A 70,403-nucleotide genomic window follows, 5' to 3' on the forward strand; every position below is an offset into this window, starting at 1 on the left:
AAATTAGTTTGTCCCCAAGTCAGTGTATGTATTTGTAGGACTATGGGACATATTAATTATGTTTCATGTTAGTACATCTCTGTAGTTTATTTGAATCCTCCATTTCTTAGGGGACTTGCAATGATGCTGGAAGGATTCACAAGTGCGGAATCATGGCCGGATCTAGATGAGATCAAACGAGTCTTCTGTCTGAGAGGGTTTGATAACTCAGGTACTTTTTTGCCAGTTTCCTTGTAAGGTGAATATCTTGGATGAGGGAGTAACAGAAGCTTGTCTTGTCTGTCACCTCTTTAGTCATATGACGCACTCAGCTTATATGACTAAGTGCTCTTGTAGAAGAAGCAAGATCAGAGCTATCCCAGTAGTCCCTCTGTCTGCAATAAATTATACCAAATGTTCCTTCATGTCTTTTATCCCCAGATGTGGAAGGAGGATACCTTTTTTGGTAGCCAATACCTGAATGGCATAAACCCTATACTCCTCAGGAAATGCTCCCACATTCCTGAGAACTTCCCAGTTACTTGCAACATGGTGGCTGCATCTCTGGGGACCACCACCACTCTTGAGACAGAACTAAAGGTGAGGGGTCTATTTCTGGAAATTAGGGGCTAATGAACTTTGTATCTATTCCTATGAAACAAAGGAAGCCCAAAAGCATGGCTACTGACCCAGATGCACTGCAATAAACATGTTTGTCTTGCAGAAAGGCAATATCTACTTGGCAGATTACAAGCTGCTGCACGGGGTCCCTGCCAATAACTCTGTAAATGGAAAGCAACAATATATCGCTGCCCCTGTGTGTCTACTGTGGAGAACTCCTGAAGACCAGATTGTCCCAATAGCCATCCAGGCAAGTCTTCTAATGTCTGCTTAAATTTCAAATATATTTTAGGTGAACGCTCCAGTGGGCTGAACAAGTGTGGTTCCATCTGTGTTGATCATTGATAGGCAGGCTTAAGGCAGTAAAAATGTATAACATACCCAGACTTGTATTCCAAGCAATCCATGTCTGGGTACCAATGCATAATTTACAATCATTGTAAACTTTATTTGGCAAATTTTACCTGGGCAAGCAAAAACCCCTCGGCTGAGCAGTTGGTTTCTACCTAAACCTACAGACAATGGTGGCCTGAATCCCCTTGTTGGATCCATGCATTAATTTGCTTCATGGCCACTGGCATTAGGCAGAACAAATTGCTTTATGCATGTGTAACCTTCAGGGCTCTTCATAGCCAAGCACTGGAAATCCACACAAACTCCATCTCAAATGTATGAATTAACAGGTTGTGGTATATATCCTTCAAGGAATATATTCCTTTTTTTTTTTTTCCAAGATCAATAGATCTTGGGCCCATGGTTCAATTTCCATTCCTACTGTTCCCTACTAATTTCTCACTGGCTATTTGTCTGTACTTTATGTCTTGTTAGCCATGTTTATATTTACCTCCTTAGTAGTTGTTGGATATACAATTGGGATGTTTCTGATTTTGTGCCTTACTTTAAAAATATTTGACAATTCTTAATCTGTTTTCAGAGGTATGTATTGTGTATTTTGTATGATCCTTGGTTTAAACTTTGGGGTTAAAGAAGGGGGAGGGAGACAGTGTGGAATGGAATTCTGTCACCTCTAAAGATAAAAGGTACTAGTTTCACCTCCAACATAGCCCTGCACAATAATTCCAACCGAAAAGCCTGTTCCAGCGACTCCACTAAAAATTAGTCTCTGTGCGTGCTGAAAACTAGTTGACAGGGTGGTCGGGAAGCTGCTGAATGGATCTGATGATGGAACATGGGTGGTGAGTACTGGACTGACAAACAGATATGTGTATAGGCGGCACTAATACGGACAGTGTTTGAGTGACACTACTATGTGGACTACATGTACAAGGAGTAGCACTGTTTAAAAGGGCACTGGTGTGTCATAGCATGCATAAGGGGTGCTATGTTGTGTAATACCAATTGGGGGCACTACAATTGGTATGTGAATACTGTGTTACTATGGCATAACTTGAATGGGGTTGCGTAACCATGTCTTCATACCACTGCCCTGTTTTGTAAAATGTGAGGTCCTCTCATTAATTTGCCAAAAACCCTAGCACTGGCATGTGCTCCGCCTAATGGGGGTGGAGGTTGTCGGTGGCAGACTAATAGTTCCACCAACTCTCAAGGGCCTTTTATATTTTTCTACTACTGTTTTATGAAGCTGTTTGAATGAATGAAAGGCTGAAAGGGATCCAAACTCTGATTGAGAGGCAAAGAATTACTTGGTGTTACAATAACAGCCTTTACTCAGATACCACTTTTAAATGGAGATGGTTCACAATGGGTGAGTCGCGTAGGATAAATACAAGGTTGTGGATGTATCTACAGTGTCTATATACAGTCAGTCGACAGTAAAAGGTTGACCTGGACAGAACTTTTTTTTTTGGGGGGGGGGGGGGGGGTGGTTGACGTGGACCATCAATTAGTATAACCCTTATCCTTGCATAGCTTGTCTCGCTCACAATGCTTAAGGCACTATTTTATTCTCCCTCTACGCTAATGTGGATGGTAAACTAAAAGTCAAAAAAAAAAATTGTGGAGAAATGTCTACCTTTTTTACCCTGTTGACTTACTGTCTATCTAGACACTGTAGCTCTCACCTGGATACAAGACCTCTGCCAACACAAGACTTCAATGTCTTTAAGTTGGAAATATTAAAATGTGTGAAAATACTTACATAATGGTCCTTGGCTACAAAACCACAGGTGTGTGGGTACCACAAAGGATGACTACTTTGCTAAAGCAAAATATTTCAATCCATAACTTTTTACAAGGTTGTTACAGATAATGCTATAAATGTGGACAAACTGACTATATTGCATTAGTTTCAATAAAAACGAAGCCTGGGAAATAGAAGTAAAAAACAAACAAACCCAGAGTCCTAATATGATGTAAAATAGGAGATCTTGCCATGAACGAGTCCTGTCAGTATCCTATATTGTATAATCAGTTATAGGACTCTGATTAAGGTAATACAGTTGGAGTTGTCTGTAGCTCCCATGTATCCTCACAGCTTCTAGTACCCCAATCCTTAGTTATTTAGGATTAACAAGAGTCAAAAACCCATGTCAGTATATAGAGGAGGTGGGTGGTCCAGATGGACACATGTCCTTACAGATGTGTTCTCCTATAGACTTCATCAATTTTTATACTTCCTAAAATGGTTTGGTTAATTTTTACTGGGCAAAATTGTTTGACCTTCATTACCAGTTCTCTATAGAGCTCACATTCTGCAGTGCTTTACAGAGTATATTTGGCCGTCAGTCCCTGTCCCAGTGGAGCTTATAATGTAGATTCCCAACCACATGTTAATACTATTTTTTGGTGGGGAACCTTCTCAGTTAGGGCCATGGTGGGAATCCATTCCATGGTCTGTGCTGTGAGGCAGTAATGCTAACACTACATTAGCTGCATACATCCTTCATAGAACATTAGCTGCATACATCCTTCATAGAATTGGTACAAGATTGTTAGCTTGCTTTATTCACTTTAAGAACCCATAATCTGTTCTCTACATGCCTGAAGTCACACACCATTTCTGCTGTTTATCCCAAATCTGCACACACTTTGGTCCATAAAATTGTTTTTCTATAAAGTACATGCAATATCCTATTTGGTAATTACTTCAACCTCTTGATGGATATCAGATGGCATATGTCTTACTAGTTTATAGGGGAGACTAGAACACTTTCGGTAGGGATATAAATACATCTTATGCATTAATGCTTAATTATGAAATAGGCTCATGTGCAGATTTGCTGCCCACTTAACCTCTAATACCATATGATCATCCTGTCTTACAGTTGTCTCAAACTCCAGGAGAGCACTCTCCAATCTTCCTGCCCAGTGACTCAGAATCTGACTGGTTACTGGCCAAGATCTGGGTGCGCAATTCTGACTACCAGGTGCATCAAGTGGCTACTCACCTACTCCGTACTCATCTCTTTGCTGAGGTCTTCAACATTGCAACCACCAGACAACTTCCAATGGGCCACCCAGTGTACAAGGTGAGATCTGGCTTCCCAATATTGATATGGAGTGGCAGTCTCCTCATTGGCATATCTGTAGAGCCCCTGTTGTCCTCTTAATATGGAGGCTTAGGAAGTCACCAGTGGTGGTTTATAAGGATATGTATGTAGGTCTCGCAGTTGTGTATATTCTAGATCAGGCATGTCCAACCTGCAGCCCTCCAGCTGTTGTGAAATTACAGATCTCAGCATGCCTTGCCACAGTTCTAGCATTCCATAATAGCGAAACTGACAAGGCATGCTGGGATGTGTAGCTTCACAACAGCTAGAAGGCCGCAGGTTGGACATGGGACATCCAGAGGTGTAAGAATAATTTTATGGCTGAACATTTGCTGCCACATTATCTTCTGTTGTACTTGGTAAACCATTATACTGCATGTTAAATTTCAGACTAAATACCTGTAAGTCATTGGTTTGTTTGTTTTTTACATTAAAACCGGACTAGGTTCTGGATATTACTTAAGGATAATGCTAGAGCAAGAATTAATTTTAAAAGTGTTCTGTATTTCAAATATTGGTTACTCCATGAAGGTCTATATCGGATGGGATCCTAATGGCAATCTTTCTCTTTTCAGCTAATAATTCCACATCTTCGTTATACCCTTGAGATCAATATCATTGCCAGATCTACTCTCATTGGTCATGATGGGGTCTTTGATAAGGTAAAATCTCTTCATGTACAATGGTAACAGAATATTGTGCCATCCACAGGGTTTAGAATCTGTAACATTTTATATGAAAGATAAACCCTAAATCACAAGCCTGGCCTGAATATAGAAGCTGCAGTATTGCACCATAACAAATATCCACCATCCTTTTAATTTTTTTTTTCCAGATTATAGTAACTGGGAAAGGAGGGATTCCAATACTACTGAAAAAAGCAATGGACGAGGTCACTTACAGCAGCCTCTGTCTCCCTGATGACATCAAGGCAAGAGGATTGGAGGCCATTCCCAATTACCTGTACAGGGAGGATGGGATGAAGATCTGGTTGGCTGTGGAGAGGTAGTCTTGAAAAACCTTCTAGCTGCCCTTTCCAGAGGGGAGACGACCACATGTTCTAATGTTTAATGATTTGTCACCACCTGGTCAGTGTAAATGGGATGTAGAAAACCTTAATGTTGCCAACATATCTGGTCAGCTAAAATTCCACACCCTGTAATTAGTTCTGTAAATCATCCATACTTTATTCACTCATTGCACCTCTTTATCCATTTTAGTTTTGTATCCAATATTGTTAATTACTACTATGAGAGCGATGTGGTGGTCAGTACAGACCCAGAACTTCAGGCCTGGGTGGATGAGATCTACAAAGAGGGATTCTTGGCCTATAAATCTACAGGTTAGTGACTTCTTGTTCTGTGCTGTCGGATCATAATGATGTACACACTGAGCCAACCTGATCACCGACATGATGGTAATCCTGGTGTTATCAAGTCATACAGAACCAAATGTGATGGTCCATATCTTTCCTATACACTGCTGGAACATTCAAGATAAGGGCTAGATGACTAATGGCTTATTCCATTTGCTAGGAATGCCCTCCTCCTTGAAGACCAAGGCCTGTTTGATCAAGTACCTGACCATGGTGATCTTCACTTGTTCTGCTCAGCATGCAGCTGTCAACAATGGTCAGGTGAGTGACTGAATATCACCACTTTGCAGTATGCTGCCATGTGGTGCATTTCATACTCTGTCCTTGATCTGGAGAATTGTAGACCATATTGATAAATCTGAGAACATGTCATGTAACATGTGTCACAAGCCTAATTGTATATTCTATGAACCACTTGTGTATGTTTATTGGGACAATGTTTCCTAGATAATGTGGTAAGCCTATACAGTAGATCTGGAAACACAATGCACTACAGCAGTTTCCCATACTCTGCCATTACATTCCAGGTTTAAAGGCTATTCATTATTAAATCCAGATGGCTAAATCAAACTGACTGAGGTATTAATGAAGTCACCTTTGCATAACCATTGAGATCATCATAAAAATCTGCACTATGGATATTTGTTAGCCAACCCAGTTTTTGTTTGGGGAAATGCTGCGCTACACTGTAGCATGGCCTGTAATGTAAATGTGTTCTCTATGCTTTTCTGGTCTAAAGCATTCCTGTCTGGTTTCATTGCAGTCTGACTTCTATACTTTAATGCCTAATGGTCCCACATCGATGAGAAGCCCCCCTCCCTCAGTTAAAGGGGTCAGCACAACCCAGAGTATCCTGGCTGCATTGCCTGAAGTAAACACTACCAGTTTGGGCATATCCACTGTGTGGCTGCTCAGTAAAGAGCCAATGGACCGGGTGAGTATTGGGGCTAGTATGAATACTGTAATATGCTCAGAAGAGGAAGTACTAGATCAGCTTATGTAACCAGTGTAATCCCACCATCTATGCATGTCACTGTTATTTGGTGAATGGACTTACTGTATTCATTGACATTTTGAGGCTTTTTTAACATTATTTCCTGTTCTCCTGTAGAGACGTCTGGGGGACTATCCTAATGTGCGTTTTACGGAGGCGGTTCCGCAGAACTTCATAAAGAATTTCCAGGAGAAGCTGGCTGAGATCTCCCGCTCCATTAAAGAGCGGAACAAGAGCATGCGTTTGCCATATCCCTACTTGGACCCGAGTGTGATTGAGAACAGTGTATCTGTATAAACTGACTTGTCTGTGATCTACTGACTATGCCTGACCTGGTTACCAGTGTATAATATCCTGATTTGCACTGTCCATCTGTGTTGGCAGAGGACTGGACAGTTGTTTTCAAGCCGTTGTCAGATAATATTTATGATTAAATATTTCAATACAACTTGTGAATTTCATTTCTTACATAGTGTATACCTCTGATCGGGGGGGAAGTGTTGGCTCTTAGAATGAACACACCCCAGAATATCATAGGGGTGTCTAGAGGATCAGTATAGGCAATGGTTATAGCTAAATATCTATCTTCTGCTATGGGAGCTGAACCCAACCAAACATGGCGCATTGGACCAGTCGGTAAGTGTACAATACCTCATGGTCAGTGTATACAGGAGCTCTGTGGATATGTATATACAGTTTGTAGCAGAGTTTCTGTACACACCAGGGAATGCCTTGACCTAAGAAAAAGCACAGTCATTAAAAGCCCAAGTGCAGCTTTAGCCACTTCTCACCATATGAGTAAATGGTGTGGTGCTTAATGTTGGACAACTATCCAGCCAGTGAGTGTGGTGATGGGGTTAAGGTGTGGACATGCAGGAAGGTATTTTTAGGTTTGGTGAGGGGGGGATTAATGCAGGTAATTATAGGTCTCCCTCTAACTAATGTAAGTGGTAGCCTTCTGTCCATAAGCTGGCGCTGCATTTACTGTAGGTATGTAGTCATATTCCTACAGTAAACGAAGCTTTTAGAGATTTGTTTAACCTGAGTTGATGACATTGTACTAGGTTTACTAAATGCCTATTACTTGAACTATTTAGGGGCCCATTTATAATCTATCACATTTATAATGCAATCTGGGCAGAATGCTACCACCCAGGATCGCATTATAAAATGGGATCCTAGCGCAATTATGTATCCTCCCACAAGCACAGGGTCAGGGCTCCAAATGATTGCACATGCACGGTTGACCCAGCAACGGTTGGATGTGTATCTCAGAATGGTAATACCCCAGGAGTGTGAACTGCTGCTGCCCGATTTTTCTACATCGGCTGCTTTGCATCCCCCATAGAAACCTATGGGGAAAGCAGCAATGCAAGGGGAAATGCAGATTCATGCTGTGGTCCCCCTTTAGTACATTCAGGGGGGTAATATTTGAGGTAAATATTCCTTGATAAATGCGATTCTTGTTGGGGATGGTGGCATTCACAGTGTATATTGTTCCATGGGCAAGGTGGAGTATGAGAACTTTGCAATGGTGCCTCCTCAAATATGCCAAGAACTGGGTGTCTTTGGATCCTCAAATCCAAATACCGGAGTCTGTAAAACAGACCCTGCTTTAGTGGGGAAGTGATCGTCTAGCATTAAGAACTCTAACCCTGTCAAGCCTGCAGTATAAAGTGATAACTACGGACGCAAGTTCCCTAGGTTGGGGGGTGTATATTGTCTGGGCAAGACTTGTCAAGGCATCTGGTCTCCTCGAAGCAGAGTTCTCTTCAAACCACAAAGAGCTCAGGGCAGTACTGTTAGCTATAGAGATCTTCAGCAGAGATATCGATGATACACACCGTTGTGTGTTCTTGGACAATGTTACTACAGTTTCCTACAAAAACCAACAAGGTGGATCAACAAGTCGGCCACTGTTGGAAGAAGTACTCATTATGATATGGGCTGAGAAACATCTGCTCTCTATCAGCTCTCCATGTACCAGAGGAAGACAACCATGTGGCAGCTTTCCTGTCTGAACTGTCTTGTGCTAGGAGAGTGGGAGCTGGAGGATTCAGTGTTTTGTCTGATAGTACAGTGGTTCAGCCAGCCAGAGATAGATCTGATGGCGATGACAGTCAACAAAAAGAGTCCTTGGTTATTTTCCAGGTATCCGACCCAAGGGTTCTGCGGAGTGCCAGAGCTGGTACTTCTCCCTAGTGTACATTTTTCCACCATTCGCTCTCATTCACAAGGTGTTGTGGAAAATAAGGACCGAGCAAGTACAAGTGATATTCATCCTTCCATACTGACCCAGAATGTTCCCTATGGTGGAGAGCATGGCGGTGGCAGAGCCATGGTTTCTGCCTGTATCTCCCAATCTGCTGAGGGCCTTGTATTGTGTCAAAACCCACAAAAGTTACGATTAGCAGCCTGGAAGTTGAATGGCAACAATTGAAACATAAAGGGCTCTCTCCAGTATTGATTGATATTCTTCTTCAGGCAAGGAAGGTTTCCTTGGACATTTATCATTGACCATTCTACAAAATTTTTCCAAATTCTAAGGACAAGTATGAGTTTCCAAAGGTCGACATTTCACATGTACTACAGTTTATTTGTGAAGGTTTTAACAAAGGTCTCGCAGTGGCAACGCTGAAGGTGCTTTACTGGATGAAAAGCTGCTGGCTGAACATAGTTTGATTAAAAGGTTTTGTCAAGCCATTAAAAGAATGACCGAAGATTAGGTCAGTGATTCCACAGTGGGATCTCAATTTAGTTTTGAATGGTTTAATGTCCTCTTCCTTTTGATCCGTTCTTAACATGCAAGATGATAATTCTTGTGGACATTACTTCTGCCAGAAGAATAGGTGAGCTACATGCTTTATGGATACAGGAGCCATATCTAAAGTTGTTTTCGGACAGAGTGGTTCTCAGAACCAAACCAACTTTTTTGCCTAAAGTTGCATCATCGTTCCATATCAATCAGGAGATTGTGTTACCTTTTTTCTTTCCTAATCCTTCCAGCACAAGGGAGGAGAACCTCCATGCACTGGATGTAGTTAGGGTCGTTAAAATGTACAGTATTTGGATAGGACTAACAGTTTCAGTAAAACGAAGTCCTTGTTTGTGATTCCTCAAGGCAAAGAAAGTATTTGCTCCATCAAAACAAATAATTTCAAGGTGGCCCAAGGAAGTCATCAGCTTTACTTACAAGAAAGTGGGATGCCAAGTTCCATAAGATATAAAGGCACTCGGCTAGAGCGATGGCAGTTTCCTGGGCGAGAGAGGTGAATGTTTCAATTAAAGATATGCCAGGCAGCTACATGGTCATCTGTGTATACTTTTTCCAAGCATTATGGAGCATTTGGAGTGATAAGTGCCCAGTGTAAACAATTACATTCAGCTCTTGCCACTGTTCGGCATGGTACGGGTGCTTGATTTGTTCCTGGATCCCACATGGAATGACGAAGATGCGATTCATGTGAAGGAGCTGGTAAGTATAATCAACAGCTTGCCTATATGGAATATCTACTGAGAAGGAGACTGATACCTACGTGTCAAGATAGGTAAGTATATGTATGTATGTATGTATTTATTGACATGGTGTATGTAATAAAGTTAAACATTTCTGGGGTGTCAGTGTGTGTTTAATGATTTGTACTGTTGTGGAACTACAAGTTCTAGCATGCCTTTTAATGCCCCACATGCTGGGACTTGTGGTTTTCCAAGTCCCGGCATGCAGTGCAGACTAGTTCAACAATACATTTGATCTATTTATTTATTTTTTTACACCATTTCCATCCGCGTGCTGCCTATCACACTAGAGCACCGGGCTTCAGTGCGGGCAAGGTTAATCCTGCAGGGGTGGGGGCCCTTCATTGGCAGAGGCGTAGCTAGGGCAGAGCCGGTGGAGCACACGCTCCAGGCGCAGAGATGTCACCTGGCGCCGGAGCTGTGCACTCTGCCACTGGCTCCCCCGCCCAGACACTTTATTTCTTGCTGCGCCGGAGTGCCCCCGCCACCACTTCCGACCCTGGGGAACAGGACACACTCCGGCGCCAGGCACAGAAGATCCTGCCTTGTGCGCCGGGTCCTGGGATCCCCACACACACACTCCACTGTCACTTCCGGCCGGGGCACAGGACACACACTTGCTGCAATGCTGGCGTGTCAAACAGGAGACTGTCCTATAGTACCTGTACAGAGAAGCGAAGCTGCCAGGGACGCTTTTACAGAGCCGCCGCTCCTCAGTGCAGGGAGGACATCTCCACAGCTGTGCCTGCACTGCCTGTGTTAAAGCCGGCACCCTGAAGCTAGAGTCCCGTCCTTCCCAGCAGATCATGACTGCTCACACTGACAGCCAGAAACTCCGAGGGAGTCCGTCCACACTGGCTGTGAAAAAACGGTTACCTGCTAGTGTGTATTCTCACTCTTCTTGCTGCTGCTGCACGGAGAGGAATGTGTCGGGAGCAGACAGTTTTAACTGTTTGTATCCCTTATATTAACAGTAAGTGCCACCAAATAGTCATATTAAAAGTGTGTGCCTCTGTTTACCAGAGCTAATTATTGTGTTTCCAACAGCATTGAGTACTGGTATATATACATATACATACATATATATATATATATAGGTACACGTATAAATAAATATGGGGGGGCACGCGAAAAATGCCCTTGCTCCGAGCACCTTGGCACGTAGCTACACCACTGTTCATTGGGGGGTCCACCCTCATCCAGGGTCCCTGCCCAGGCTGACCAGTCAGGGGTCAAGTGCTTTGGCCGGGGGAACCAGTAGTAATTAGTTTATTTATAAGGCACCATAAAAAGTAAAGTTTTTAAAATATCAGATTCTTACCTGATATGTTTTCCTCTACTCCTCCATGGCAGCCACACACTGGGTTCCTCCCCACTGGGCAGTACTCTAAGGGGGAAAAAAAGACACATCCCTTATTTAAGGGTCACTCCTCCCTTGGTTTGTGTCTTCCGTATTCCAGCTTTAAAACAAATCACAGTTCATTAGTTACTTCACTCCCCCAACCCACATAAGAGCCGGGAATATATGCTGCCATGGAGGAGTAGAGGAAAACATATTATCAGGTAATCTGATATTTCCTCTACCTCCCCCCATGGCAGCCACACACTGGGTGTTACCCCAGCAGTAATAATATAGGGAGGGATAATTCATACAAACCATGAAAAATAATGATGTTTCAAAAACGAAAAAGATTTCCCATTTGAAAAAAAAACAAATCTAGCTCCTCTTGAGCGATGCCTCAGATAACTGCTCTGAGCACCCATCTCCCGAAACTTGCATCTGCCGAGGACCAGACGTCTACTCGATAATGCCTTGTAAAAGTATGTACCAACGCCCATCCTGCTGCTTTGCACAGTTCTTCCACCGTGACCGATCCTTTCTCTGCCCACGACGTAGCTATTGCTCTTGTCGAATGAGCTTTCAAACCTTTCGGGTGCTCTTCGCCTTTCAGTTCATAGGCTTTTTTAGATACAACTTCTTATCCATCTTGCAATGGTATCCTTTGAGGCCCTCTGTGTTAAATGAGGGTAGAAATATAGGTCAAACAAGCTTTTTGTCTTCCTGTGTTCTTGTGACCTTTGAACGTAAATCTTCAGCGCCCGAACTACATCCAGTGTATGTAGCCTCTCCTTCCCATTTCTCGGCTTTGCACACAGGGAAGGTAAAACTATCTCTTGATTGATATGGAAAGTGGACACTACTTTCGGAAGAAAAAGAGGATTTGTACACATTACTACTTTGTCCTCAAAAAAATTAAGGAAGGGTTCTTCCACCCACCGCGCTTGCAGTTCTGAAACTCTCCTTGCCGAGGTCACCGCAACCAAAATTACCACTTTCCATATCAAAAACTTAATTGGAACTTCCTGCAATGGTTCAAAAGGAGGTTCTGTCAACGCTTTGAGTACTAGATTTAGATCCCATGGGGCTAATGGTTGCCTAATCCTGGGCCTGATCTTCCCAGCCGCCTGTACGAATCTTCTCACATATCGATTAGCCAAGTCTCTATCTAAGATGGCTCCTAACGCTGAGATCTGTACCTTTAATGAAGCCAGAGCCAGACCCTTGTCAAACCCTGCTTGTAAAAAAGACAATATGGTAGATATTTCCTCCGGATTGCTTCCTTCCTCCTTGCACCAGAAACTGAATTTCTTCCAAATTCTGTAGTATGAGCTAGACGTTGACACTTTCCTTGTCCTCAATGTTTCTACAACCTTATCTGAAAACCCTTGATCTTTCAGATTTCTGGACTCAGCAGCCATGCCATCAGGTTCCAGGATTCTGGCTGAGGCCGCCAGACTTTCCCTTGGAACAGTAGATCTGGTAAGTCGGGAAGTCTCATTGTTCCATCTATCGCCATTTGCAGAACTTTTGTGAACCTTGGCCAATATGGCAACACTGCTATGACTAGAGCCTTTTCTCTCTGAATTTTCAGCAGAACCTTTGGAATCACCGTGAAAGGAGGGAACACATATGCCAGTTGCACGTCCTATGGAGTTGACAGTGCATCCACCTGAGCTGCTCTGCAATCCCGGTACCTTGAGAAGAATACCAGCACCTGATTGTTTCTTGAGGTGGCCATGGAGGTCTACTTGTGGCATACCCAATCTTTGCACCAACTCCATAAATACCTGTTTGAGACCCCATCCGGTTGGAATGCAAGCTCCTCGGCTGAGTACATCTGCCCATTGATTGTCTTTCCTGGCCAAGAACACTGCTCTGATGCTTGTGATGCACTGTTTGGCCCAATTGTACAGCTTTATTGCCTCTTCCATCAGAGTCCGGCTTTTTGTTCCTCCATGTCGTTTTACATAGGACAAGACCGAACGATTGTCCGATCATATCACTACCTCTTTTCTGCACAGTATTTCCTGGAAATGTTGGCACACCAACACCACTGCCGCCATTTCCCTTATGTTTGAGTGTTTTTTGATCCACCCTTCTGACGTGCCTTGGGTGGTTCGAGAGCCACATACCGCTCCCCAACCTGAGCTGCTTGCGTCCGTGGTTATAGTTATCTGCTCGCCTGGTGAAAGAGACTTCCCTTCCACCAGTCTTTCTGTTTTGCCACCACACCAAGGGCCTTATTTTGGTTCATTCTTTCTGACAAAATCCTTCTTAGATGGACAAAACCATGTGCACTGCAGGGGGGGGCAGATGTAACATGTGCAGAGAGAATTAGATTTGGGTGAGTAATTTTGTTATTTGTTAAAGTTATTTCAATGAATAAGTCCCTTCACCACCAAATAACAGTGATATGCACATGAATAGATGGTGGGATTACACTGGTTAGATCAGCTGATCTAGTACTTCCTCTTCTGAGCATATTACAGTATTCATACTAGCCCCAATACTCACCCGGTCCATTGGCTCTTTACTGAGCAGCCACACAGTGGATATTCCCAAACTGGTAGTGTTTACTTCAGGCAATGCAGCCAGGATACTCTGGGTTGTGCTGACCCCTTTTACTGAGGGAGGGGGGCTTCTCATCGATGTGGGACCATTAGGCATTAAAGTATAGAAGTCAGACTGCAATGAAACCAGACAGGAATGCTTTAGACCAGAAAAGGACAGACACCTCATAATACATTACAGGCCACGCTACTGTGTAGTGCAGCATTTCCCGAACAAAACTGAGTTGGTTAACAAATGGTCAGGTTTTTATGATGATCAATGGTTATGCAAAGGGGACTTATTACAAACTCAGTCAGTTTGATTATCCATCTGGATTTAAAAAGCAATTGCCTTTAAACCTGGAATGTATTGGCAGAGTATGGAAAACTGCTGTAGTGCATTGTGTTTCTGGAACTACTGTATATAGCAGGCATTCCCAACCAGTCCTCAAAGCACACCAAAAGTGCAGTTTAGTGATATCCAGGCTTCAGCACAGATGGTTTAATCAGAATCCCTCAGATACTAATTAAGTCACCTGTGCTCAAGTCTGGATATCTACAAAACCTGCACTGTTGGTGTGCCTTGAGGACCATGGTTGGGAATGCCTGGTATACAGTATAGGCTTAGCACATTATCTAGTACACATTGTCCCATGAAACATATACACAAGTGGTTTATAGACTATACAATTAGGCTTGTGACATGTATGACACAGATTAGAGTGTTGAATGCACACAATATATGTATAATATGATGCCTAATGTAGAGAAATGTTGCACAGCACAGTTTAGGGTCAGCAACCCTGTAGGTCAATGTCTCCAATGGTGGATCTCAGATTTGTCAATATGGTCTACAATTCTCAAAATCAAGGATTATGAAATGCACCACATGGGAGTATACTGTAAAGTGGTGATATTCAGTCACTCACCTGACCATTGTTGACAGCTGCATGCTGAGCAGAACAAGTGAAGATCACCATGGTCAGGTACTTGATCAAACAGGCCTTGGTCTTCAAGGAGGAGGGAATTCCTAGCAAATGGAATAAGCCATTAGTCATCTAGACCTTTCATATACACTGCTGGAACATTCAAGGTAAGATCTGGACCATCACATTTGGTGCTGTATGACTTGATAATACCAGGATTACCATCATTTCAAAGATCAGGTTGGTTTAGTGTGGACATTATGATCCGACATCACAGAACAAGTCACTAACCTGTAGATTTATACTCCAAGAATCCCTCTTTGTAGATCTCAGCCACCCAGGCCTGAAGTTCTGGGTCTGTACTGACCACCACATCACTCTTGTAATAGTAATTAACAATATTGGATACAAAGCTGAAATGGATAAAGAGGTACAATGAGTGAATAAAGTATGGGTGATGTACATAAGGGATTAGAGGGTGTGGAATTTTAGCTGACCAGATATGTTGGCAACATTAAGGTTTCTACGTCCTATTCACTGACCAGGTGGTGACAAATCAACCACATGTTCCAATGTTTATCTCCCTCTGGGTGGTCAGCTAGAAGGTTTTTTAGACCTACCTCTCCACAGCCAACCAGATCTTCATCCCATCCTCCCTGTAGAGGTAATTGGGAATGGCCTCCAATCCTCTTGCCTGGATGTCATCAGGGAGACAGAGGCTGCTGTAAGTGACCTCATCCATTGCTTTTTTCAGCAGTACTGGAATCCCTCCTTTCCCAGTTACTATTATCTGGAAAAAATAAATACAAGAGGGTGGATGTGTGTTCTGGTGCAATACTGCAGCTGATATATTTAGGCCAGGTGTGCGATTTAGGGTTTATCATGCATATAAAATGTTAGATTTTCTGTTACCATTGTACAAGAAAGGATTTCACCTTATCAAAGACCCCATCATGACCAATGAGAGTAGATCTGGCAATGATATTGATCTCAAGGGTATAACGAAGATGTGGAATTATTAGCTGGAAAGAGAGAAAGATTGCCATTAGGATCCCATCCGATATAGACCTTTATGGAGTAACCAATATATTTGAAATACAGAACACCAGAATACTTTTAAATTAATTCTTGCTCTAGCATTAGCAGTCGCGTCATCCTTAAGAAAAACCAGACTATGTTATGGACATTAATGCAAAATAATATCAAACCAATGACTAGTACAGGTATTTATTCTGAAAGTTAATGCAGTACAATGGTTCACTGCCTACAACAGAAGATAATGTGACAGTACTATTTTAGTTGACTCACACTGACCTATCGAATGCGTGCAAGGTGTGCAGTGCACAGGGTTTACATATTCCCTTCAGCCATAAAATTATTCTTACCCCCTCTATGTCCAACCTGCAGCCCTCCAGCTGTTGTGAAGCTACACATCACAGCATGCCTTGCCACAGTTTTGCTATTAGGGAATGCTAAAACTGTGGCAAGGCATGCTGGGATGTGTAATTTCACAACAGCTGCCTGATTTAGAATATACAGCACTGCCAGACCTAAGGAGGCCTGCTTAGAGCCTGCATACATATCCTTATAAACCACCACTGGTGACACTTCCTAAGCCTCCACATTAACAGGACAACAGGGGCTCTACAGATATGCCAATGAGGAGACTGCCACGCCATGACAATATTGGGAAGCCAGATCTCACCTTGTACACTGGGTGGCCCATTGGAAGTTGTCTGGTGGTTGCAATGTTGAAGACCTCAGCAAAGAGATGAGTACGGAGTAGGTGAGTAGCCACTTGATGCACCTGGTAGTCAGAATTGCGCACCCAGATCTTGGCCAGTAACCAGTCACATTCAGAGTCACTGGGCAGGAAGATTGGAGAGTGCTCTCCTGGGGTTTGAGACAACTGTTAAGAGACAGGATGATTAGATGGTATTCGAGGTTCAGAAGTGGGCAGCAAATCTGCAAATGAGCCCATTTCATAATTAAGCTTTAATGCATAAGATTTATCTATATCCCTACAGAATGTGTTCAAGTTTCACCTACACAGTGGGCTATTTTTCAGCAAGAACTCAGTTCCTGAACCTCCAATATGACATCAGTAACTAAAAATGTACTTTCCATAAGAAGTTTTATTTTAAAGTCACCTGTGAGTGCCTTTGTTTCTAAATAAAATATATCCATCCATCTAATTTTTTTTTCATTGATCCACCCCCAGACCTGAAGTTCCTGGACCTATTTTTCCAGAAAAATCGTATTGCCTATACAATAGTAAGACATATGCCGTCCACTATCCATCAAAAGGTTGAAGTAATTACTAAAATAGGATATTGCATCTACTTTATAGAAAAACTATTTTATGGACCTAGGTGTGAGCAGATTTTGGGTAACAAACTGCACAAATGCTGGGTCCTGTGTGACTTGCCTACATGCCTGAGAGAAGAACCGACTATGGGTTTTTAAAAGGGGGAGGGAACAAAAAAAAAAAACCAACACACACACACACTCAATACTGTACCAGTTCCATGAAGGAAGTATGCAGCGAGTGTAATGTTAGCATTACTGCCTCACAGCACAGAGATCATTGATTGGATTCCCACCATGGCCCTAACTGAGGTGTTTTTTTTTGTTGTTTTTTTTTATGGGTTTCCTCTAGATTCCCTACCACATGTAAACTCCACTGGGACAGGGATTGATGTAAGTGGCCAAATATACTCTGTAAAGCACTGCAGAATGTGAACTTTATAAATAACTGGTAATAAAGGCCAAACAATTCTGCCCAGTAACAATTAACCAAACCTTTTTTTTTTTTTTTTAGGAAGAATGAAAATGGAAGCATATAGGAGAATCACCTCTGTGAGGACTTGTGTCCATCTGGACCACCCACCATCTCTATCTGACAGTTATTTATGATTGACTGATCCATTAACCTCCAGCAACAAAATACCCAGTGACTGGGGCACTAGAAGCAGTGAGGATACGTGGGAGCTACAGACAACGGTATAATCTTAATGAGAGTCCTGCAACTGGTTGTTTAATGTACGGTACTGACAGGTCTCGTTCATGGCAATAGCTCCTATTTTACTTCAATTTCCCAGGCTTAGTTTTTATTGAAACTAATGCAGTATAGACAGTTTGTCCACATTTATAGCATTATCTATAACAACCTTGTAAGAAGTTATGGATTAAAATACTCTGCTCTAGCAAAGTAGTCATCCCTTGTGGTACCCACACATGTGAGATCTAGATCCATAGCTACAAGCAAAGTATTTTCACACATTAATATTTCCCACTTCAAGGCCTTGAAGTCTAGTGGTGGCAGGGGAGGTTTTGTATCCAGTTGATAGAGCTACAGTGTCTAGACAGTAAGTCAATCGTTTAAAAATTTAGTCATTTTCTCAGAATTTTTTTATTTTTTGGGACTTTTAGTAAGTTTAATTTATATAGCGCTCTTTCTCCAAGAGGGCTCAAGGCGCTTTTAGGTCACCATCCATGTTAGGATAGAGGGAGAATGTAAAATAGTGTCTGAAGCATTGTGAGTGAGGCAAGCTATGCAAGGGTAACCGTTACACTAATGGATAGTCCACATTAAAAAAAAAACGAATAAAATTGCCACCAAAGGTTATATGCATAGTGCAAACACAGGCAAAAGGCAGCATCCCTGCCTAGTCTAGATTCTATAGAAAATTTGGGTCCAGGAGTAAAATAACACATTCGTTAATGTTTACATATGAACATAACCTTTATCTGAACATTACCCTTCCATGTCATCATATTGCAGTGGCATACTAATAAGCTCTTATTAGAAATTGTTGTGACCTCAGAAGGATAAAACATGGTTCCAGTTAAATCTTTAAGTTGACCATGACAAGAATGGTGTAAATAATGGGTCTGTTGTATATGGACACCTGAAATACATGTTTCTATACACCACATTAACAATAATCCTACAACTACGATGTTGCCTCAAATATAAATGTATGCAGACATTAGAAGACTTGCCTGGATGGCTATTGGGATAAGTTGGTCTTCAGGAGTTCTCCACAGTAGACACACAGGGGCAGAGATATATTGTTGCTTTCCATTTACAGAGTTATTGGCAGGGACCCCATGCAGCAGCTTGTAATCTGCCAAGTAGATATTACCTTTCTGCAAGACAAACATGTTTACTGCAGTGCATCTGGGTCAGTAGCCATGCTTTTGGGCTACCTTTGTTTCATAGGAATAGATACAAAGTTCTTTAGCCCCTAATTTCCAGAAATAGACCCCTCACCTTTAGTTCTGTCTCAAGAGTGGTGGTGGTCCCCAGAGATGCAGCCACCATGTTGCAAGTAACTGGGAAGTTCTCAGGAATGTGGGAGCATTTCCTGAGTATAGGGTTTATGCCATTCAGGTATTGGCTACCAAAAAAGGTATCCTCCTTCCACATCTCAGCTACCACATCTGGGGATAAAAGACATGGAGGAACATTTGATATCATTTATTGCAGACAGAGGGACTACTGGGATAGCTCTGATCTTGCTTCTTCTACAAGAGCACTTTAGTCATATAAGCTGAGTGCGTCATATGACTAAAGAGGTGACAGACAACACAAGCTTCTGTTACTCCCTCATCCAAGATATTCACCTTACAAGGAAACTGCCAAAAAGTACCTGAGTTATCAAACCCTCTCAGACAGAAGACCCGTTTGATCTCATCTAGATCAGTCCATGATTTTGCACTTGTGAAGCCTTCCAGTATCATTGCAAGTCCCCTACGAAAGAAATGGAGGATTCAAATAAATGGGTACCGGACGTGATCCCGACTGTCAAAACGCCGACAGGTGCCCGACGGCCACCTTTTCCCTCCTGGAGTCCATGACCCCCAAAGAGGGAGAATAGAATAGGTTGGGCTCACCAGGCTGTCTGAGTCCAGGCAGTCAGGAACCCTATACCATACCCAAATAAACTACAGAGATTTACTAACATGAAATATTAATATGTCCCATAGCCCTACAAATACATACACTGATTTGGGGACAAACCAATTTAATTTTCCACAACTACAAAAAAAAAGTGGGATTGCAAATTGTGATCTAAAGCCCCATACACACACTAAACCAGGGGTGGCCAAACTGGTCCTCAAGATCTACGAACGGTGCATGTTTTCCAGGCAGCCTGCGGATCTATAGTAGGAATGAATGCAGCATGTTTTAAATTGTGACAGTTAGTAATGACTACAGCTAGGTAACCTGGAAAGAGTGGATCATTGTTAGATCTCGAGGACCAGTTTGGCCACCCCTGCACTAAGCAGTATAGTAAAAGATTTCTCAGAAGGGACCTACTTAGCAAAATGGTGTCATTATATCGCCTAGTGTGTACAGATGAACAATGTCTGCTCCGGTACATTGCCCATCCCTTCCCTGAACATGTACAGATAATGTAGGTCCTTGTAAATGACAGCCATGTTGCTCCCCCTCCATCACTCACAGCAAGTGTGTAAGCACTTGCTGATGCTGGCACCCAACAAATATTGCCACAAGCCGAGATTGTTCCTGGAAAGGCACTTGGGCATAGGTTCCAAAGCCCCGTACACATTAAACCATTATATTCCTGACAAAACTATAGCCAGGCAATCACTAAGCAAATAAAACAAATTATAACAGGTTGGGCATAGGTTCCAAAGCCCCGTACACATTAAACCATTATATTCCTGACAAAACTATAGCCAGGCAATCACTAAGCAAATAAAACAAATATAATACTAACAGGTTACAGGGGTTGTAAAAACAAAGGACTATTTGGCCAGTCACGTAAAGAAATATACATTATGGATATACAGAACTTCTTACTCAGACTAGATACATACACGGCTGACTTGGAATGCTGGAAGCTGCTCAGTTTTAGGAAGGAGTACTGGTCATTACTGGGCAGTTCCTCAACCTTGTCTACAGCAATGCAGTGAGGGGCACCTTCTGCATAATGTTTCCACCTGCAGGATACAGAGGTTAGTAGTATAGAAGAAATGCATGATTTTACTACATGGACCATTCCTAGATGTAGGGATTATAGAACAGTTTCTCTCAATGGGGCAGATGTATTAAGCCTTTTGAAGAGATTAAGTGGAAGGAGATAACACACAGACCACTTTCTCTTCACCAGGCTGAATACATCTGACCCAATGTTTTACAGCCAGTGGGATCTGTTTAAATTAACGAGGCAGCTTAATGTAGAATAAGCGACCCAAAATAATCAGTTATTCTTAAAAGAACTGTCTCAATCTGCAAAGGTTTAAAGACTGGAGGAGATAGTTCAGACCTAGTCACATGACAGCATAGGCTGAAGACATATCTAAATTGTTAGTGAGTTCATGCTAATGTAAGCTACGCATAGCAAACATGTAAGCCTATCCTGGCCGCAACTCCCTTGGCAGGGCCGTAACTAGGGGGGGCTGGGGGGGCACGCGCACCGGGCGCTGGAGGCAGGGGGACGCTGGTGTGACCAGCGGCAGCAGCGGGGAGCTAGCGCCGCAGCCACATCAAAGATGGCCGCCCGCCGCCGCCCCCTCGTCTCCCCGCTCCCCCGCTAGCTGCGCTGCTCCCGTCCCCTCACGTCTCCCCCGCTGTGTATGCGGGAGAGACGTGCTGCTGCGGTGCTGCATATGCTGCTGGACCGCTAGCCAATGGCCGCTCGCGGTCCAGCAGCCACCAGTTGATTGGCTGCTGGACCGCGAACGGCCATTGGCTAGCGGTCCAGCAGCGGGAGTTAGAAATGTTAAAATCATACAGCACAGCAGCAGCACGTCTCTCCCGCGAATACAGCGGGGGAGACGTGAGGGGACGGGCAGGCAGGCACAGGCACACTGACAAGCCTGCCTGCCTGTCTGCCTCCCGCAGGCGGGGGAGGGGGGGGTTCTATCCCCCTTGGCAACGAGCACACTGGCATTCTATCCCCCTTGGCAACGAGCACACTGGCACAGATCAATCCCCCTCGGCAACGAGCACACTGGCACAGATCAATCCCCCTCGGCAACGAGCACACTGGCACAGATCAATCCCCCTCGGCAACGAGCACACTGGCACAGATCAATCCCCCTCGGCAACGAGCACAGAGGCACAGATCAATCCCCCTTGGCAACGAGCACACTGGCACAGATCAATCCCCCTCGGCAACGAGCACACTGGCACAGATCAATCCCCCTCGGCAACGAGCACAGAGGCACAGATCAATCCCCCTCGGCAACGAGCACAGAGGCACAGATCAATCCCCCTCGGCAACGAGCACACTGGCACATATCTATCCCCCTTGGCAACGAGCAGAGGCACAGATCTATCCCCCTCGGCAACGAGCACAGAGGCACAGATCTATCCCCCTCGGCAACAAGCAAATTCAGTCCACCTTGGCATCGGCATGAAGCCCCTGGCATTGAGCATATAGGTAAGTGGCACTTATGTGTCAAATGTGTATGGTGTGTTATACAGTATGTCATGGGCATTGCGTCGTGTTATATAGTATGACATGGGCATTGCTTAGTGTTATAAAGTATGACATGGGCATTACGGAGTATTTATTTGTAATGGGCATTGCGGTGTTATATAGTATGTCATGGGCATTGCGTAGTGTTATATAGTATGTAATGGGCATTGCAGTGTTGTATAGTATGTAATGGGCATTACGGTGTGGCTGGGGGCATGGCTAGAGGCTCACAGAGCCTCTGGGTCATGCCCCCATAGCGGCAAAATGGGGGCGTGGCCTCGCGGGGGAGCAGTGATTATAGGTCACGCCCCCAAATTAGGCCACGCCCCCCCGAAAATTTCGACGCGCCTCCGGCGCGCAGCATCACTAGGATGGGGGGGGGGCACCAAAAGACTGCCTTGCCCCGGGCGCCGGAAACCCTAGTTTCGGCCCTGCCCTTGGAAAGTATTCCCTTTTAGGGAGGCACCATCATAGAATTAATGCATTCCATCACAGAGAAACAGCAATAAAGCTGTAAATCGGCCACTCACTTGTGAGTTTCTCTCTCCTTCTCCAGTTCCTCTGTCCGTTGTTTCTTTAGTAGTGGGTGAGTATTGCTGGATAGTATAATGCCTGAAACAGAACAGATCCCAAGTGTACCATAGTCAGCCTGGTTTATGGATGGTGATTCCTCTGTATGCAAGATCAATACTGTGACTCCATAAGGGAAGTGCCCATACATGGAAACCTTCCCATCTGTAGTGTTACATGTGTGCTAGCTAGTTTTAAATCAATCCCAGCTGTATAATAGACAGTACTGTACACAAACAGGGAGCTGAAGCTCTTTGTGGTCATACATTGGTTTAAGCAGGTTTAACTATCCCACAATGATGACCTCCCACATGGAAGAGATCCCCAGAGAGCACAATACAAGTCTGGATAGAATCTCACCCTTGCCCTCTGGTATTGCCACAGTCATTCCCGTAGGTATCCATTGGTGAAAAGGGAACTGGTAGAGCCGACCATTAGGGCAGGTCACATTGACATAGCAGCAATACCAAGCAACTGTATTAAAGTTATTGTAGGTCTTTGTTGACAGCTGAACTAGCAGGAGCTCTCCAAGATCTTTCTCTGTGTCAACTTCAAAGTCAGTCACCTGAAAAAGCAGAGCGATGTCTGAGAAACATGCACCCAGGTACCATATATATATTGTTTGTTCAGGTAAGTACTTACACTAAGGGCATCAGCACACATGGCTAACGAGATTGCCTATACACCTGTAGTACTGTGTCTGTGCTAACAAATGTTCTCTGGTTAGAACAATGGCAATTTGGACATTGGTTGAACACTGGCAATCTGTCACTGGGGGTCCCCAATACTGGGTATGGGCCCCCCATCATGCCAACCACTCTCTCCAGGAAATGCCCTTACAGAAAACACATCAAGGCAGTGGGCCAAGCCCTTATGTACATTTGAGAAATGAAAGTGTAGGAGAACTCACATTTTAAGACTATGGGGGAGAGCCTATAACACAGAAATGCAGTAAAAACCCCGTTATCTTGGTTTTTACTGCATTTCTGTATGCTGTATGGCCCCTCCGCAGTGGCAGCGCTGCGGAGGGAACCACCAGCCAAAGCTGGCGATTCCCTGCAGAAGCCTATGGGCTTCTTACCGCAGCGCTGTTTGAGGGATACATCATGGATCCCTCCCAGCATGCCCTGCGGCGGCGTACTCTGCACATGCGCAGATGGACTCCCGGGTCACAGACCTGGAAGTCCAGCACCGGCGCCGCATCGCAAGGGACAGCTCTTATCGTAAGAGCTGTCCTTTGCGTTAATGACCACATATGTAAGAGAATATGCGGTCATTAAGAATGCGGTGGCCGGCGAAGGGGGGCGGTAGAGGGCTGCGGATGGACTGAACAGTCAAACGATCAGATACAAAGCTCATACATCATGTAACAGCTTATATTACTGGTATTATGAGCATACTAATACTCACAGCTCCAGGTCTGAAGTTACTCCACTTATGATCCAGGTGATGTTTAGCACTTTCTCCCAGGGTGCCCAGAAGAACAATGGAGACTTGGTCACAGGTCCCAGCACTCAGGTCAGTCCCTGTAGCAATCTTTAGCTTGTAGGTCCCCATGTCTTCAGGTAATGCCTGACGGAGCAGCGCTGGAAGGAACGAGACCAGTCAGAAAGGTGTCAGAAATAGGGATAAATTACTAAGGGCGGTAATGAATTCGGGATTCCAACTATTGGAACATACTGACAAGTCAGAATCCCAGGCCATGTCCACAAAGCTTGAAAGATACTCGATAGGTTGAATTCAACCTTCTGCCTTTTGAGTGGTGAAAACGGCCATGAAACATGGAGTAACAGCAGTGAATTTGGCAATCCATGGCCGTTTCCAACAAAACAGATCCAACTTTTACCCCTTGAGTGGTGGGTTTTGCTGGGGCAGGACAAACCTACCATGGCAGGTTTGTCCTGCCCCAGCAAAACCCACCACAGATCATAAGAGCCCACCCCCCCTCACCTTCGCTCTGGCATATGTACACCATAGACTAAGCTCCCCTGCCCCAGCCACTATTCATAACAGTGACCACAGGTGGTAGGCTCAAGGATGGTCGCTGTGCCTCAGGAGGACTCAGGTGCCTGAACTCCTAAGCGCTCACAAGTCCCACCGAACATCCTCGAGCCTGCCGCCTACGTCACTGCTGTAAAGAGAATGGCGGCTGGCAGAGTAGAGGTGATAAGGGGGTTGTGATGGAGGGGCTCTAGAGGGTGCACACCTATTGCATATTAGTAGTATACCCGGAAATTTTCCAGGCATGCCACCTAAAGGGTGGATCTGTTTTCCCGAAATCCCCCTTCAATGCTATCAGAAATAGCAGCATTGAGTAGGTGGCAGGCACTATATCCCATTGGGAATAGTGGCTGACATCGAATACCCCCCTAAGGGTTCAATTTTGTTTTGTGTATGACCCTCCATTGATTCTGCAAATGTACAAATGGCAATGCCAAAAAAATATCCTGTCTGAATGAACCATCAGAAACAAAACACCATCATGTCATCAGAGAAAGCTCAGATTTAGTAACCATCAGTTTTGTAAGCCAGATAGAAACCACAAACAGCTGAACAAAATGTACAACATAAATTATATATAGCCCTGCCTGTGGGTGTAGTGATTGGCTGAAGCACTGCAAAGCCAAGAACGATCCATATTTACTGATGTTCTGATGGCCCCCTGCAGGAAGAGGTGTGGATCCTATTGTCAACCCGACAGGGGTTTTTTCACCACGCCTTAGTGGATGGTAGGGCATGAAATACCGCCTGTCGGCACATGTCAGCTCAACGCCTTTGTCGACCGAAAACCATGTTGACCCAACAACACGACTATCCCTGCAGGCAGCTCTGTATGCTAGGGAAAGTTGGGGCATGGTGTAACATCTTTGGGCATAGCAGAGGTGATAATGGGTAAAGGCAGAGCAGGGGAGGAATAAAGATGGACTATAATGTCCAGCAAACCTGCACAGGCATGATCACACTTGGAGAACCACAAATGCCAGCATTCCTGGACAATAAGGAGGCAACTGGTGTTTGTTGTCCACAACAGCATTATCAACTCTCAATTGACCATTAGTCTCATCCACTGCCACCGGGATACATGGAAAATCCCATTTTGTGTTCTACCTTGGGAGTAGGTGGGATGACAGCATTCTTGGCGAGAGCCTGACTGCAATTCCAGCCCTTAGCTGAGCAGCTTGTGGATGGTTAGCGTGTTTGCATATAGACCACACACACGGCATACTTGCCAACATAACCCATTCCAGTAGGGACACAATGCTCTATTCCTGGACTTCCCTATTAATTCATGACTGCCATCACCTGCTTTGAACAGGATAATTGCTAAGAAAGGTGTTCCACCACAGGTGAGGGTAGTCATAAATTGAGAGAAGTCCAGTAACAGCATTGTGTCCCTCCTGGAGGGGGTCATGTTGGGAGGTATGACACTGTCTAGGAAAAGGGTCTCTAGACTGCACACACCAACTGCTTGTAATGGGAGGTGCTACCTTATTGAGCTTTATAGTTATATGCAAGGGGGGGTCACATTTGTGGGAACATAGTATCCTAAAATCATCATAGCTAAAATAAAAGCCACAGGACATTATGAGTTAAATATAGCTGTGAAGTGTTACAGAGCATTGTGTAAGGTGAAAGCAACTACTCAATGTTTGAAGAAAATTTAAAAACGTTGGAAAAAAAAAAAAACATGGACGAAAGACATACAAAGAAAGTGGTATAGAATGTGAATCTACACGTTAAGTAGTGATGCCCTAAAGTAGCCCAGCCAGACAAGTTCAGGGGTCCCACACCCAAACATTCACCCCAAGAAACCTGCCACTATAGAAGAGCACTTACTTTGGATTGTGCCTGAGTCAGTAATGAGCAGTCAGTGCTAGGTCCCTGCTTATATACCATGTGAGTGCAGTGGGGGAGGGGAACTAATCTAGACTGAGGCAATATCCAACCTCAGGTGTGTAGGTATCCCCATACTATAGAATATATAGTAACTCTAGTCTAGACTGCACGCCCTAGCTGCTTGTAATGAGAGGCGCTACCTTGCTGAGATTTATAGTTAAATGCAAGAGACAGGGAGATGCAGGTGCACTAATCATTACTCCTAACATATACTGTATATTGCTTATTATTATACTTATATTATAATATTAAAGGCTTTAATCAAATCTTTTGTCAAATATATGAACCTGCACATCAATATTGAAGTCACCTCTTTTGAGCAGATACCTAACACTCTGGACTACCTCCCAACATTGGTGGCAGTGGAGTAGTGACACTTGTGTGCACGCAAAGTACCTATGAATGCAGTACTCCTGTGAGGCCATGCCCCTGTTTCCCCCGCTCTGAGAGTTGATGGCTATGCCCTTTTTTTTCTATTTGATTTTGTTTATAGAAGCAAAATTTAATAGAAATTGATTAGATAAATAGTCTTGGCAGGCAAGACTATATAATACAGATCTGTACTATATAGTCAAATCGAATGTGAACCCAGATCCAGACACAGACCCAGATCTAATAGTGGTCTAAAGGTGCATACACACTGTACAATTTTTCTGACCAATTTTGCTGAAAGAATTTCCCTTGAACCCAGTGTCCTGGACGAAAGATATTGACAACAGATGAAAGACGAAAGATCTAGCTACAGTTTATAGGCTCTTTTTGAGAGATATCCAAATTGAGCTGCCTGCACAGTTGACGAACAATCTTGATGAACCTTGATGAACAACTTTCGGGTATGCGCATCATCATTCGTCGTTCGTCGCAAACGCTCTGAAAGATATTTTGACCAATTTCGTTCAGAATGGCCGAAATGAACGAAATTGGTCAAAAAGTTGGTCAAAAAAATTGTAGAGTGTGTATGCACCTTAATAGAAAGTGAAATCTCACCGTGTGTATGCACCTTCAGGTGTTTGAAAGTAACTACTTTACAGTGCGATAAAGATAACTTTTCAAAGGACGCACCACAGGCAACAAAGCAAATCTGTAACACATGTAAACAGCATAGTCAGTGATTCAATATCTGAAGATGATGTAAGTTAAAATAGTATGAGGGTTTTTGTGTGACAGCACAGTAGCGCACGCAGGGGGGGTTTCTGAGTACCCAGAAACCCCCCCCCCAGGAGTCTAGGGGCCCTAGCCTGAAAGCTGAGGGTCCCCTCTTTCCATGGGTACAAGAATTTAAAAAATCGGCCCTTGGGAACCGGAGATATCTGACTTCAAAACAGTGGTCCCCATCCAAGCCTGTTAATTGCTCTTCCCAGTCAGATATTTCAGGTTCTGTCTGACTTAGAGTTTTTCTGAGGGTATATTCCAAAAGCTGGGACTCTTCCCCTTTGAGGGACACTAGTAGCTAGTCTCTACTGTTCCCAGAACCAGAGATATCAACCTTCCAGCAGCTGGTTACTGCTCCATCTCCACACACCTGGTATGTAGTTTTATATACTCGTTGGCAGCAGTGGCGTAGCTACATATGTGGCAGACCCAGCAGCGGCTTGGGGGAGCGGTACCAGCAGGGTCTGTGGTGGGCGCCACTGGCTGAACTGAGAGGCGACCCAGGCAGCAGTGAGCACTGAGCTGGTCCCACCCTGTACAGATCTAATGAGCGGGGACCCAGTGCAGTGCATATTGAACGAGCGGGCCTGTACATATCTAATGAGCGGGTACCCAGTGCAGTGCATATTAAATGAGCGGGTCCCCGCCCCATGCATATGTAATGAGCGGGTCCCATTCATTACATATGCATGGGGCGGGGGCCCACTCATTAAATATGCACTGCGCTGGGTCCCCGCTCATTAGATATCCATGGATCGGGACCAGCTCAGCGCTCACTGCTGCCTGGGTCGCCTGTCAGCTGTCAGCTCAGCCAGCGGTGCCCATAGTCCATCGCCTCGCCCCGTCGAGCAGGTGGTGGTGGTGGTGTGTGTGTGAGTGTGTGTGTGGGGGGGCGGGGCATGCTGGAATTTTTTTGGTAGGGGGGAGAATAATTTGTAGCTACGCCACTGGTTGGCAGATTGCTCTGCCTGCTGAATTCTGATCCCCTAGTCCCCAATACCATTTGGTAGATGGGATTCTCTAGTTTTTAATTCCATTAAAAGCTAAGAAATCTATTTCTGGGAACTGGAGATATCTGCAGTCAAGCAAGCTGTCCTCCCACCAGAAAATTATGAATAATAAGCCCACTCCACTATACACCCCTCCTCTGCATATTAAACATCCTCTACCACCCTGGAAGTTATGTATCAGGACCCCTTCATTCAGTCCAATGCCCCTTTCTCCCACCCCATCTCCCACCATCTGTGCAGTAAAGGGGCAATTAGTGGAAATTACTGATCCAGGCCCTAAATGCATGAGCGGTTGATAGAATACCCCCTACCACTCGGGGGACATCAAAGCTTCCCCCACCCCTACCGCTGGAGGATAGGTAGATGCCCCAATACATTGCTATGCCCAGGGGTCTACACTGCCGTTATGTATGTATGTATGTATATATGTGTGTGTGTATTATTATTGTTATTATTATTATTTATATACATTTGGTCTATCTATAATACTTTAACTGACCTGGCATATACTGAGTCACCTAAGTGTCCATCTCCGTGCTTTGCTCCACCCCTCTGGAAACCCCCTTCTGAAAATCCTGCGTTTGCCACTGCAGCTCTCAGTGGTTTGCAGTCATTTTGTCTCACGTCAAATTTACTCATGTAAATCTCTATATTGCTGTGCCCAATACTCAAGGACAGTGACAGCTCTACTGGGCCCTGGTAAAATGAGGAGGCGTGGCCACACCCCTGTAAAACAGAAAATAAAAACTTTGCAGGCGCCTGCGGGATGCAGGTGGCATTACACTCCTGCTCATGGAGAGACAGAGGACAGGCTTCCGCTGCAACATACTCTCAGGGCCGTCTTAACAGCAGTGTGGGCCCCTGGGCAAAGCAATGCACTGGGGCCATTACCCATCTTCCACTCAACATGTAGGACCTGGAGCAGTAACTTCTGCTAATTACCCCTTTACTGCACAGGTGGTGGGAGGGAGAACACTAATGTGTGGAAGGGGCACTGAGCTGAATGAAGGGTCCCTTGTAAATGACTTCCAGGGAGGTAGGGGGTGTTTTATACGCAGGGGAGGGTTGGATAATGGAGTTGGCTTAATATTCGTCATTTTCCGGTGGAAGTGCAGCTTGTTTGAATGCAGATATCGCCATTATCTGGAAATAGATTTCTTAGCCTTCAATAGTATAAAAACCTAGAGTCCCAACTTTCAGGAGGTGCTGGGGACTTGGGGATCAGAGATCAGGAGCCAGAGCAATCCATTGACAAAAATATAAAACTGTACACCAGACGTTTGGAGCTGGAGCAGGGACCGGCTGCTGGAAGGCTGATATCTCTGGTTCTGGGCATGATAGAGACAAGCCGCTAGTGTCGACAGAGTCCCAGCTTTTGGAATATACTCTCAGAAAAACTATGTCAGAGAGAACCTGAGAAATATGACTGGGAATTGCAATTAACAGGTCGGATGTGGACTGCTGCTTTGAAGTTGGATATCTCCAGTTCCCCAGGGCCGATTTTCAAATTCTGGTATCCCTGGAAAAAGGGGATCCTCAGCTATCAACATAGGGCCCATATACACCTGGGGTCCCTGGGCAAGTGGCCATTAAACCCATACGAAAAGATGGCCCTGCATACTCCCTCACCAGCTCAGCATACAGCACTGAGCAGCGTGTGCTGGGCTGTAGAGAGGCTGTTGCAGCGGCAGTTCACTCACCCTCTCTGTGCCTGGGTCTATGCATGTGGGAGGGAGTAGCGGGCTCTGGGCACCTGTATTAGACCTGGGCCCGGGTAAATAGTACCCTCCCCCCCCCCCCTTTGTGCCATTGCCAATACTAGCCATGTTACTGGATACATGCTTATCTACTTACATTAGTAAGTCCATGGGGTTTAGCTGCCTTGTGGCTCGTCTGCATAAATCCAGAGGTGCTGCCATCTGTGCTGTATAATTTCAGGGCTGCTGCCATCTGTGCCGTATAATTCATGGGGTGCCACCACCCGTGCTGTATCAAGACAGGGGTGCGCCATGTATGCTGTATAAGTACAGGGTTGCCGCCATCTGTGCCATATAATTACAGAGGTGCAGCCATGTGTGCAATATCAGTTCAGGCATGCTGCCATGTATGCTGTATAATCCCAGGAGTGCCCCATGTGTGTCATATTAGTCCAGGGGTGCTGCTACTGTACGTGTCCTGTATAATTCCAGGGATGCTGCCATGTGTTGTGTATAATTCCAGGGATGCTGCCATGTGTTGTGTATAATTCCAGGGATGCTGCCATGTGTTGTGTATAATTCCCTGGGTGCTGCCATGTATGCTGTATAATCCCAGGAGTGCCCCATGTGTGTCATATTAGTCCAGGGGTGCTGCTACTGTACGTGTCCTGTATAATTCCAGGGATGCTGCCATGTGTTGTGTATAATTCCAGGGATGCTGCCATGTGTCGTGTATAATTCCCTGGGTGCTGCCATGTGTGTTGTATAATTCCAGGGTTGCCCCATGTGTGCCATATCAGTCCAGCATTGCTTTACATTGAAACAAAATAGGGGTTAAATATTCTTTGTGTAATGTCGTCTCCAGGCAAATCATAGTAAGTAAAAAAAAGTAGTCTAGAGGTGGCCATATGGACCCATGTGGGTGCAGAGTCATGAATCCATTGTTGTATGATGGCTTTTCACCTACCGCTAACAGCAATAAAAAAAGTTTTTTTGTCATGTTTGGGGATGTCAGGCTGGTCTGCTAAATGCAAAAAAAGAGCCAAAGGCATAGTACATTGAAATGGCATACCAAGGTTTACCGTAGCATAGTGGTCAGTGGCGGCTCTTACCGTTCTTGAGATGGGGGGGGGGGGCTGCCGCAATTCAGGGCCCCCCTCTGATGCCGCTGCCCTGCCACTACCACGTTCTCCATGCTCCCCGGGCGCTGGTTCTCTGCACGTGGCCAGTGCATGCGCAGTAACTACTGCGCAGGCGCAGAACCCGTTTTGGCGGCTGCCCCACATTTGCGCACAGAGAGGCATCCCGGAGGGAGGGAACACCTCCCAAAGGGACTGCCTTGAGTGACTGGCAGGTCGGACTTCCGATAGGAAGTCACTGCCAGTCACATTGAAGCCAGAGCAGTCTCACAGACTGCATTTGACTTCACTTTAGGCAAAGACAGTGGCGGGTTTTACCTGGGGGGGCTGCAGCTCTGCAGCCCATAGGTAAAAACCGCCACTGATAGTGGTGGAGGTGATTACAAAATGTATGGATAAAGCAGTGTAGAAGGTCTGCTTCTGTGTGTGCGCATTTAGAATAACTTGTATCCTCAGCTATAACCATCAGATGGAGCTGTTTTGGTTGACAGCCATACTCTACAGCAGGGGTCCTCAAATTACGGCCCGCGGGCCACATGCGGCCCGTTGAGGACATTTATATGGCCCGCCGGACTTCCTGCGCATTTAAATACAAACACAGCCGCTGCCCGTTTTTATTCCACCAAAAAGAAGGCCACGGGAGGGCTGCGTGCATGCCCGATTGCACGCAGCTCCTCCCATGGACCTTTTTTTCCCATCCATGGGCAGGAATGCCCATGGGCAGGACTGCCCACCTACGTGCGGTGTGTCGGGCTGCAGCAGGAGGCAGGGAAACAGCTCCTGCTTCCGTTCCTGCCATACACCAGGCTCCGCGGCCAAGCAGCCCGACGCTGGGCTGTATGTCTGGCGGGCTGCAGCAGGAGGTAAGAAGGGAGAAAGCTCCCTGCTCCCTGACCCCTCCCTCCAACATGAAGATGCGCTGATATATAGAAGTCGAGGAATGGTGCGCGGCCACATAAAAAAAAAACGCACACCACTTCCTCAGTGCATCGGCGCAACCCCTCCCTCATGTTTTCCGGTGGCCACTGGCTGCTGCTGGCCTGGGTAGCCTTGGCAGAACAGCGCCAGGCTGGTAGAATGTGCAGGCGTGTATTCCTCCTTGCTGTGGGCAGGTGAGGCAGAAAGGTCTGCGGCTGCTGCGGGGGAGCTGTGTAACTAACTAGAGATGGTACACGCAGCTCCTGGCCACCGCTTGTGATTCTAGACATGAGCAAGCGCTGGGGTGGGAGTCTGAAGGAGGCAGCAGTGCTGTTTCTGCTGGGAATGCAATGAGCATTTAACCCTTGGGGTACAAGCATGTAAACACCCTGTATAGGCAGATAATAAGATATATGCAGTGTGCATAGGAATTTGTTCATAGTTTTTGTTTTTACTATAGTCCGGCCCTCCAACGGTCTGAGGGACAGTGAACTGGCCCCCTGTTTAAAAAGTTTGAGGACCCCTGCTCTACAGTATGTAACATTGTGTAAGCCATTTCTTGATGAGAACTAGCCGGAATAAGCTTTAAAGTGATCTGAAGTGTATCTAACATAGGGGACTGTGAACTTTGCAGTGTTGCCTGTGGACTAACTTTTTCACTGCAACACAAACATACAAGTCTCATTTATTTTTTAAACACATCTATCATGTCTAACACCAACAAAGTGTCACATTAGAACATAATAAATATACATGTAATGAGGGTTCCATACCTCCCAACAGTCCCGATTTTATCGGGACAGTCCCGATTGTCAGGGCCTGTCCCGCTGTCCCACCCGCGGGCGTGGGGGGGCTGTTGGGAGTCCCCCCTGTCAGCTGCTAAGCAGCGGGGAATAAACGCTGTGCGCATGCGCACAGCGTCTATTCCCGCAGCCAGGGGGCTGGGGGCATGGCTAGAGGCTCACAGAGCCTCTGGGTCATGTCCCCATAGCGGCAAAATGGGGGCGTGGCCTCGCGGGGGGCGTGAGTATAGACCACGTCCCCAAATTAGGCCATGCCCCCGAGTATTTCGGCGCGCCTCCGGCGCGCAGCAGCATCGTCCCGCATCCTAAAGTGACAAAGTTGGGAGGTATGGGGTTCAAATGTTGTTTTATTAGGGTGTTTATTAAGGTAGACAATTTAGTTAATAGAAATCAATTATTACAGTACACTTAGTATAATTAAGTAATTGTCATAATTATACTTTAAAGAGAATATTTGCAGGCCAACCGAAAACACTGGGTGTGCCCAGGAAACCGCTGGGAGTTCTCATGCATACCTGCCTTCCGTGGGCGGCCGTCTGACATCAACCGCCTGCCCAGTTCTTGGAGCAGGACGCAGAGAGTCTTTAGTCCAGAGAGACTGACTTAGATTTGCGAGCACTGTAGAAATCATTCGATAGTTGGCGACCATCGAATGATTTCGGGCCTGCACTCTAGCCTGCAAATGGATGTATATGGAAATCATCCATTCGCAGCGCGGCGCGTCTATTCGCTGGGTGGAGGGCAGGGAGTCAACAAGAATCAGGGCCACAGTGTGGGTTACAGTGCAGGACAGATACAGTGCAGGATACAGGATGCATAAGATACAGTGCAGGATACAGAATGCATCAGATACAGTGCAGGATACAGTGTGGGTCAGATACAGTGCAGGATATAGGATGCATCAGATACAGTGCAAGATACAGTGTGGGGCAGATACAGTGTCGGTTACAGTGCATGTCAGATACCGTGCAGGGTATAGTGTGTGTCAGATACAGTGCAGGATACAGTGTAGGACAGATACAGTGCAGGATACAGTGTAGGACAGATACAGTGCAGGATACAGGATGTATCAGATACAGTGCAAGATACAGTGTGGGTCAGATACAGTGTCGGTTACAGTGCATGTCAGATACAGTGCAGGATACAGTGTAGGACAGATACAGTGCAGGATACAGTGTAGGACAGATACAGTGCAGGATACAGTGTAGGACAGATACAGTGAAGGATACAGGATGTATCAGATACAGTGCAAGATACAGTGTGGGTCAGATACAGTGTCGGTTACAATGCACGTGCAGGATAGAGTGTGTGTCGGGTACAGTGCATATTAGATACAGTTCAGGATACATTGTGGGTTGGACACAAATTGGGATACAGTGCAGGATACAGTGCAGTCTGGATACAGAGCCCAATTAAGACCTGATCGCAGGTTAAGTTTGTTCTCAAAATGGGCATTACCATGTGCACTGCGGGGGGGAGGGGGTGGGGCAAATGCAACATGTGCAGAGAGAGTTTGAGGGAATTGATACATTTTATACAGTTTTTACAGAGAAGCAAAGTTACTTCACTATAGTCAAAAAAAATGATTCATATATTAAAGCAGAAACTGTACTTACAGAGAAAATGTTACCCAATGTATGATGCAGCAATGACTTGTCAACTAATCATATCTATTATGGTAATACTTGGCATAAAGCTATGATGAGAAGGTTGTCATGTGACAGGTATGCTTCAGTATAAAAGTTAGTGTAACAGCCATTGGGTGTGTCAGTCTTTTTGAACTGCCATCCCTGCCTGCTGCCATCCCTGCCTGCTGCCATCCTTGCATGCACTGTAATTGCAAATCTTTTTAATAATACTTTACTTTTCGCACCCACAGTTGTAATTGGTTAAATAGATATTTCCAAATCAGTTGGTGCTGTGGCTTTTATCACCCGATCCAGAGGTGTCGAAAAAGAAAAACCAGGTGTCTCTCTACTGGGCACAACAACAAAAAAGTAAGGTGCTGCCTGTAACTTACCTTATAGTATGTGATGGAGAAATACATTTGTTGTTCATTTATTGGTGATTGTGATGCTACACTGACCTAGTGGATAAGGAGCAAAATTTAACTGTATGCATATTACTCAGGGCCGGATTTAACTGCATGCATATTACTCAGGGGATCAGTACCCCTCTATCTAGGGGTGCCCTGTGATTTGTATGTTGTTTAAAAATATATATATATTTTTTTTAAGCTAAAGTTTTTGTGCATGGGGTGGGGTAGTGCTGCAGCTTCGTCTATCTGCCAATGTGACAATGATTAATGGTGCTGAGCATCGGGAGCCAAGGCACACCAACAGCACAAGTGTGCAGTGCATTACTGTGAGTTGACATGTTCCATGACATTTTGCACAAGAGGTCAGAGGCTGAGAGGTTTGTGCTTAGCGCTGCTTGGTGGAGCTCATCATATGCTTCTCATGCCCATGGAGAACAGCAGCAGCGGCCTCATCATGGGAGGCATGGGAGGGTTTTTAATCAGAGGCAGTGCTGAGCCTGTCAGGACTCCTACAGAGTAAGGTACAGAGGGACAAACACAGGCTTTTCATATGGTATTTTATATATATAAGTTTATGTTTATATTAACCCCTTGAGTGGTGGGTTTTCATGGGGCAGGACAAACCTAACAGGGCAGGTTTGTCCTGCCCCAAGAAAACCCACCACTCAACTGTAGTGCGCTGCATCTAGAAGCAGCAGCAGTAGCAGCGGCCCCGAGCAGCCACTCAGGGAGGAGGAGTGCCTGGCATCAGCAGGGAGTGTGCTCCGGTGTTGGGCTCGAGTGCACAGCGATGATGGATGGGGGCGGAGGGGAGTGATCTGTGGCGGCGCGGAGGGGAGTGACCTGCGGTGGCGTGGAGTGACCTTCAGCAGTGGCGGTGAGGAGTGCCCGGGGACCGACGGATGGACAAATGAGGGGAGGGGAGTAATCTGTGGCGGCGCGAAGGGGACTGACCTGCAGCAGCGTCGATGAGGAGTGCCCGGGGGAAAGACGAATGGACATTATGTAGGCGCATAGTGCGCCAGTGCTGGAGGCAGCACTGGCGCACATCTACATACTGTATTGTGGTATGCCCGGAAATTTTCCGGGACAGCCCGCTGTGACAGCACAGCAGAGCCCGGAGAACTTCCGGGCATACCACCGAAGTGGGTAATCCCCCCCCCCCCTGCAGTTACCCTTTGACCAAGTTTATACTATCTTTAACATGTGTTTTGACAGTGTAATATTCTCCCATGCACTTTGCAGCCAGTACAGACAAGTGGGAGGGGGGCACCTGTCTAAAGTGACCTGGGCCCCCCGAAGGCATAATCCGGCCCTGGTATTCCTTATGGTATTTCCGTGGCCCTTGTTGTTGTAATGGGATTGAGAAGAGAATACAACTTTCCTTGCCTTTATAGATGATTAAAATGGTCTTAATTTATTCAATATTTATTCCGATGGGGCATTGCTGTTAAACTTAGATAATTCACCTCTAAATCTTTCCCTAGTGGTACATTTACTGAGGGGGATTTGTGTGGGTTTCTATTACAAAAAGCTGGTCATTGGTGAGGTTTGGTGGCCATCATTACAGGATTTAGCAGTCACTGATGGGTACATAAAGGGCCTGATTCAGACTCTCCAATTCGGTAATAAAAGTCAGTCTGAACTGACGAAGATCGCAGAAACGGGGGCGGGCGCTAACATCATGTGACATTAGCCGCCCGCCCCAAGCAGGCATCGCATTCCCCTGCTCCATACCCAGCTCGCCCCCTCTGGAGCGAATGACCCGGCTAGTGTGAAATTCGCCAAAGCTGTTAGCTCCCTGAGTTTGCACATGCACAGACACGAGCATGCGCATGTCCCAAACATCGGAGTAGGCGCTGAATTTGGACCCGACCAAATTGGTCAGAATAGGCCCCAAATGATTGTAATTGTAATTATAACTAAAATAGTGCACATATATATTAAAGTCACACATCCCAAAACATAAAGTACATTTTTCAGTGGAGACGACTTGGAGCAACTACATATATAAAACAACTCCAGACTGAGATACACAAATAATGTTCATTGGCCCTTATTCTGGTTGACTCGCTCAGATGCAAATTTGCATCGTGCAAGTCACCCTAACCCCACCTTGCAAATGGTTAGTCGGCGCCACCTATTCACAAGCAGGATTCATTCGCTAGGCTTGCGAATGGATGTTTTACAGTACATGAACATCCATTCGCATGCCAGTGGGAACCTCCCCCATCTTTCCATGGTTGGCAACCATTGAATGATGGCATATGTAATGGTGGTCCAGACATCATTGTGTCAGCTCTCCGTGCCCCGCACGTGCGTCCTGGAGGCATTAGCATGTGTACACCCTGCGTTTTCATGAGAACGCATTCACATATGCTAATGACCAGCCCGGCACCCCATGCCTCTCTCCACCACACACTCACAAGGCTGGGTACGTGCACCCGACGAACAGACTTTTCGCAGAGTACACAAGCACCCAGCGTATACACATGTGCAGAAATGCTGCTGTGAATGTGCATACGCAAAATATCGGACAAGCGGCCGCTGCGAATCAACCAGAATGAGGGCCATACTCCACCATTACATTCATCAAAGACAGCCAAGCATGAAAATCAGGACATTCTGCAGCCGTTCAAAGTCCTGCTATGCAGACCTTGGCCAATAAATACATATTTACAGCAAATTGCAAACTGTAGTTATCTAGAGCATCCTCAGCTATGCCCCAAGATAACAGATTTTCAGAGTAAGGGGGTATTCAATCCTGGGTCACAACTGTTGCTCTGTCCTGACAGCCAGCCCATTTTTGTTTTGCTCGACAGCATGTTGCCAGGGGGGATTCAATGTCCCGCTTCGTGATCGGTGAAAAGGGGTCAAGTCTGCGTAATCGCCTGTGGTTTGTCGAGATTCGGACGTGATCACAACAATTCACGGCCGTAATCAACAAAACGGGCCAGACAGTTTTCAAAGTCAGGCCCGTTCTGTCCATCTTCTTCTTCAATGCTGTCAGACAAGACCGAATTGAATAGACACCCACCGCTATTTCCCCAGTCGGAAATAGCGTTGGGAATAGCGTTGAGTCAGATAATACTTGAAGGGGATGCAGTTGAAATCCTGGTGGTCGGAATCCCAGCGTTCAAAATCCCGACGACGGAATCCCGACCGCCGAAATCCCGACACTTTCTCCCACCGTGGGTGTCCATGACACCCATAGAGGGAGAATAAATTAGTGTGCCGAGCGTAGCGAGGCACCGGGCCCACTGCGAGCGCAGTGAGCCCGCAAGGGGGGGGGGGCGATCCATGCCCCCCCTTGTTGGGATTTCGGAGGTCGGGATTCCGGCGTCGGGATTTTGAACGCCGGGATTCCGACCGCCGGGATTGCATACCAATCCCTACTTGAAGAACCCAAACCCCAAAGTATTGTACCTTCAGACATTCGCAAGTTAAGTGCCAAAAGGTACCAGAAGGCTGGCCTACATTTGGGGCAGCTATTGGAGGCTCTGCCACCAAACCTCACCAATGGGACTGGCATCAAATATGTTCTGTGCAAAATAAATAACTGAATTTGCTGAAAGTGAAAAGAGGTAGAAGATACACAGGGGGGGGGGGGGGAGCAAGGACACAATTGGTTAATTTTGTAATAACTAAATGTATTCAGCCCCTCTCCAATTCAATAACCAGTCCAGGTATAGAAAAATAGGGGGACAAAACAACATAAGGTTCCCCTTATTTTCCAAAAAACTGCTGAGAGGCAGGGAGTGTGTAAAGCTGTAGCAGGGAGACTGAAACATGGAGTCTCCCTGAAAATGTAAACCAGTCCCAAACTGCTCAGCCCAGTGCTGGAATCATTTGGAAAAATGGACAAGAGATAACCAGATCTTGACTACTCCCGGAACCCCTAGTGGTGGGGGATATGGTGTTAATCATTATTTAAGAGTTCCTAATATTGTTTTTAAAGGTGTACTACAAGCACCAGCAGCCTCTTCATGTCTGCGTTAGGTCTACAGGTCGCGAGGTCGACATGGGTTTTTTTTCACAGTTTTTTGAGCCGATATGTGCTGACAGGCGGTATTTCATGCCCTACCCTCCACTAGGGCATGGTGGGAGAATAAAATAGCGCAGCGAGGCACCGTGCCCGAAGCATTGCGAGCGAAGCGAGTGATGTGAGGAGCTGTGGTTGACTTCCAACTGTGTCCATGTCGACTGTGTCAACATTCGGGTCAAAAACCAGTGAAAAAACCCATGTCGACCTCGCGACCTGTCGACCTAACCCATGTCGACCTAACACATTTGCTGACCTAAAACCATGTCGACCTTGTCAGATGTTGACCTAGACACATGTTGACCTTCATCTATGTCAACCTAGAACCCTGTCGACCTTGTTGCCTGTCGACCCAACGGTGTTGACCTAATGACTGTCGACCTAAGTCGGGTCGACAATACGATCCACACCCCTCCCTGCTATAGTGTTACCCCACCATCACCACATCCCCCTGCTGGCTCAGTTCAGTGTTGGTTTTTAAAAAATATAAGAAGCCTCAAGCCGAGTTTTTCCACTATTTTTCAAAACCAGTCCAGGCTGAGAGGACAACATCATACAGTCTGGACAGATCATACCGGGTCGTGTAGTGTTTTAGTCAAATACGCCGACCACCTGTAGGTATATTTGTTTGCACTATTCTGAGGGTGCTATTGGGTTTATGAACCCAATGGTCACTAAATCTCGAAGTTGCTTTTGCTGTCTACTTATAAAAATGGCTGTTTGATTCCAATGGTCTACTGCTAAGTCTGAATGTATGTGGATGTTTCCTTTGAATTTGCCTTTAGTAAATTTGCAGTATTGATAGATAATCACACAAAATAATGAACTTATCTAAGTTGATGCTTAACCCTCAGGTCTGAGACATTTCTAACTGGTCTACTTCATCCAGCGCTGCTCCATCAGGCATCGTTACCGGAAGACATGAGGACCTACAAGCTAAAGATTTCAACAGGGATTGACCTGGGTGCTGGGACCTGTGATCAAGTCTCCATTGTCCTTGTGGGCACCCTGGCAGAAAGTGATAAGCATCAACTGAATCATAAGTGGAGTAACTTCAGACCTGGAGCAGTAGGTGTCTAATGGAATGAACAATATTATCAGTATTCATACCTCCCAACTTTTGCAGTTCAGCAGTCGGGATGCTGCTGCGCGCCGGAGGCGCGTCGAAATGTTCGGGGGGCGTGGCCTAATTTGGGGGCATGGCCTATACTCGCGGCTCCCCCCACGAGGCCACGCCCCCATTTTGCCGCTATGGGGCATGACCCAGAGGCTCTGTGAGCCTCTAGCCATGCCCCAAGCCCCCTGGCTACGGGAATAGACGCTGTGCGCATGCGCACAGCGTTTATTCCCCGCTGCTTAGCAGCTGACAGGGGGGACTCCCAACAGCCCCCCCACACCGCGGGACACTGCCGCCCGCGGGTGGGACAGCGGGACAGGCCCTGATTATCGGGACTGTCCCGATAAAATCGGGACTGTTGGGAGGTATGACTATTGCAGGCTAATCATTATAGGAAGTAGAAGCTGTGTATGTATACTATGGATGGATATTTCAGATAGGTATCATCTTTAGACCTACAGGAAATGTACTGTGCACAGAAGTAACAGTGTTGGTTGGGTATGAACTAAACTGCCCTGATACTCCTATTGTAGTAACACAGTTGCTTGGCGGACTTCTTAGAGCTGGTAACTGGATTGGTTGATATCACATTACACAATATTCCAGAGATAATATACTTTGCAATCTAAATTACAGGGCATAGGTACTGTAACATGTTTTATTGGCAAATACTGAGCGTAGCATTCTCGTTTATAGAAAAAACTGCAGGACTGCAGTCGCCCCAGTAAAAGACAGCACTGCAGTTAACTTGTTGTAGTCCATGGCTGCACTGGCTTCACCATGACTGGCAGTGAATTCCTATTGGAAGTGCTACCTTCTATCCAACCACTGTCAGCCAGTCCCTGTGGGAGGCACTCTGCTACTGAAAGATCAGGCTGCATTTATCAGAGAGTATGCTACCTATGGGAAGCCACTTCCTGCTTTCCCGGCAGCCAGATCCGGCTTCTATGGGCTGCAGCCGATGCAGTCCATAGAAGCTGGGGTATAAAAAATTTGTAGACAAGCACCTGCCCGAACTATTGCACAGGTGCTTGGACCCAACCGTCTTCTCTTCTCCTCCTCTCCATGAATGAATAGTGGTAGACACCCTACCCAAAACAGGTAGGAGCCACCGCTAGTAGTAATCTTCTAGTCAATGTGAATAACCTACTGAATGTTTCCTTAAATGGGAGCCTTAACATGTTCTGAATAATAAAAATGTACATACAATTTATTGTGTAACAACAAAATAATTAATACTGGTTATACAGTAAAAAGTAGTGGTCTGATTTGTTCCTTTGGCCTACAGTATATAGACAATATACACTAACTATACCTCTCATTATCTGGATTAGAATTCCATACCCTGCAATTGCTATAACCTAGATAATAAGTAGCTTCTGCTTGATTAAATCCCCAGCAGCAAGATGTCTTCATAGAGTCCGCTGTGAAACTTGGTCTTCGTGAGATTGGTCTTCAGCAAATTCACCGTCCCATTCGCACCGACCAGTGCAGGCGTGGTGGGGTGTGGGGCGGCAGTGGGTGGACGCGCCCATGGGAACTCCCAGCGTTTCATGGGTGTTCACATGAAAACGCTGGGCGTTACCATGGAAATTCGTCAGTGACGCATAATCTTTCATCCATGGACTGTTGCCTGGTCAAAGTAGAGCTTCACTAGCATTAAGTTAGTGGTGGATCCAACAAAAAGTGAAAGCGTATAACCTCAGGTTTTCATTCGTCAGTTTAAAAATTCCACTAGACTTTTTCTCAGTGTAACACTACGTATATGAACAAATGAGAATTTTTTGGTATTTAACTTTAAAGCAATGGGGTTCCTTGTATTCCCCAAAAAATAATGCAAAACGTGTGGTCAATAAAAAGCTATATTTTTCTGTAAAATGCTATGTACATTGATAAAGTATTATCTGTCTACAATTTCCCCGATCCATAGTACAGTATGTGTCCCAGTAACATTCTGTGGTTCCTTGGTGCATTTTTCTCAGACATCGCTCTGCTTTTACAGGTGACTGAGTTTGAAGTTGACACAAAGAAAGATCTTGGAGAGCTCCTGCTGGTTCGGTTGTCCACAGTGACCTACAAGGTTTTTAAGTCACTAGCTTGGTATTGCCGATATGTCAATGTGACCTGCCCTAATGGTCGGCTCTACCAGTTCCCTTTTTATCAATGGCTACCTCCTGGAATGACTGTGGAAATACCAGAGGGCAAGGGTGAGATTCTATCCAGACTTGTATTGTGCTCCCTGGGGGATCTTATCACCTGGTCTAAGTGGGTGGTCATCATTGTGGGATAGATAAATGTTCTCACTCCAATACATCACATTGTCATAAACCACAACATGAGCTTCATCTCCATGTTGGTGTACAGAACTATAGCTGGGATTAGTGAAGAGAACCAGCATACATATCTTTATACAGTATGTGGCAAGGTTTCCACTAATGGACCTTCCTTCACCTTATGGAGACACCTGATTCTTCTGTGTCCATGATCAATAACCATCAATAATAACCAAGCTAACTACAATGCAGTACTCTGTTCTGTTTCAGGCATCATATTATCTGTGGCTACTAACCCTCTTCTAAAGGAACAACGGACAGCGGAACTGAAGAAAAAGAGAGAAAATCACAAGTGAGTGGCCAATATACTGTACATCTAGTACAACTTTTTTGCCGTTGTGTCTCTAAGGAATATATTGTTTCTTCTAGGGCAGTGGTTCCCAAACTGTGTGCCGTGGCTCCCTGGGGTGCCTCGGGACACTTGCAGGGGTGCCACGGTTTGGTGGACCAGGACCAACTCAAATTATTTATGGTCAATTATTTATGGACAAAACCAGTGCTGGTGGCTGCCAATCATAAAATGTGTGCCCTTTACCACATAACTGAACCTAAGAAGCACATTTAAACACAATCTACTTAATTTTATATTTATTTTATTGGGCCTAGGGGTGCCGTGGATACCCCGTGGATACTCTAGGGTGCCGTGATTTGAAAAAGATTGGGAACCCCTGTTCTAGGGGACAGAAAGTATTGGGTTTTAGTTAATTTGGTAATTTCCTTGTGGAATAATGTCTTCCTAGTGGCCAGGATATCTTTCATTTCCTTATGAACGTATGTTTATGATTAGCAAATGGCAAATTTCATAGCTATTTATCTTGACTGTTAAACTACCAGGAAAAGACCAAAGACACTCTTGCCGAATATCTATATTTCCATTGAATAGGTCTGAAATATTATCTAAACTCCATTCCTAAAGTAAGTAGACCTTATTCTGAAAAATAGCTAATTCTTTCAAGAAGTAACACATTCCTGTGGGATCAATCGGTCTACACTAAGCCATGGTTTGAAAAAAGGAGGGTGGTAAACCAAGCTTAGCGCTTCCCTTGTACAGGCACCAGAAGAATATAAGTGAAAGGTACGGTGTTATACTTCCTTTCTACGATCTGCGATGTCAAATTCCCTTCAAGATCAGATGAAAAATTCTCATGGAGTCGATTTTCCAATGTGTGGATATGAAATATAAGCAAAAAAATGGCAATGGTATCTGTAAAAATATTATTTTTTCTAAATTGTGGTACGTAGCCAGTAAATGCGCACCTCACTTACACAAGTGAGATGCGGTCATACATATAATGGTTTCTTTACTGAAATATGGGTGGCATACCCGTACTCATGATGTGCTGTCGTTTTCTGCTCTCATCAAGGTATCTTTAAGAGTCCTCTTGTTAAAAATCACGTTTATTGACAAAAACAGGTGGTTTAAAAATGGATTACATTAAGATACAAAGGAGGATAAGGCAGGGTTCTGAGGTGGCTGATAGTCTACAAATCGACATGTTTCGGGACATCAAGTCCCTTTTTCAATTCTTGAAAAAGGGACTTGATGTCCCGAAACATGCCGATTTGAGGCTCTTGTCATTTTTTTAACCCTAAGGAAGGATTCAAGGTAAGAGCTGCAGAGAGACTGACTGGTTCAAACCTTAGAGCTTGTCCGGATCAAACCTAAGTGTGTGGACTATCAGTATAGCAGTATAGCCATCAATGGCAATCGATGGTGAATGCACCAATGGCCATTCCTAAGAAAGTTAATGTCTCTGTAATCAATAGGAGTATGAATAGATAGACATGGTACATGTAAGAATAATATATTTGAAGATTTTCTATAGCATTAACCTTTGTTTCCTGCAGGTGGAAATCTTATGCAGAAGGCGCCCCTCACTGCATTGCAGTAGACAAGGTTGAGGATCTGCCCTTTGACGACCAGTTCTCTTTTGTAAAACATAGCAGCTTCAACGTCTACAAGACGGCCACGTATGTATTTAGTGTTAGTAAATCCAAAATCAATGTAATTTAACATCTGTAAATTAGCTTTTGATAATTTACTAAACCGAAAATATTTGTGTGTAATCTGTTTTACGACCGGTGTATTAATTTTTATTTATTTTTATGAATGAATACACCATCGGCTGAATCCAAATTTACTATCAGGACTATGCTGAACACGGCCGGTAAATCAGCAGGAAATATGACTGGAAAATACCCTTATTTTCCAGATGTATTGGGCTGTAGCCTGCATGGATCAGTTAGATATGTGCAGGCTTCCATGCAGTGGTGTAGCTAGGTGCCACGGTGCCCGGAGCAAGGGCATGTTTCGCGCCCCCCCCCCCCGATTTGTAGTAGGCGGGGCTCTTGCGCGGAAAAAAGGGTGCAGCCTCAGTGCCGTCTTACCCATTGGGCATAATGGGCAGTTGCCTTGGGGCCCAAGTGTTCTAGGGGCCCACCCCAATTGGAAAGACAGCACTGGGGGCAGTGGCTGGGAGGACGTGGCTGGTGGCAGTTGAGCCGGGTAGCAGGTGAGGACAGTCTGGGCTGTAGTTACCCTATACACCCGCCCTGCACTGTGCAGGCATATCTCCCTTGGGAGCTGCAGCGGCGGGTGATGAGCAGCACCACAGCGGGGATAAGGGTCAGTGCCGCAGCAAGGATCGGGGCAGCGATGGTGGCTTGGAGCTTGTAGTAGTCCGCAGTAGCCCACCCAGCAATGTGTAGCTATATCTCCCCTGGGAGCTGCAGTCAAGGGTGGTGGGTGGCGAGCAATGCCACAGCGGGGATCCGGTCAGCGCCGTAGCAAGGATCTGGGCAGCGGCGGAGGGAAGTTTGTAGTAGTCTGCAGACCGCAGTGTCCGAGAAGCGCTGAGTGAGCGGCGGACACTGTGGAGTGCGGACAGTGGCAGCAGAATTTGATAATTCAAAAGATAGGATGGCCGCTGATTGAGAGAGCGGCCAATCAGTGGCCGGCCTATCTTTTGAATTATCAAATTCTGTCGCCACTCTCCGCAGTGTCCGACGCTCACTCAGCGCTTCCCGGACACTGTCCATCTGAAGTCAGTGTTCCTTTCTCCCACTAGGATACAAGCTAGCACGCCCTGAGCCCTGTGATGTCATGCTGTCCCTGACTCTCATTGAATTCCTGTGTGACATCAGTGCTACAATTTGAGAATCATTGATAACTGTGTGATAAAAAGATGCTGGGACAGGTGGCTGGCTGGATGACAGCTGGTGTTGCTGCGCTGTTACCTCTCTCCTTATTGCGCTGGTCTGTGGTGAAGGCGATGAGGTTGCGGCAGGACCAGGCACATGCCAGGGGGATGGAGGGGCAGTGGCTGGAACGGGGTCTCCTGTCCCACTCACAAATGTACGCAGTGTCCATGACGGCTGCTGCCCCAGTACAGCACTAGGACCACACAGCTGGAAGACAGAGACAGCGGTCACTGGGCATGTATCACATACACACCAGGAATCCCTCTTACTCCCGCCGGAGTCTCGCAGGCAGGCTCATTATGCGATACGCGGGTGGGCGGGCGGCAGCAGGACTCCGCGCAATGCCAGGCACAGGGCGGGGGAACCGGCGGCAGTGAGCACAGCTCCGGCGCCAAGTGACATTCTGTGCCTGGAGCTTGAGCTCCACCGGCTCCGCCCTAGCTACGCCCCTGCTTCCATGTGTAGAAATAAATAAATAAACACGTGCGGTCCACCCTCATTGAGCCGGTCCTGGTTGCAGAAATACAGGTGGAAAAACAGCTGTGGTTCCCCTGCATGTAACCATAGTCAGGCTCATAGCCCGGTCCTGGTTCCCAAAATACAGGGGAAAAAATAAGTAGTGGTTCCCCATATTTTGGCAACCAGCAATGGGCTCAAACAGGCAGCGCTGTCAAGACACAACCAGGGGAGACTTTTGACACAAGCTCCCCCGGCCAAAACAAGACAGCTGTGGCTGGTTAGCCTAGGTTGGATCCATGGGGGAGTGGGGACCCCCCCCCCAATAAAGGGGTTTCCCCGTCCAGGGCACCCCCAGCATGGGCTGAAGCCCAGGGCTGTCCCCAGTGCCCCTGGGAGGTGGGCATTGAGCTGATGGCATAAAAGTGTGTAAAAAAATAGAATAATAAACTATTAGGTTGTGATTTGGAACTATAGGTCCCAGCAAGCCTCGCCCGCATGCAGGGAATTGGAAAATCACAAGTCCCAGCATGCATGGCATTAATGGGTCCGCTGAGAATTGTAGTTCTTTGCCAGTGGCAAGCGGATGCTGAATCAAAGTGGGCAGTGGAATCCATGGCCTTCAATGGTGAGCTCCTGTTCGGACCAGAACTGAATAGATGGATATCCCGGGCTACAGGCGGGAAGTCACACTTCCTCCCTTCGGCAGCTCCACCCCTGTCTCGAAGAACCGCCCAGATGTCTTCCGTTCGGGCCTTTCGTCCTTCAAGCAAGTTCAGAGGTCGATCCAGAGGGGGTGCTCCATCTCACCGGGGTTCCAGAGGTCGCGGCAGAGGCGCCTCTACAACCACACTGGACCCCAAGGCAACCAAGCCTACTGCATGATGGTCCTCCGACCCATCTGGGGGATCCCAGGGTGGGAGCTCGTCTGCAGAATTTCGGTCCCTTATGGCTCCAGTCCTGTCAGGACGCCTGGGAAAGAGATCTTGTGACCCTAGGTTACAAGATTCGCTTCAGTCTGTCTCCCCCAAACAGGTTCTTCACAACCGGATTTCCTCTTCCTCCAGAGAAAGGACAACAGTTATTGGCAGCCATTGCCAAATTACAAAACATGGAAGTGGTGGTTCCAGTTCATGTAAAACAGCGTACCCGGGGCTACTACTCCAGTCTGTTCCTTGTGCCAAAGCCGGATGGCTCGGTACGTCCTAATCTCAATTAAAGGATCTGAACCCGTACTTGCACGTGGTCAGATTCAAGATAGAGTCCCTGCAGTCCGTGATTCAAGGTTGGAAGAAGGAGAGTTCTTGGTTCTATCAATATCAAGGACGCTTACTTGCACATTCCCATCTGGCCCCCCACCAAGCATACCTTCGGTTCACAGTGCGGGAACAGCATTGGCAGTTTCAGGCTCTCTCGTTTGGCCTCTCACCAGCACCTCGGATTTTCACCAAGGTGATGGCGGTCATGATGGAGGTTCTCTGCACGCAGGGAGTTACTATCATCCCCTACTTGGACGACTTTCTGTTGAAGAGTCGTTCCCGGGAAACCCTATTGGAGCACATTCTTCTCACACAGAAGATCCTCACATCCCACGGGTGGATTCTCAACTTCGCCAAGTCACAGCTTCACACAACTCAGCATCTCTTATTCCTAGGGATGATCCTGGACACCATCCAGTTGCAGGTGTTTCTGCCAGCAAACAAGATCCAGTCCTTACAGGTCCTGGTCAGGCTTGTCCTGCGTCGCAGGCAAGTGTCCGTGCACCTGTGCACCAGACTTTTGGGGAAGATGGTATCTACATTCGAGGCGATACAGTACGCCCAGTTTCACTCTCGGCCGCTCCAGCTGTCGCTCCTCCATCAATGGTCGGGCTCTTACCTACACCTGCAGCAGATGGTGACCCTGTCCCCTCCTGCTCACCTGTCCTTGCTTTGGTGGCTCAACACCTCCAACCTGCAACAAGGAAGAAGGATTGCGATTTGGGATTGGACCCTCATCACCACAGACGCCAGCCTCCGTGGTTGGGGAGCTGTCACCCTGGACCCTCAGTTCCAGGGGTTATGGACAGGAGAGTCTCCTCTCGATCAATGTTCTGGAACTCCGAGCAGTCTATTACGCTCTTCTCCAGGCCAGACCTCTCCTCCAAGGCAAGGCCGTACGCGTCCAGTCCGACAACTCCACGACCGTGGTGTATATCAACAAGCAGGGAGGCACCCTCAGTTGCGCGGCCATGAAGGAGGTCAGCAGGATCCTGCTTTAGGCCCAGGTCCACGCTCTGGCCCTGTCGGCCGTTTTCCTGGAGTGGAAAACTGGGAGGCCGACTTTCTTAGTTGGCGGGACGTACATCAGGGAGAGTGGTGCTTACACCCTCAAGTCTTTAAGAAGTTGATCCATCGCTGGGACTGTCCCCAAGTGGACCTGATGGCATCCCGCCACAACTTTCAGCTCCCCCGGTTCTTCGTGAGAACGCGAGACCCTCAAGCAGAAGGGGTGGGCGCGCTGGTCGCTCCTTGGCCCTTCCAGTATGTGTACCTCTTTCCACCGTTCCCATTGATACCTCGAGTGCTTCAACGAATCTGGAGAGAGGGAGTCACAGTTCTGTTGGAAGCACCAGACTGGCCACGTCGGTCTTGGTACACCAATCTGACAGCACTGCTGATAGACGAGCCGTGGCCCCTGCCTCTTCAGGATGACCTTCTTAGCCGAGGACCCTTCATATTCCCAGATTTAGGTCGTCTTCATTTGACGGCGTGGCTGCTGAAAAGTGCATCCTGAGGAAGGCCGGTATACCTAGAGCGGTTATACCCACTATGCTGCGTGCCAGGAAAGAGGTTACACAGCACACTATCACCATATATGGCGTTCATATGTGGTTTGGTGTGAGAGGCGTGGTGTTTCCACATGCCTGTTCAAGAAAGCGAGACTCCTCCTTTTTCTTCAGGAAGGTTTGAATTCGGGGCTGAGGCTGAATACCCTAAAGGTACAGGTCTCAGCTCTCTCCAACTTTTTTCAGGAGAAGTTGGCTTTTCTTCCGGAGGTGCAAACCTTTTTCCAGGGGGTGCTCCGTTTTCAGCCACCCATTCGTCCTCCAACGGCTCCCTGGGACCTGGACTTGGTCCTTCAGTACTTACAGACTTCTGTGTTTGAGCCCTTGGAGGAGGTGGACCTTCGCTATCTCACGTGGAAGGTCGTGCTGTTGCTGGCTTTGGCATCTGCCAGATCTGAACTGGGGGCTCTTTCTTGTCACTCCCCTTTTCTTCAGTTCCATGCTGACAGAGCGGAGTTCCGTACTAGTCTGGCTTTCCTTCCTAAGGTAGTATCTGCCTTTCACTTGAACCAGCCCATCGTGGTTCCAGCTCTTCCAGAGGACTCGCCGGAAGCGAGATCCCTGGATGTGGTTAGGGCTCTGCGAATCTATGTATCCCGCACAGACCCCATCAGGAAGTCTGCCTCCCTTTTTGTTACCTATGACCCCTTACGTCGTGGATGGCCAGCTTCAAAGCAAACGCTTTCTAGGTGGATTTGGTTGACTATCCGTCAGGCCTATGTCACCTCTTCTTGGATTCCTCCTGCTTACATCACGGTGCACTCAACCAGGTCGGTGGGTTCTTCTTGGGCGGCTGCCCGAGGGGTTTCTCTCCAGCAGCTCTGCCGAGCTGCCACCTGGTCAGGCCGTAGAACCTTTGTTAAGTTTTACAGGTTTGATACCTTTGCGGCTCCTGCTTCAGTGTTTGGCCGCAGGGTGTTATGGGGTTCTCAGCGCTCACCCACCTGGGTTGAAGGCTCTGGGACGTCCCCAGTGTAACTCCAGTGACATCTAGTGGATGAAGGAGAAAGAGAGATTTTGTACTTTCCGTAAATCCTTTTCTCCGAGTCCACAGGTGTCACTGGACGGCCACCCAGCGCTGTTCTCTTCTGTTGCCTTCGGGCTTGTTCCTACAAGGATCATTACCTTGGAGTTTCCCTGCTAGGGTTACGTTGGTTATGTTATTATGTCTGTTGACTATGTACGTTTGAACTTTCAGTGTTTTTCTCACAGTTTTTCTTCTTTACTTCTTGTATTGAATGATGTATGTGGTGTTAACCTCCTCTTCAGAAGTGTGTTTTATCTTCCTGCTCTCTTCCGGGCACAACCTTTACGACTGACCTGTGAGGGGAAGTAGAAGGGGAGGAGTTAGCCACTCTAATATTTTATTTAAAGTGCCCATGCTCCCTGTGGTCGCCTTCTATTCCCCAGTGTAACTCCAGTGACACCTGTGGACTCGGAGAAAAGGATTTATGGTAAGTACAAAATCCCTCTTTTTCTTGGTGTGTTTGTGTTTTATTGGGCTATTGGTTCTGTTGTAGAACTACAAGACCCAATGGGCCCATTAATACCCTGCATGCTGGGACTCGTGGATCTCCAAGTCCCTGCATGTGGGGAGGCTTGCTGGGTCTTGTAGTTCCACAACAAAACCCAATAGGTTGTTCTATTTTTTTACACACTTTTATGCCATCAGCCCGGTGCCCACCACCCAGTGGCACTGGGGACAGCCTTGGGCTTTAGCCTGGCCCAGGCTGATCAGCCACGGCTGTCATGTTTTGGCCTGGGGAGCTTGTGTCAAAAGTCTTCCCTGGCTGTGACATGGCAGCGCTGGCTATTTGAGCCCGGTGCTAGTTGACAAAATAAGGGGAACCCCTTCTCATATTCTCCCCCATAGAGAACCAGGACCAGGCTATGAACCTGGGTGCTGGTTATAGAAATACAGGGGTCCCCAGCTTTTCCCCCCTTGTATTTCTGCAACCAGGACTGGCTCAAAGAGCCCGGGGCTGGGAAATGCCGGATGGAGGCTGTAGGCTCTTTTTGAATTATTTATTTATTAAATTTTTTACACAGGGCAGCATCGAAGGGATCGCAGCCGCATCGGACTTATTTGGCTTCACCATCGTAAAATACAAATCAGGAGAATACGGCAGATATATTATACATTACAGTCTATCTGCTGTATTCTCCATTCGTATTTTTGGCTGATTATGGCCAATCGCGGTTGTACCCTTTAATATCGCGGATCGGCCTTAATTGGTGATCTTAGTACATTTGGTACTTGTGTAGTTTCACGGCGCCACTTACGTAGTCAGCGTAGTGTCCCTGTCAGCACCAGCGTCGTGTTCTTGCAGCCAGTGTAGTCAGCGAAGTCAGCATCTCTGTCAGCAACAGCATCGTGTTCCCGCAGCCAGCATAGTCGGCAGCTTGTGTCTGTGACTGTGTGTACATTCGCACCTAACCGGAGCTTAAGCAGTAAGAGTAGTCAGTCAGCGTTATCCAGATAGTGTAGTCAGTCAGCTTTGTGTCAGAGCATATTACATTGCGTGGGAACCATTGACCATTTTTAACCTGCCCGACATGACAGGTGGGAATGTGTTTCTGAAACACCCCCACTATCCACGTCAGCCTGAAGCGTGGCGAGTGCAGCAACGGGGCGCAGTATGCGTCCCCCCGACCTGTTCATACCCCCACTATCCACGTCGGCGTGGAGTTGATTTTATAAAGTATGGCGAGTGCAGCGAGTCACCGAGCCCCGCAAGGGCACACGGAAAATGAACCTGGCAAATGCATCCTTTATTGTGCACAAGACGCACGCGCTACCGAACCCCTAACCCTGACCGTCTCCGTGAAGCGGACATGGGCAGGGTTGCCGTACCCTGCCAGATAAATTACTGAGACGCACTTGCCTATGAGACACTCGTGCATCCCAGGCAGATGGAGCGCGTCTCTGCCAGCGCCCGCAGGAACGCAGGAGCGCAAGGGATCTGGCGGTTACTGGCGCTGTGTGAGAGACGCTCACTAGGCTTGCCAAGGATGCCGGGGACAGAGCTGCAGCTCACGGGGACAGTACGGTGACTACGCTGCCTGACGGGGACACTACGCTGACGACGTAGGGCTGCCATTGTTCTACGCTGACAACATAGCTTGGCCTATGCTGACACCATAACGTAGCATGTCACCGTGAAACTACACAAGTACCGTACATTTCCCCCACTATGTATTTAGGATGATATAAAAGGAGTTCAAGCATAACAGTTTCAAAGAGTCTATCCTTTAGACATATTATATTATTGGCCATTATATTAACTGTGTTAGCTTAGTGATAATGTCTTGGTATAGTAATAACATTGTTCTCAGGGATATACTCGGGCTTGGGTCATAAGAACAAATCTGCAAATTAATTTGCAGGTCCCTTGTAATTGGGTAAGCGACCTGTAGGACCAAGACCAAATTCTATTTCGGGTACAGTATGTGTCAGTAAATCTGGTATATGTTATTTGAAACCTTTATCCTACTTGCTTTTGCAGGGTAACTGAAATGGCAGCACAAGGCTTTACGAGTCCAGAACCATGGACTGCTCTAGATGATATAGAACTGGTCTTCTGTCGGAGAGGTTTTAATAGCTTGGGTATGTCTACTCTTTTTTTATCAACTTATGTTTACATTTTGAAGTAAGGTGAATATCTCAGAACAGAAGTTAGTTTTGCATACGTCACCTCTTTATCATGTAAGCTGTGTGTATCATATGACAATAGAGTACTACCGTGTGAGGAGCAGTGGCGTAACTTCAATTTCAGCGCCCCCCACCACTACAATTTGAGCCCCCATCCGTCCACTCACTACTTACTTTCTTCAGCCGCCCGGTCCATTCACGTCCCGCCGGGACCAGCAGATCCTCCTGTCTGCAGTCCTGGCCCTCCTCCTGATAGAATGTCACATGCAAAATGGCCACCACTTTACAGCAGACCGTTATTGAGGATGCAAGAGGAGGTTGCCGCCTCCTCTAGCATCCTTACTAACCGTCTGCTCTGAGGGGGGGGGCGGCCATTTGGCAAGTGATTTTCTATCAGGAGGAGCGCCGGGAATGCAGCAGAAAGAAGGATCTGGTGGTCCTGGCACGGCAGCACCAGATGCGGCGGCGGTAACAATAGCTTGCCCAAACTTGCCCAGTGCCTCCAAGCCACCGCGGGGTCTGCTGAGCTCTAGTTACGCCAGTGGTTAAGGAGCACATAAATGCATTAGTGAACTCCAGCTCAGTTGTGTTAGAACCCTGAGGCCATGAGAGGGTCTTGGTCATTAACAGCCACCTCCTGTTCCCTTAGTTCTTGATCTGCCCACTGATACTGAGGTGGCTGCAGGGGCTTATAACTCTAGCTGTTGGTGCTTACACAAAATAATATTAGCTGAAGTACTTAAGACAAGAGTTACAGACAAGAGTTCTCTGGGAATGGTGTAGATGTCGGTCAGGATATTCACAGACTGTTAGATGCAGTGAGTTGGAGGAACACTGTGCAGATGGTAACTTGTTGGCTGAGTACTTGGAGATAAGCACCGAGGACCTCAAAGGGTTAACAGGCACAAAACAAAAATGAGGCAAGGTTGGGCTCAACTTCTGTCAGGCAGAGAATCCATCAGAGTATCAACAGGATAAGCACGGGTGGTGGGGACCTAGAACATGGACAAGCAGTTTACATCCAAGCACAAAATATAACCATCAAGGAGTAGCAGGAAAGAATGCCTTTTAAGAGATATTAAGACAGTTCAGTAGAGCCAGAGTGGACAGGCCCCCTTAATGAGTAACTTGGTGCAGCTTCAGTGCTGCACGTAGACAAGTCCAGGCTGTCAGAAGCAGCCCTAGAATTCCCTGTGGTCACCCAACATTCCCATTGCCTAGCGACCAGTGGGGACTGCGGGATAGAAGTGACATGCCTAGTGCCGAAGGTTCATAACAGATGATTGTATAAAATGTCCCTTATATCTTTAATCCCTAGACGTGGTTGCTGAGTTATGGAAAGAGGACTACTTCTTTGGTAGTCAATATCTCAATGGCATTAATCCTACCCTAATCAGAAAATGCTCTAAAATTCCTGAGAACTTCCCAGTCAGTGATGACATGGTGGCTGCATCTCTGGGGACCACCACCAGTCTTAAGAAAGAACTAGAGGTGAGATGTGGCCATGAGATTCTATTTATTCATATGGGCACTGGCCTAAAAAACACCTCTTTAACAACCCAGAAACTCTGCAATAAACTGGTGCTTGTGTTTTGCAGAAAGGCAACGTTTTCTTGGCAGATTACAAGATTCTGCAGGGGGTCCCAGCCAATAACTCCATAAATGGAAAGCAATCATACATGACTGCCCCTATGTGTTTACTGTGGAAGAACCCTCAAGACCAACTTGTCCCAATAGCCATCCAGGCAAGTCTTTGTTGTTATGTCTACTTGATTTCAAACATTTCTAGGAAACATAGTTGTTAGTACGTGGTGTTCATCTGGCGTACAATGACACCTTAAATGTATGTTCCTATAGAACAAATTCATGGCACCTATCCAGGGTCAACAGCGAGCTACTGTTTTATTCTTCTTAGGTTACAACCATCTCCTAAAGTTACTGTAGCATATTATTCCTATGCCATTTGCCACCCACCAGGTAAAGATTAAAAAAAAAACTTGTGTATGTATATACTGTACATAGATACAGGGATACATAATATGCTCTATGGCCTAATTGGTGGAGGATGATTATGTGGTACAAGATGGCACTGTTGTGACAGTTCCGTCTCTATTATAGTTGGCACAAACTCCGGGAGAGAACGTTCCAATCTTCCTGCCAAGTGATTCTGAATGTGACTGGTTATTTGCCAAGATCTGGGTCCGCAATTCTGAGTTCCAGGTGCATGAAGTGGTGACTCACCTTCTCTGTACTCATCTCTTTGCTGAGGTCTTCAACATTGCAACCACCAGACAACTTCCAATGGGCCACCCAGTGTACAAGGTGAGATCTGTTATTAAATTATCGTCAGGGAATACCACATAAGGGGCTCTAGAAAAAGGCTAATGGTATATTTTAAAATGGAGGCTGGAGAGGTGACAACTGGACATAGTTCACTGCAACCAGCAGAAGACACTAATCTGCTTATAAAGGTCAAACAGACATATTATTACCCTCCTCCCCCTCAGCCTAAAACTTACCCTCCCCCACAGCCTACCCCTAACTCCACCTTCTGCCAAAGCCTAACCCTCCCTCCCTGCAGCCCAACCCAAACCCCTCCCCTCACAGCTTAAACCTAGTGCAGTGGTTCCCAACCCTGGTGCTCAAGTACCCCCAACAGTGCACGTTTTCCAGGTCACCCAGCAGGTGCACTCATTATTCAGAAGGATTTTAAAAGATCCACAGGTGGAGCTAATTATGTCACCTGTAATTCTGTGTGGAGACCTGGAAAACATGCACTGTTGGGGGTATTTGAGGACCAGGGTTGGGAACCACTGACCTAGTGCATTAACCTAACCTCCCTTTACTTAACAGACCCAGCATACTTCTGATTTTTTTAAAGGGGCAATCATTTACAAGGCATGGGTTTGCCTTGTAAATGATTGCTCCTTTTAAAATAAATTGAGTTCAACCAGCATCCTGCATGGCCGCTGAACTCGGAGGCTAATACATTTGGCCCTTTTGTTATATTACATTATTTAAAATGCATCAATTACTCATGTACTACTACTACTACTACTACTATGAAGGTCTTTATTAATATTTTTTTATTAGTATTATAATGACAATATCTTTTTACTTTCCCAGCTAATCCTTCCACATCTTCGTTACACCCTTGAGATCAATGTCTTTGCTAGAGATGTTCTTATTGGTCCTGGGGGCCTCTTTGATACGGTAAGATCATGTACTATATAATGGCAACAGAAAAGCGCTCCAGCTTAGAGGAAATGGAGACTTTTTAGGGATATATCAAATGTTACAATCACATAATATCTAGCCTGAATATAGAACTTGCAGCATTGCACCAGAACACACATCCACCACCTTCCTTTTCCCCAGGCTATAGCAACTGGAAAAGGAGGGGTTCCGATACTGATAAGAAAAGCAATGGAAAAGGTCACTTACAGCTACCTCTGTCTCCCTGATGACATCAAGGAAAGAGGAGTGGAGACCATTCCCAATTACCTGTACAGGGATGATGGGATGAAGATCTGGTTGGCTGTAGAGAGGTAGTTCTGAGAAACATTCTGTCCCAGCTGCCCACCCAGAGGGAGTAACTAGTTTTCCACCGTTGAATAAAACTGTGTTCCACTGGTCTTAAGGGGCATACACAGATTTAAGCGATCTGACTAGATTGCGTAGAAATGAAGCATTGGTCGCTGCATGTGTACACCCTATAGCAATGACAATTGCATGCACTGTCTATCCCGTATAGATCGTATAAAAGCATAGGCAAAACACTGCTCTGCACAGATGGCTCAGCACACACTGTAGGTACAGTGCATGTGTGCAGAGCGATCTGTGCTAAGGCAGCTCACTTAGCACGAGGCACCTGTCATCCCTTGTGTACAGGGCTTTAGTGTGAATATGCTGTGGGATATAGAAAACCTTAAAGTTACAGTACATCCCAATTTTCTCTTATGTACATCACCAATACTTTATTACTTCACTGATTGTCCCTCTTGCTTTATCCATTTCAGCTTTGTGTGCCACATTGTGAATTACTACTATGAGAGTGATGCGGTGGTCAGTACAGACCCTGAACTTCAGGCCTGGGTGGCCGAGATATTCAAAGAAGGATTCTTGGAGTATAAATCTACAGGTAAGTAAGTTACATTTTGTTCTGTGATGCCGGATAACAATGGTGGGGAGCGGTATGAAATCCTGGTGGTCAGAATCCCGGCGGTCAAAATCCCGACACCGGAATCCCGACTTCCGAAATCCCGACAAAGGGGGGATGTGGATCGCCCCCCCCCCCCCCCCCTTGCGGGCTTGTTGGGTTCGCCACGCAGCGGGCCAGGTGCCTCACTACACTCGGCACACTCATTTATTCTCCCTCTATGGGTGTCGTGGACACCCATAGAGGGACAAAGTGCCTGGATTTCGGTGGTCGGGATTCCGGCGTCGGGATTTCGACCGCCGGGATTCCGACCGCCGCGATACTAACTGAAACCCCAATGGTGTCCACAATGAGCCAACCTGATCTTTAAAATGTTGGTAATCCTGGTTTTCCATCAGTGCGTTGGCGAGATCTAGATGACTAATAGACTATTGTATTTGATAGAATTTCAGCTTTTTGACATACAGTAAACATTGAATATCTAAAACCAGCTACAAAGGACATAACAAAATCCAATCCACTATAATCCAATTTTATCAACCTTGTTATTCTGTTTGGTTGTCAGTATATGGTGCTTTATATAAGTTGTGATGGTCCATCAGGGTATAGGAGAGGTGTAGATGACTAATGGACTATTCCCTTTGCTAGGAATACCATCATCATTGCAGACCAAGGCCTCTCTGATCAAGTACCTGACCATGGTGATCTTCACTTGTTCTGCTCAGCACGCAGCTGTCAACAGTGGTCAGGTGAGCTTTGCAATATGCTGTCATATGTGGTGTCTTTCATACTCTCTTTGATTTGGAGAATTGGAGACCAAATTGACTAATCTGAATGAGATCAACCATGGGAGACATTGGCCTACAGGATTGCTGAAACGAATAACTGTGCTGCACATCCTCATGGCCAAAATGTTTCTACCTTTGAATGTTTTATTATGATACTATTCACCACTTTACACTGACAACTATAACATACAAGTTGCAAGCCTATTTTATACAAACCATTTGCTTATGTATTTCATAGTACTACACTCTGATGAATCTGGTTACTGGCCAAGATCTGGGTCCACAATTTCAGATGTATAAAGTGGTCACTCATCTTCTCCATTGGGAACACATCCAATGGTCTTGTATTGTATTATGAAAATGTTTGTTTCTATCTGGGGTAAATTGTTCCTGTCTAAAGCTGCCCATACACCAGTGGTGTATTGGAACAATCTCCCAATCTCTGATGGTTGCGTGTGCGGATTTGGGATCGTAAACGTGTTAAAAAGCCTGATACCCTGGTCCCAAGTGGGATCGCAGAAACGGCATATACTGTATGGATCAGTGGCGTAGCTACAGGGGTCGCAGCGGTCGCAGATGCGACCGGGCCCCTGAGCCAGGGGGGCCCAACCCCCGCCACTGTCCTGGAAGAGGGAAGCGAACAGGACGCACGCACCCGTTCCCAGTGCTGCTTTGCGGGCCCGCGTGCGTCGCGCTGACGTCACGCGGCAAGGGGTCCCCTTCCTATTGGCTGCCTGCGGCTGGGGACGGGACACGGTGGCCGTATCTGAGCTGTGATTGGCTGCAGCGGCTCCGCTGCAGCCAATCACAGCTCAGATACGGCCACCGTGTCCCGTCCCCAGCCGCAGGCAGCCAATAGGAAGGGGACCCCTTGCCACGTGACGTCAGCGCGACGCACGCGGGCTCCAACCTCCCCATCTTGCTGAAGACCCTGTCTGATGAGTCCGATGAGGTGAGGCAGCGTTATAGAGGTTTGAGACACCCTGCTGCTTGTGGTTAGGTTATGGCACTGTGTGAGCCCCAGCTGCTGCAAGAAGATGTGTACCGTACCCCATTCATAGATCGTCCTTATCACCTGGGGTGTAATAATAATGTGGGAGAACTGGGTGTAATTTGGGCCACCTGGAAATGACTTGGCTTGCACGTGTAGGCTGCCAGGACTCAGGAGCAGGACCGCCCGGCGCCCTGTATCGGACTACAGTGAGTCCTGTCTGTCAGGCTTTTGAGATTATGGGGAAAATTGCTAAAACTGCTGGGATGTGTAGTTCCACTGTTACAGTGGAACTACACGTCCCAGCATGCCCTGTCACAGTTTTAGAAATCCATTATCTAAAATCTGTGGCAGGGCATGCTGGGACATGTAGTTCCACAACAGCACTATATAAAATATAAACAGACCGAGATTTTAATTTTGTTGTATGTAGGGGGGCCCCAAGCTGACCTTTCGCACCAGGGCCCATGAACCCTTAGCTACGCCCCTGGTATGGATGGTGGATCGCGGCTTCCAGTGGGGCCGAGGATTGCCCCCTGCTGGAGTATGAAGCCCCTAAGATCTGTTTTCTCATTGCAGGCTGACTTCTATACCTGGATGCCTAATGGTCCCCCATCAATGAGAAGCCCCCCTCCCACAGTAAAAGGGGTCAGCACAATCCAGAGTATCCTGGCTGCATTTCCTGAAGTAAATACTACCAGTTTGGGCATATCCACTGTGTGGCTGCTCAGTAGAGAGCCACTGGACCAGGTAAGTACTGGTGGCCAGTATAAATATTGCAATAAGGTTTAGTACTTTTATGTTCCTCTACTGCTTCTAACAAGCAGAGGCATCCGCAGTACATATAAACATACATGTGAAAATGTATGCAATATATGTGCTGGTATAGTGTCCGGGAGTGGCATCGGCGCTGTGTATCAGAGAGAGCCACAGTACAGAACCTGGGACGTGCATTAGGATTCACTCTCCTAATCCCACCTCCAGACTCCTGTGAAACTATTCAATGAGAGTCTGGGGCGGGCTTAGGAGAGTGAATCCTAATGCCTGATGATTGGTTTCTCCACAGTGGCTGTGATACATAGCAACACTGATCTCAGATACACTGCCAGCACAAATATTACACACAACTTCACATGTATGTTTGGACCTAGTTTTTAAAACAATTGTGTTTGGGGCATCCATTTAAAAAGATTTCCCATTCCCTTGCAGAGACCTCTGGGCCAGTACCCTGATGTGCGTTTTACAGAGGAGGTTCCCCAGACATATATAAAGAATTTCCAGGAGAAGCTGGCTGAGATCTCCCGCTCCATTAAAGAGAGGAACGAGAAAATTCGTTTGCCATATCCCTACTTGAACCCGAGTGTGGTTGAGAACAGTGTCTCTGTATAACATGACTAGTGTCTGTGATCTACTGATTATGCCTGACCTAGCTACCAGATTCTCATGTCTTGAATTGTATTGTCCATATGAATTCTATTGGTCAGGTCCTTTCAGGGAAATACAATAAATGATGTATTATAAGGCGCCTATTGACTTATGTTGTTGTTATTCATACCTTTCTAACACTTACAGTATGCCTAGAAATAACTGACACCAAACACCTTATCTATAAATAAAGACACTGACACCAACTGCGTAAGGTTAAAAGGTCATATATGTTTATTTAAGTGGTATGACCCCTATTTGTAATAAGGGATGGCAAAGAAAGCGCTTGAGACCAGCCCACTCACGGGTGTGCCATGGTAGCGACCTTAGCGCCCCCAATGATCACACCCCTTCTTGTGGGTACAGCCTGCACTGTGACGGACATACCGCCCCCTTCTATTGCATGACGTGGCCTTCCAGGAAGGACCAACGCCCCCAGCCGGAACTGGGGACTCGCCCGCCTTCTTGGCAAAGGGGGGGCAATACCGCACAGCGACCACCTGACAACCCACCTGTTTGCTGGTCGAGAGCGCCTTCTCGCCAATTTTTAACTATAACTATGAAAATAGCGAACCAAATTTGGTGAAAAGGCTGTATGCCAGGTAGCACAGAGAAAAAGGGTAGGGAGGGTGGGGATCCAGCTTCAAAGAGGCTCATTTCCTGTCTCTTGCCCACTAATATAACCTCACTGGCTACCGCCCTCTCCTGCTACCTGATTGGCTAGAACTAACTGCCACTCACTGCTATTTCCATAGGCTTGACGCTGCTGCTGATCTGATCTACTTATGGACACCAAACTCAAAGGCTCTTATATTCCCTCCAGCCTATGCGGCCCTCGCTCTGATTAAGGCGCCTATTGACTTATGTTGTTGTTATTCATACCTTTCTAACACTTATGCCTAGAAATAACTGACACCAAACACCTTATCTATAAATAAAGACACTGACACCAACTGCGTAAGGTTAAAAGGTCATATATGTTTATTTAAGTGGTATGACCCCTATTTGTAATAAGGGATGGCAAAGAAAGCGCTTGAGACCAGCCCACTCACGGGTGTGCCATGGTAGCGACCTTAGCGCCCCCAATGACCACACCCCTTCTTGTGGGTACAGCCTGCACTGTGACGGACATACCGCCCCCTTCTATTGCATGACGTGGCCTTCCAGGAAGGACCAACGCCCCCAGCCGGAACTGGGGACTCACCTGCCTTCTTGGCAAAGGGGGGGCAATACTGCACAGCGACCATCTGACAACCCACCTGTTTGCTGGTCGAGAGCTCCTTCTCGCCACAGCCTGGTCACGCCAACCCGGTAGGGTTACCTCGTGTACCCAGGCCCCGCCATCCTAAACAAATACCCCTACGCTAACTGTACTAAACTAACCTAAGGAAAATGTCCTGCAAGAACACGGCCATGCCTACGTCCGAAAGGTGGACACCATCGGTTCTGTATAATTCTACTGAATCTGTAACAATGGTGGGATGTCTAACCGCCGTGCCGCCCATAGCTACCACATGCCTAGACACCGCATGGTTCAACTTTCTCCTGGCCCTCTCGATTGCTTTCACATTCTGGCAGCCCCGCCAATTAGTGCGGGGAACTATGTCGGACCACACAATCCTCACACCTGGCCAGAGGTCTGCCAGGCGTACCAAATCCGTCTTGATCTTGATGGTGAGCTCAATGCCTGTCCTTTTGACCAGGTCATTGCCTCTTAAATGCACAACCAGAACATCCGGGCAGCCCCCTTTACTGGCTTTGGCGGATAGAAGCTCCCATAAACTGTCCCAATGTAGGCCCCTGATTCCAAACCATTGTACACTAAGTGCCCTCTCCAGGACTGGAGAACTGGAGGCTAGTGGATGCCTAGCAGCCCAAAAAATAAAAGAATGCCCTACCAACCAAACCCTGCCCAGAGCCGTAAGGGAAGGGGGGGGAGCTGAAAAAGAGAAAACCTAGCGGTTAACATATGGAACTTTACACACAACGAAATGCATTAACTACGGCCCAAGTGAAGGTGAAAAACTTAAAAAACCTCCTGTGAACTTTAGGGGACAGCCAATTGAATTAGTTCACAATGCAGGAAAAAGTAAAAAATTCCCTTCACACCGTCGATTCCGGAACGCTTATCGTTCCAGAACCGATTGTAAACAATCGTTTTTGAGCCGGCGCAACAGGCGCTTAACTACTACTTATCCAACTTATCTAATCTTACATAACTCTTGTATGCGGAGGATTTCCACCTACCAACTGCTTGAATGGCAGAAGGTGAACATCCTGCCGCCGCTGCGCAAGTAGCAGCCCCAATTCGGAAGGAATGCGTTCCGAAATCCTGCTCCCGCAGACCCAGCTCAACCAGGCATCTCCGAAACACAGCAGAAAACTGGAATCGGGTCAGTGGTAGCCCGTCGACGTGCGACAAAAACTGCAAGGCAGCCTCTGGCCTGCGGGAGTTATACTCATTAGCCCAGGACACTGGACACACGGCCGCTTCAGCCTGCGCGTTAAGGGTGACCCAGTGTCCCATACCCCTCTGATCCGTTTTGGACCTGTTAATCTTGCATAGCACCTGCCCTCCCGGAATACTACATTGTCCCCCAGTAACCCGGAGGCGGAGCTTTTGCTGGCTGCTACTAGCTCACTAATGTGAAAAGCGCCGTGAAACGCAAACGTAAAAGCCACCCTGAACAATGACATTTCGTATACGCTCTCCGCCACTGTGGCCAAAGAACCGACTAGGTCCCTTAGTATGCCTATATCTATGGGTTTACGGGAATCCGGGGGAACCGGACGCACCCGTGCCCAACCCTTCATGGCCTTAGACAACACAAATGACTTTGTGGGGTCAGGTTCGCCACGCAAGCGCGAATAGAAAGCGATGCCCGCCAATGCCGCCGCCATAGCCGACTTTGACCTGCCCCGCCTATGATGACCCCATACAAACGCCAGCAGCCTGTCCTCCTCTGACTTACCGCTAGCTTCGGGGGAGCCCTGAAAGTCCACCCAATCTCGCCATGCGGCACCATAAGTTCTACGAGTGGAGGGGGCCAAAGACAGTAGAGCCAGGTCCATCATGCCTGCTCTATGATCTGCCACACAAAAGGGGGACAAATAAGCCCTATGGGGGAGGCCTCTGGGGCCAATTCGCGAAACCTTGCGAATTGAAACCTCGAGAGGACATCTGCTATGTTGTTCTCCACCCCCGGGACATGCCTGGCTTTAAACTGAATGTTGTGCCGTAAGCAGAGCAGAACCAAATGCCGTAGCAGGCGCAGAGCCTCAGGAGAAGCTGCCCTCTGGTTATTAATGGCGTGTACCACCCCCAGGTTATCACACCAGAACACTATGTTCTGGTTGGCCAGCCTAGAGCACCACAGCTCCGCAGATACTATAATCGGGAACAGCTCCAGAAGCAGCAGGTTGACCGTGAAACCTCGATCAACCCACGACTGAGGCCACCCCGACGCGCACCATTCCCCATTGAAATACGCGCCGAAACCCGTGGACCCCGCCGCATCCGTGAACAGCTGAAGTTCAAGGTTAGAGGCGGGGTCGGAAGGCCAGATGAGTTCCCTATTGAACTGGTCGAGAAAAACCGACCAGACCATAAGGTCGTCCCTAATCTCTCTGCACAGTCTAACGGTGTGATGGGGTTGCCTCACCCCCGCCGTAGACCTCTCTAGCTTACGGCAAAACACCCTACCCATCGGGATGATGCGACAAGCAAAATTAAAAGATCCTAGCAAGGACTGTAGTTGCCGTAACTTGACCCTCTTCCTCTGCCCGCACTCCCTAATGAGGGCCTGCAGCTTGCATACCTTGTCCTCTGGGAGCCGGCAGCAACCTGCCGCCGTGTCTATCTCGATGCCGAGGTAGGACAGAACCGTGGTAGGGCCCTCTGTCTTATCTGCAGCAATGGGTACTCCTAAAGACTCCATAACTTGCATTGCAGAGGCCAAAATGTTTGCACATGTGTCGCACCCCCCGGGTCCCACAAAGAGAAAGTCGTCCAGATAATGCGCCACGCCACTACAGCCTGTCTCCGCAGATACTATAATCGGGAACAGCTCCAGAAGCAGCAGGTTGACCGTGAAACCTCGATCAACCCACGACTGAGGCCACCCCGACGCGCACCATTCCCCATTGAAATACGCGCCGAAACCCGTGGACCCCGCCGCATCCGTGAACAGCTGAAGTTCAAGGTTAGAGGCGGGGTCGGAAGGCCAGATGAGTTCCCTATTGAACTGGTCGAGAAAAACCGACCAGACCATAAGGTCGTCCCTAATCTCTCTGCACAGTCTAACGGTGTGATGGGGTTGCCTCACCCCCGCCGTAGACCTCTCTAGCTTACGGCAAAACACCCTACCCATCGGGATGATGCGACAAGCAAAATTAAAAGATCCTAGCAAATTTAGTTTCTTGATAAAGATATTCAATCCTCTCAGGTCCAAGATGGTCCTGAAACCACCTGTACTCTTCTCCACTAAAAAGAGATTCGAATAATACCCCAGACCCACTTGGTCTTTCGGGACATGATTCTATTGCTCCTATTTGTAGAAACTGTTGAATCTTCAAGGTGAGAGTCCTTTTCCAGTAGGTATGTAGCCATATTCCTACAGTAAATGAAGCATTTAGGGATTTGTTTAACATGAGTTGATGACATTGTACCAAGTTTACTAAATGCCTATTACTGGAATTATTTAGGGGCCCATCTATAACCCATCACATTTATAATGCAATCTGGGCAGAATGCAACAACCCAGGAACGCATTGTAAAATGGTATCCTAGCGCAGGGATGTATCCTCCCACAAGCGCAGGGTCAGGGCTCCAGATGTGTGATTGGGGGGTGTATTGTCTGGGGAGTGTATTGTCTGGGCAAGACTTGTCAAGGCATCTGGTCTCCTCAAGAAGCGGAGTTCTCTTCAAACCACAAAGAGCTCAGGGCAGTACGGTTAGCTATAGAGATCTTCGGCAGAGATATCGATGATTCTCACCGTTGTGTGTTCTTGGACAATGTTACTACAGTTTCCTACACAAACCAACAAGGTGGAACAAGAAGTCGGCCACTGTTGGAAGAAGTAATCATTATAATGATATGGGCCGAGAAACATCTGCTCTCTATCAGCTCTCCATGTACCAGAGGAAGACAACCATGTGGCAGCTTTCCTGTCTGAACTGTCTTGTGCTAGGAGAGTGGGATCTGGAGGATTCAGTGTTTTGTCTGATAGTACAGCAGTTCAGCCAGCCAGAGATAGATCGGATGGTGATGAGTCAACAAAAAGATTCCTTGGTTATTTTCCAGGTATCCAGCCCAAGGGTTCTGCGGAGTGCATGCCCTGTCCCAGAGCTGGTACTTTTCCCTAGTGTACATTTTTCCACCATTCGCTCTCATTCACAAGGTGTTGTGGAAAATAAGGACCAAGCAAGTACAAGTGATATTCATCCTTCCATACTGGCACAGAATGTGCCCTATGGTGGAGAGCATGACGGTGGCAGAGCCGTGGTTTCTTCCTGTATCTCCCAATCTGCTGAGTGCCTTGTATTGTGTCAAAAGTTACGATTAGCAGCCTGGAAGTTTAAAGGCAACAATTGAAACATGGGGGTATGCGAATAGACACTGCGCTCCCTGATGCAATCGTGTGGTAGCTGCTGGTCTCCAAGGGAGGGGGGCCACCCTCCAACAGACAGTATGGGAACAGGGGGTATGGAGACCTGCGCTTTTGTAATGCTATCTGTGGTTGTACAGTAGGAGTAATTGTGCAGGGTAATAGTATGCAGGGTTCCAGGGGGATGGCGGCACTCGGTTAGAAGAAGACTCCACACTCAGGTATTAGTCACCAACGTTTCTGGGATCTCAATCCCTTTTATCAAGGTGCAGGAAGAACAATTATAACAAACATACAAAACATATAAATACCTTACCGGCCGTTCACGCTGCCCGCCGTTTCCCGCTCCGGCGTCTGATTGATGACGTCACCGCGCTGGTAGACGCTACGGGGAGCGCGAAGGATCGCAGTGCACAGAGAGTTGCTAAGCAACTCATGACAACAACATGGCCGCCGGCAACCCGGGGACCATAACACTGAAAAAATATAGAAAATAGAAACAACATTAACTGTGAATAGAAAAGAATATACTGTTATACATAAAAACTCAGTTCATATCTCCCTACTATTGCATTGGGGCTCAATTACAATAAAAAATGGCGACATTCGTAGCTTCCCATATTATGTCGACCAGTAATGTAGACAAAAGCTAAAGGGGATACTTAATTGATGACAGATAATATTAATATTTTACAAGAGCATCACAAAAGGCACTTATATTATAAAAAACATGAAAGCCCTAAGTGCTCGTTGAGCCCTTTAGGGCTCAGCGTGTCCAGGACAAAGATCCATCGGCTCTCCAGCTGGAGTAGCCGTAAGGATCTATCACCACCCCTTTTCAGGGGGGGAACATGGTCAATGATCTTATAACGGAGCATTGCTATATTATGGCGAGCCTCAGCAAAGTGGCGGGCCACAGGTTGGTCACTGTGGCCCGTTTTGATGGCTGACTTAATAGCAGAGCGGTGGGCTGCCGCTCTCTCCTTAAAAGACCTTTCTGTTTTACCCACGTAATGTTGCCCACAGGGACAAATAATAAGATATACCACAAATTTTGTTTGACAACTCACTCTGTGATGGATCTTATATTTCTTGCCAGAAAAAGGGTGATAAAAAAATTCACCTGGTGACATAAATGAACAAGTAGCACATCCTGTACAACGAAAGCACCCTGTTTTGGCTTTACCCCAAAATGCTGTATTGTTATGGGGCGGTGGGAAAGAGACCTCGCTCTTGACCACGAAGTCCCTGATACTTTTACCTTTCGTGTATGAGTGCATTAGTGATTTATTACTTAATGAGTGCAATGTCGGATCTGAAGTAAGCAGGGGCCAGTGTTTTTTGGCTATTTTACTTAATGCGGGGCTAGCTGGATGATAAGAATTTACCCATATCAATTTATCTGCTACTGTCCTGGTTGCACTTTTGGATTTTAAAGCTTCTTCACGAGGAAGCTGAGTCACTCTTTCTCTGGTGTTAGCGAGCAAATCTTGATCATATCCCCTATTGCTGAATTTTGTGACCATAGAATCAAGACTGGTCTCCAATTCAGACGGTTCACTAACAATTCTCCGAACTCGGAGCATTTGGGAGAAGGGAAGTCCTTTTTTAAGGGGTGTCGGATGAAAGCTAGAACCCAACAGAATGTTGTTTCTATCAGTTGGTTTGCTATATAAAGCAGTTTCAATCTTCCCTTCTACAATTTTGATGTTTACATCCAGGTAGTGTATGGACTGTACATCCATAGTGTACGTGAACTTAATGGGGGAACAAGTGGCATTATGGCCATCAATCAAACGTTTTAAATTGTCACTGTCTCCCACCCAGAACACCAGGAGGTCATCTATGTACCGTGTGTACAATAATAACGACCCCCTGGTGACCGGGTTACAGGTGAACAGTGTCTGCTCAACAATGAACATATAGGAGTTTGCAAACGATGGGGCCACTGAGGACCCCATCGCGCATCCCCTTAATTGGAGAAAAAACTTGTTGTTGAACATAAAATAGTTACGCTTGAGCGTCAATTCCAAGAGTTGCAAAAATAGACCAATATCAGGACCTGTGTACAGGGGATTTTCTGTGATAAGTGATCTAACTGCCTCCAAGCCTGCAGCGTGTGGAATACACGTATACAGGCTTGTTACGTCTATTGTACATAAAGTACAATCTGGGGGGACAGAATTGATCACACTTAACTTTTTTAACAAACTTGTAGTATCCTGTAAATAACTGGAATCACCTTGCACACAGGGTTGTAAGAAAAAGTCCAAAAACACAGAGATGGTTTGGTATAAAGAACCCCGGCTGTATACCTGTGTCTTACCTTGGTGTTCTATTGGAGTGCCCCCATCTTCTATATGGGTAATAGTATGCTATAACAGGTAACCTGATGCACCTATATATATATATATATATATATATATATATATATAGTGTGAGGCAAGTTGGAGTGATGAGCTGTACAAATGGATAGATTTAAAACAATCCGCTTTATTGGCTGATAATGCATGAAGGAAGGGGGTGGGGGTGAACCTCGGCTGAGGGCAGGGTAGTGGGGGCAAAGTCACCAGGAGCGGTTTGCACAAAGCTCCACTGGCAAGGTAGTCGTGGCGTGGGATGCTGGCGTCCCGTCCTCCACGCAGTGCACGCTTACCTTGCTTCTTAGGTCCCTCGGTGTTGGCTCTCTTGCCTGTGTCTGCTGTAGGTCCCCACAGAAGGCCGCAAGGTCGACACGCGTTGGAGAAGACACACTTATACCCTCACCAAGTCTCCTGTCCAGTGGAGTTGAGCGCCCGACCCGGGATCCGGTCAGCAAGCAGGCGGAGTCCGGTGATACCGTCCTTTTTCGCAAGCCGCCCCTGAGCCATGAGACGCTGTGGGGACCTACAGCCGACACCGAGGGACCGAAGAAGCAAGGTAAGCGTGCACCGCGTGGAGGACGGGACGCCAGCCTCCCCCGCCACAACTACCTCGCCAGTGGAACTTTGTGCAAACCGTGATATGTTTTCCTCTACTCCTCCATGGCAGCCACACACTGGGTTCCTTCCCCACTGGGCAGTACTCTCAAAGGGGAAAAAAAAAGACACCTATATAAGGGTCACTCCTCCCTTGGTCTGTGTCTTCCGTATTCCAGATTTAAAACAAATCACAGTTCATTAGTTACTTCACTCCACCAACCCACATAAGAGCCGGGAATATATGCTGCCCATGGAGGAGTAGAGGAAAATATATTATCAGGTAATAATCTGATATTTCCTCTACCTACCCCCCTGGCAGCCACACACTGGGTGTTACCCAAGCAGTAATAATATAGGGAGGGATAATTCATACTAACCATAAAAAATAATGATGTTTCAAAAACGAAAAAGATTTCCCATTTGAAAAAAAAACAAATTTCGCTCCTCTTGAGCGATGCCTCAGATAACTGCTCTGAGCACCCGTCTCCCGAAACTTGCATCTGCCGAGGACCAGACGTCGACTCGATAATACCTTGTAAAAGTATGTACCAACACCCATCCTGCTGCTTTGCACAGTTCTTCCACCGTGACAGATCCTTTCTCTGCCCACGACGTAGCTATTGCTCTTGTCGAATGAGCTTTCAAACCTTTCGGGTGCTCTTCGCCTTTCAGTTCGTAGGCTTTTTAGATACAACTTCTTATCGATCTTGCAATGGTATGGTATCCTTTGAGGCCCTCTGTGTTAAATGAGGGTAGAAATATAGGTCAAACAGGCTTTTTGTCTTCCTGTGACCTTTGAACGTAAAACTTCAGCGCCCGAACTACATCTAGTGTATGTAGCCTCTCCTCCTTCCCATTTCTCGGCTTTGCACACAAGGAAGGTAAAACGATCTCTTGATTGATATGGAAAGTGGACACTAGTTTCGGAAGAAAAAGGGGATTTGTACACATTACTACTTTGTCCTCAAAAAAATTAAGGAAGGGTTCTTCTACCCACAGCGCCTGCAGTTCTGAAACTCTCCTTGCTGAGGTCACCGCAACTAAAAATACCACTTTCCATATCAAAAACTTAATTGGAACTTCCTGAAATGGTTCAAAAGGAGGTTCTGTCAACGCTTTGAGTACTAGATTTAGATCCCATGGGGTTAATGGTTGCCTAATCCTGGGCCTGATCTTCCCAGCCGCCTGTACGAATCTTCTCACATATCGATTAGCCAAGTCTGTATCTAAGATGGCTCCTAACGCTGAGATCTGTACCTTTAATGAAGCCAGAGCCAGACCCTTGTCCAACCCTGCTTGTAAAAAAAAAACAATATGGTAGATATTTCCTCTGGATTGCTTCCTTCCTCCTTGCACCAGAAACTGAATTTCTTCCAAATTGTTTAGTATGAG

General features: G+C 46.6%; 4 protein-coding genes across 4 annotated transcripts in view; 3 read left to right on the forward strand and 1 right to left on the reverse strand.

The window, feature by feature from the left end:
* Positions 1–365, forward strand: part of LOC146059575 (arachidonate 12-lipoxygenase, 12R-type-like) — a 4,213-nt gene extending 3,848 nt beyond the window's left edge. The window contains exons 5-6 of the mRNA XM_083171917.1: positions 111–211; positions 337–365. Of these exons, the coding sequence (XP_083028043.1) occupies positions 111–211; positions 337–365 (130 nt within the window). The remainder of the gene's footprint in view (positions 1–110; positions 212–336) is intronic.
* Positions 1–26,645, reverse strand: part of LOC146058051 (hydroperoxide isomerase ALOXE3-like) — a 101,927-nt gene extending 75,282 nt beyond the window's left edge. Inside the window, exons 1-3 of the mRNA XM_083170014.1 lie at positions 26,637–26,645; positions 24,210–24,385; positions 23,160–23,364 (exon numbers count right to left, since the gene is read on the reverse strand). Of these exons, the coding sequence (XP_083026140.1) occupies positions 23,160–23,364; positions 24,210–24,356 (352 nt within the window). The 5' untranslated portion in view covers positions 24,357–24,385; positions 26,637–26,645. The remainder of the gene's footprint in view (positions 1–23,159; positions 23,365–24,209; positions 24,386–26,636) is intronic.
* LOC146059581 (hydroperoxide isomerase ALOXE3-like) lies at positions 2,723–6,816 on the forward strand. Its single transcript, XM_083171925.1, has 8 exons — positions 2,723–2,755; positions 3,846–4,049; positions 4,646–4,732; positions 4,906–5,075; positions 5,291–5,412; positions 5,606–5,706; positions 6,209–6,379; positions 6,557–6,816. The coding sequence occupies exons 1-8, from the start codon at positions 2,723–2,725 to the stop codon at positions 6,734–6,736; spliced, it is 1,068 nt and encodes a 355-aa protein (XP_083028051.1). The 3' UTR covers positions 6,737–6,816.
* An 8,563-nt stretch (positions 26,646–35,208) lies between the features above and the next one.
* Positions 35,209–60,544, forward strand: LOC146059214 (polyunsaturated fatty acid lipoxygenase ALOX15B-like). The gene is made up of 15 exons (XM_083171331.1): positions 35,209–35,412; positions 40,350–40,563; positions 42,615–42,819; positions 43,156–43,237; positions 44,794–44,916; positions 52,936–53,036; positions 54,400–54,572; positions 54,680–54,826; positions 55,200–55,403; positions 56,208–56,294; positions 56,460–56,629; positions 57,101–57,222; positions 57,889–57,989; positions 59,599–59,769; positions 60,229–60,544. The coding sequence occupies exons 2-15, from the start codon at positions 40,417–40,419 to the stop codon at positions 60,406–60,408; spliced, it is 2,013 nt and encodes a 670-aa protein (XP_083027457.1). The 5' UTR covers positions 35,209–35,412; positions 40,350–40,416; the 3' UTR covers positions 60,409–60,544.
* The last annotated feature ends 9,859 nt before the right edge of the window (positions 60,545–70,403 follow it).

Source organism: Crinia signifera, chromosome 2 (genome assembly GCF_055691185.1).
Source record: "Crinia signifera chromosome 2, ASM5569118v1, whole genome shotgun sequence".
Classification (NCBI taxonomy): domain Eukaryota; kingdom Metazoa; phylum Chordata; class Amphibia; order Anura; family Myobatrachidae; genus Crinia; species Crinia signifera.

What these genes read in the sequence shown, in the direction of transcription:
- LOC146059581 (XM_083171925.1), top strand. Translation starts at nt 2,723, where the DNA reads ATGGTCCTTGGCTACAAAACCACAGGTGTGTGG. An exon ending in CTTGGCCTATAAATCTACAG is followed by an intron (nt 5,413 to 5,605) that starts GTTAGTGACTTC and finishes TCCATTTGCTAG; the next exon opens with GAATGCCCTCCTCCTTGAAG. An exon ending in CAGCTGTCAACAATGGTCAG is followed by an intron (nt 5,707 to 6,208) that starts GTGAGTGACTGA and finishes GTTTCATTGCAG; the next exon opens with TCTGACTTCTATACTTTAAT.
- LOC146059214 (XM_083171331.1), top strand. Translation starts at nt 40,417, where the DNA reads ATGAGGACCTACAAGCTAAAGATTTCAACAGGGATTGACCTGGGTGCT. An exon ending in CTGGGGGCCTCTTTGATACG is followed by an intron (nt 56,295 to 56,459) that starts GTAAGATCATGT and finishes CCTTTTCCCCAG; the next exon opens with GCTATAGCAACTGGAAAAGG. An exon ending in ATCTGGTTGGCTGTAGAGAG is followed by an intron (nt 56,630 to 57,100) that starts GTAGTTCTGAGA and finishes TATCCATTTCAG; the next exon opens with CTTTGTGTGCCACATTGTGA.